General features: G+C 31.7%; 1 protein-coding gene and 2 long non-coding RNA genes across 3 annotated transcripts in view; 2 read left to right on the top strand and 1 right to left on the bottom strand.

Moving 5' to 3' along the window:
* Positions 1-1,533, top strand: part of LOC134692752 (uncharacterized) — a 1,981-nt gene extending 448 nt beyond the window's left edge. Inside the window, exon 2 of the long non-coding RNA XR_010102265.1 lies at positions 1,110-1,533. This is a non-coding gene — a long non-coding RNA (uncharacterized LOC134692752). The remainder of the gene's footprint in view (positions 1-1,109) is intronic.
* Positions 1,534-8,143: 6,610 nt separating this feature from the next.
* On the top strand, positions 8,144-9,683 carry LOC134693065 (uncharacterized). Its single transcript, XR_010102324.1, has 3 exons — positions 8,144-8,511; positions 8,862-8,940; positions 9,506-9,683. It is a non-coding gene; the product is annotated as an uncharacterized LOC134693065 (long non-coding RNA).
* Positions 9,684-27,259: 17,576 nt separating this feature from the next.
* On the bottom strand, positions 27,260-67,162 carry LOC134693480 (putative autophagy-related protein 11). The gene is made up of 11 exons (XM_063554314.1): positions 66,315-67,162; positions 61,375-61,476; positions 55,107-55,205; positions 50,408-50,515; positions 43,678-43,785; positions 41,818-41,919; positions 38,896-39,000; positions 36,268-36,369; positions 35,361-35,445; positions 29,455-30,694; positions 27,260-27,447 (listed from the first exon to the last, which is right to left on the bottom strand). The coding sequence occupies exons 1-11, from the start codon at positions 67,115-67,117 to the stop codon at positions 27,260-27,262; spliced, it is 3,042 nt and encodes a 1,013-aa protein (XP_063410384.1). The 5' UTR covers positions 67,118-67,162.
* Between the last annotated feature and the right edge of the window lie 4,927 nt (positions 67,163-72,089).

Genomic DNA, 72,089 nt, shown 5'->3' with positions numbered 1-72,089 from the left:
GAAATATAAAAATGAAAACATTTACATGAATATATTATACAAAAGATGTATTTACATAGTTTACAGTAGACAAAGGTAATGAGTTCTTCATGTAAATATGTGCATTTTTTTTTATCAGTACTATACGTGTTTCTTTTGTCAGGTCTTATTCTAGTCCGAGATTACTCTGACGTCCGACGGCTGTTTTGCCAGACAAGCTGGGGCCGTGGGACGTCAGAGCTTGTCCCATATCAAAAAGTGGATATTTGCCCACCCAAAATAGATGCGCTACTTTGTCGCTTCTGGAGCTGACTGGGGGCCTTGGAATTTTATAAATCGAGCATCAGTCTCTTCATTTTTCATTTACCTCTTCATTTATGTAAGTTTCACCTACCTGCCAACCTTTATTTTTCTATATTTTAACAGTTTTCATAGTGACCCCCCCATTTCAGCATTTTCACTATCATTTTCAAATACTATCACGTGACCACGAGAAAACAGGGCAAATGACAATAATGTAACACCTCGTTCATTTACGATGCACCTGCCTAAAGATCCGAGAGCTTCCGATCGTTTTCGTGGTCGGAACTAAATGCTGATTACCGAAAAAACGTGGTTGCTTTTAGATGTTAATTATCGATCTCCTATAAAGGAGGTAAAAAAATATAAATATTTGCATATTTGAGTCTCGAGGCCACGAACTCTCTCGTAACTTGACGTCCATATTTGAAAGTGAAAGTGAAAATGCTGAAATGGAGGGGTCACTATGAAAACTGTTAAAATATAGAAAAATAAAGGTTGACAGGTAGGTGAAACTTACATAAATGAAGAGATAAATGAAAAATGAAGAGACTGATGCCCGATTTATAAAATTCCAAGGCCCCCAGTCAGCTCCAGAAGCGACAAAGTAGCGCATCTATTTTGGGTGGGCAAATATCCACTTTTTGATATGGGACAAGCTCTGACGTCCCACGGCCCCAGCTTGTCTGGCAAAACAGCCGTCGGACGTCAGAGTAATCTCGGACTAGTCTTATTCGTAATGTTTTGTTATTCTCATCCTTCTTTGCTTTTATTTTGCTAAATTGTTTTTTATAGCTATTGAGTGCTAAAAGATTTATTATTTTTTCCAGGAGATATATGTAATGGTTTGCATTATGAAGTGGATTATATCTGTTTTCCAATTTGGACTCAAAGTTTTGCACATAATCTAGATATGAAGTATCAGCATACACGGAGCTATAAGTGTGAATCTGTATGGGAACATCTGTTATCAATTCACTTAAGAATTTTTGTGTGCAAAAGAATGTCTGTTGCAAATTTGTGTACAGAGTTAACAAAATATATGTGTGTTCATTTTGTGATATAAGGAGAAGAATTTTGAGGCACATCTGGATTAATTGGAACTGTGATGAGAAAAGTGCGAAATTTATATAAAATATGCAATTCACCAAAGATATAAATTGTGAAACTGTACTAAATTCAACTCTACTGTAAATGAGTTTTGTTACACATGTCATCATGATTATAAACAAAATAAATATCACTAAACATGTATTACAGTATAATTTTAAACTAGTTTTACATTTATTTGTTTTCATATAAAGGTTCTGTAAACTGTTTGTTGCTACATATACAGTACTGATAAATGCCATTTGGTTTCAGTTGGTGTCATTAAGTTGCCAAAGTTTTTGACCGTTTAGCTGTGGTATCACCTTCGTTGTCATGCAAAACATGGGTCGGGGTAACTGGAGACCTCTCCACGTTTCTGTTGGTTTTTTGTTTAGCTGGAGTTGATACAGACTCCTGTTGCTCCGATACAAATGAGGTGATTTGAGTTTGTTTTGTTTTTCTCTCTTTCTTTGACTTTTTTTTCTTTCGTTGTTCTGCCCCCAGAGATGTTACTAGTTGGGACATATCAATGTCTTCTTCATGTACACTCGTTGATTCATGTTCACTATTTGTAGATGGATCATCTGTGTGATTTGGTTGCTGTGTTGTATCATTTTCTTCAGTGGTGCCTTCAGCATCATTTGTGTTTTCATTTTTTTTTTTTGGTTATAATCTTGAATATTATTATAGATAGAGATAAACTGTAAACAGCAATAATGTTTAGTAAAGTAGGATTTACAAATAAGTCAACAAGACCGAAATGGTCAGTTGACCCGTTTAGGAGTTATTGCCCTTTATAGTCAATTTTTAACCATTTTTCGTAAATCTTACTTATCTTTTACAAAAATCTTCTCCTCTGAAACTACTGGGCCAAATTGAACCAAACTTGGCCACAATCATCATTTGGGTATCTAGTTTAAAAAATGTGTGGCGTGACCCGGTCATCCAACCAAGATGGCCGCCACGGCAAAAAATAGAACATAGGGGTAAAATGCAGTTTTTGGCTTATAACTCAAAAACCAAAGCATTTAGAGGAAATCTGACATGGGGTAAAAATGTTTATCAGGTCAAGATCTATCTGCCCTGAAATTTTCAGATGAATCGGTCAACCCGTTGTTGGGTTGCTGCCCCTGAATTGGTAATTTTGTGGAAATTTTGCAGTTTTTGGTTATTATCTTGAATATTATTATAGATAGAGATAAACTGTAAACAGCAATAATGTTTAGTAAAGTAGGATTTACAAATAAGTCAACATGACCGAAATGGTCAGTTGACCCGTTTAGGAGTTATTGCCCTTTATAGTCAAATTTTAACCATTTTTCGTAAATCTTAGTTATCTTTTACAAAAATCTTCTCCTCTGAAACTACTGGGCCAAATTAATCCAGACTTGGCAATCATCATCTTTGGGGTATCTTGTTTTAAAAATGTGTCCGGTGACCCGACTTTCAAATCAAGATGGCCGCCACAGCTAAAAATAGAACATAGGGGTAAAATGCAGTTTTTGGCTTATAACTCAAAAACCAAAGCATTTAGAGCAAATCCAACACGGGGTAAAATTATTAATCAGATCAAGATCTATCTGCCCTATAATTTTCAGATGAATCTGACAACCCATTGTTGGGTTGCTGCCCCTGAATCGGTAATTTTAAGGAAATTTTGCTGTTTTTGGTTATTATCTTAAATTTTATTATAGATAGAGATAAACTGTAAACAGCAATTATGTTCAGCAAAGTAAGATTTACAAATAAGTCAACATGACCGAAATTGTCAATTAACCCCCTAAGGAGTTATTGTCCTTTATAGTAAATTTTTAACAATTTTCATAAAATTTGTAAATTTTTATTAACATTTTCCCCTGAAACTACTGGGCCAAGTTCATTATAGATAGAGATAAATGTAAGCAGCAAGACTAGTAAAGTAAGATTTACAAACACATCACCATCACCAAAACACAATTTTGTCATGAATCCATCTGCTTCCTTTGTTTAATATTCACATAGACCAAGGTGAGCGACACAGGCTCTTTGGAGCCTCTAGTTACCATCTTGAGACAAGTCATCTAATCAGAATTGAGATATACTGAGAATTTAAATACTTAAACTTTTATTTTTGTTGAATAAGAATACAGTTATTGATTGATTTTGATACAAATTATTAACCGTCATATCATTTGAGTACTTTTTGTCCTTCAGAATTGACTGTTCTTCATAAAAAATGCCTACGAAAAGGAAAAAAATATTTAATTTTTGTACGCATTGCCTAAAATGCAAATATTTCTTCATTTTACTAAAAATTATTGACCGCCATTGGATATTTTTTACTTTTTATAGATTAAAATAGTTTTTTTTTATGAAATTAAAAGAGTGTCAGAGAAATCATACTAATATTTTATTCGCATTGTTAAAAATACCCAAAATTAGTCTTCTTTCTATTAGAAATGATGCTATTATATTTGAAATCAGTTATTTCTACCATCTTGAAACAAGTCTTCAAATCAGAATTTAGATATAATGAGAATTAAAATACTAATACTTTTATTTTTGTGGAATAAGAATGCAGTTATTGATTTATTTTGATACACATTATTTACCGTCATATCATTTCAGTACTTTTTGTACATCAGAATTGGCTGTTCTTCATAAAATATGCCTATGTTAAGGAAAAAAATATTTAATTTTTGTACGCGTTGCCTAAAATGCAAATATTTCTTCATTTTACTAAAAATTATTGACCGCCATTGGATTTTTGTACTTTTCATAGATTAGAATAGGTTTTTGTTTCATGAAATTAAAAGAGTGTCAGAGAAATCATACTAAAATTTTATTCGCGTTGTTTAAAATAACCAAAATAAGTCTATTTTTTTATTAAAAATGATGCTATTTTATTTGAAATCAGTCTTTTTTACCATCTTGAGACAAGTCATCTGATCAGAATTGAGATATAATGAGAATTAAAATACTTAAACTTTTTGTTTTTGTTGAATAAGAATGCAGTTCTTGATTAATTTTGATACAAATTATTAACCGTCATATGATTTAAGTACTTTTTGTACATCAGAATTGACTGTTTTTCATAAAATATGCCTATGATAAGGAAAAAAATATTAAATTTTTGTACACGTTGCCTAAAATGCAAATATTTCTTCATTTTACTAAAAATTATTGACCGCCATCGGATTTTTGTACTTTTTATAGATAAGAATAGGTTTTATTTCATGAAATTAAAAGAGTGAAAGAGAAATCATACCAAAATTTTATTTGCATTTGTTTAAAATAACCAAAATTAGTCTTCTTTTTATAAAAAAATGATGCTATTTTATTTGAAATCAGTCTTTTTTACCATCTTGAGACAAGTCATCTAATCAGAATTGAGATATAATGAGAATTAAAATACTTAAACTTTTTGTTTTTGTTGAATAAGAATGCAGTTCTTGATTAATTTTGATACAAATTATTAACCGTCATATGATTTCAGTACTTTTTGTACATCAGAATTGACTGTTTTTCATAAAATATGCCTACGTTAAGGAAAAAATTATTTAATTTTTGTACGCGTTGCCTAAAATGCAAATATTTCTTCATTTTACTAAAAATTATTGACCGCCATCGGATTTTTGTACTTTTTATAGATAAGAATAGGTTTTATTTCATGAAATTAAAAGAGTGAAATAGAAATCATACTAAATTTGTAGTCGCATTGTTTAAAATAACCAAAATTAGTCTTCTTTTTATTAAAAATGATGCTATTTTATTTGAAATCAGTCTTTTTTACCATCTTGAGACAAGTCATCTGATCAGAATTGAGATATACTGAGAATTTTAATACTTAAACTTTTATTTTTGTTGAATAAGAATGCAGTTGTTGATTTATTTTGATACACATTATTAACCGTCATATGATTTCAGTACTTTTTGTACATCAGAATTGGCTGTTCTTCATAAAATATTCCTACGGTAAGGAAAAAAATATTTAATTTTTGTACGCGTTGCCTTAAATGCAAATATTTCTTCATTTTGCTAAAAATTATTGACCACGCTTTGATTTTTGTACTCTTTATAGATTAGAATAGTTTTTTTTATGAAATTGAGAGTGTCAGATAAATCTTACTTACATTTTATTTCGTGTTGTTTAAAATATTCAAAATTAGTCTTCTTTTTATTAAAATTTTATAGGCTTCGATTGTGACAGGAATATATATAGAAAGTCCTTGATTATGATAATTTTTTTTAATGAATTTTATGATGATAACAAGGATTTGTATAGCTATGCAAATCCTTGTTCTAACTATACAAATCGTTGCTTTTCCCGAGTATGTTTGGAAAATAAAATATAAAAATCGCGATGTAGACACCGTTTTAAAACCCGCCGTGTTTTAAAATATATAACCTAAATAAAACAAAAATACCATTCTTTAATAATAATATTTATGTTAGGTTTTATCTGTACATTTCTTTTCAATAAAACTTTGATAAATTATTATTATTTAAGCAAAATGTATCATCATGATCATTGAACGTTCGATTTTCACTAGTCGCCATTTTAATTAAACTAAGCGAAACTTAGATTCCGTAATTTGCATTATTTTATCATGTGACGTATTACAGGTCAGTCCGTCATCAAGGTCGATCGGTTCTATCAGTCCGATCAGTCCGATCAGTCAATTACTTTTACTAGAAGTCTGACGGATTGCTGACGTGAGTTTGACGCGAACTGGACTGATCGGTGACTGATCGATGACCGCTGATTGATCGCTGAAATAGTAACGCCTAAGGTTGCAAGTACTGTAGAGTCGTCACTGGTTCAGACTGGTAGATATAACTAAAAAAACGAGAAAAGACACATGAACGATAAAGAGTAATGTAATACAGATCTTCGTCCTTTTTATCATGTAATGTTTGCCAATGGACGTTCCAAACTTCAACCACCAATTTTGTAATTAATCTTGAAGTTCATCCAAATTATGTATTATTTACAAGGCAGCTAAATGCATGTGCAACATGTACATTAAGCTGCAAACGTTTATCATAATCTACATCCGATTTCACCTGAATAAATTCACATTTGATAAAGTAAGTTTGTTTAGCGAAATACTGCGTTTATTTTTATCGTTTTATAAATATTTCAAACATTCTAATATTTACATACTCAATAGAGTGTTAAAATTGCATTGTTAGGCAATCTATATTTATATTTGTGTACTTAAATTAATCTATGTAGCGATCATTCCACACTCTCACAGATTTGTATGTCATGTGTATTTGAAAACACTTAATTAATATATTATATGAATATATGTAATAAAAACTGTAACACGTTTCCGCCATTTCGACCTTCTTCATTGTTACAAATTTCAACATTGAAACAACAATTACATTGTTTGTAATGTAACACCATTGTTTCAGATCGATAAAAGAAAAGATTGGGTACCATTTAAACGTTTAAACTCATTGCAATTGTTTGCACCTGTTCTAAGTCAGGAATCTGATTTCAGTAGCTGTCTTTTGTTGATGTGGTTCATAAGTGTTTTTAGTTTCTTGTTTTTCATATAAATTAGACCGTTGGTTTTCCCGTTTGAATGGTTTTACACAAGTAATTTTTTGGGGGGCCCTTTATAACTTGCCATTGTGAGCCTATGCTTCTTGTTGAAGATCGTACTTTAACCTATAATGGTTTACTTTTATAGATTGTTGGCTTGAAAGTTGTCACATTGGCACACATACCACATCTTGTGGCGTTATATGGCATCGCATTACATTATTTTGCTGACGTTCCGTTTCATTTGCCATTTCTGTTTCCATTTTGTAGGTCTTTCAACCGAGATCGTGTTTGGATTTGATAGATCGATAGATGATACCATTATCAGCGAAATGTAGCTGTTGATGAAAATAAGAACACGAATGTGTTCATAGTACACGGATGCCTAATCTGCACTATCATACCCAGTGAACCGTGAAATTGGGGTCAAAACTCTAGTTAGGCATCAAAGTAAGAATGATTGTATCATGGGGAAGATTAAAACTTAGTTTCAAATTGATTGAATTCAACTTCTTCAAAAATTACATTGACCAAAAATTTTAGCTAAAATATTTAATCTGAAGCAGGACAGACGGACGAACGGACAAACGAACGCACAGACAGAAACACATTATGTCCATAAATCGGGAAAAAAAAGGACAGAGCCGAGTTCACTACCTTGAGGTTCAACAGCTGTAACGCCCACTTTACCGTGTTGTCTAATACAACTGCCTGTGTATTGTTGTCTTTTTCCTCCTTACTCAATAGTTTATAAGATGTGAAGAGAGCATTGATTGTTAATTATCTCAAAGTCTTAGACTACCATGTCCTTTTGCATTGTATTGTCCATTGGGAACGTTCATCAGGCTTGTAAGCTATGTCTCACACGATCTCTTATTTTACTTCTTCAAGCTGGTTAGAATTCTTATAAAAAAAATTCTCTTTCAAAATTCTTGATATTGCATAATTAGATATAGGAAGATGTGATGTGAGTGCTAATGAGACAACTCTCCATCCAAATAACAATTTAAAAACAGTAAACCATTACAGGTTAATGTACGGCCTTCAACACGTAGCATTAGCTTACACCGAACAACAAGCTATAAAGGGCCCACAAATTACCAGTGTAAAACCATTCAAACGGGAAAACCAACACTACTGTACATCAGATTTCTGACTTAGGACAGGTGCAAACACTTGATTTCATAAGGTTGAATATAACCTGTGCTTCATTGGCTTTCAGGTGTAATACCACCAAATCATGGTACGCCACATCCGGTTGCATACGAAAGTAGGCCTAAAAAAATATTCCCTTGAATTTGACAGTTGTAGAAAATTAACCCTGCATTTCAATGCACTTAAATTTTTCTGAGTCGTAAATATGTATGTTGGATGTCTGAATGCATCATTCTTTTTTTATTTGATGGTCTTATAAAATATTTTGGAACGTTAAGGTTACATAGTTACCAGATCAAGTAACCAGTAAATAACAGTGTAAAAATTGGGTTGTTTACTTCCGGTGATAATTATTTTCTTATATGCAATGAAATGTAGTGTGAAATTTTCACTGTGTCACTGGAAAGGATTAAACTTTACACATGCAAAGTATTTCTTTGGTTGAAATAAAGGTAAATACTGTACAATTTTTTTAAAAGTGCCAATTTAACAAAGACTAATAGGGAGAAATCAATGGTGGTATTACACCTATTTAGGGAAACCATATGTGCACTCGTGACCTTATTGTACTTTCATTTTTAAAAGTTATAAATAAACCAGTTCATACATTGTAAACATGGACAATTCGTAATGGATTTAGACACAGAAAGCACGTTTGAGGTAAAATTGCCTTGAAATGGGGGTTTACGGGTGTTTTCTAAGCCAAATGGGTGGACAGACAAAGCTGTATTTAGTATACTGTGTTAAATTTTAAATTACCCTTACAGTTTTGTTTATACAACATGTGAATTTTTTATTTCAGTGTTAACCATGTTCTGAAGAGCATTCTGTTGAAAAATCTTATATGTGAATTGGTCTGCAGATGACACTTCAGCATTAAAGTAAGTATCAACTATCATCTTGTTTTTGGGGTTTTTTTTGGCCGCAAAAGTTTACAAATTGCCATTGTACCGTCTACATTTTGCACAGACAATAAATCATCTAAACACTTATTTGCCCTGGATTTATACACATCAGAATCCAGTCTCACATACTTAAACTTTATAATTCTTACCAATTTTTTTTTGTATCAGCATTCCAAGGGACATAACCCTATTAAAAACATTTTGAGGTATTTTTTTTATTACTCTTTTTCCCCATTTTTTAATGTAAAATACAAGAAAGTTGACTCTTTGTATAAATCTATCAGAAATATACTGTTATGAGTAAATAAAAAGACTTTGATACCAGTAACAATAAATGATTGACTGAAAGGGAACCGTTATTTGTCACACTAGGCGAACAGACCAAAAACTCGAGTTACACACAAGGGCTTATAGAAACCTCCGTGTAGACTGTTAACATTTATAGACACAGTTCTTTCAGCTAAAACACTTTAATTATTGATTTAACATTATATTTATTTAATTTTTGTGGGGAAATAATCACATTTGTTTTAATTTTTAGACAAAAGATATCAAGTTTTGATGAAAAAGGAAGGAAGGAGGAAAAATGGATCAAAACAGACCAAAACAGACCTTCAAATGAACTCTAAAAGGTGCAATAAAATTGTTTATCATCTTAAAGTTGTCTTTTGTATTCTATTTAATTGTTTGAATGCATAGATCATGAGTTTATGATCAGATAGTAGTCAACACTGCATTTTATAATGATACACTGAAATGAGAATTTTTCGAAGAAATTAGACTGAAATTGCCGTAGGATATGGCCTTACATTATAGTGATATTCTCTGAAACTATAGCTCTGACTGAGACAAAACTTGACAGTTATGCTTGAAATAACTTGCAATTGGAGGGAAACAAATTACATTAAGTTTATTTGATATTTAGGTGTTCTTTAGGTGTAATACCACCAAATCATGGTACGCCACATCCGGTTGCATACGAAAGTAGGCCTAAAAAAATATTCCCTTGAATTTGACAGTTGTAGAAAATTAACCCTGCATTTCAATGCACTTAAATTTTTCTGAGTCGTAAATATGTATGTTGGATGTCTGAATGCATCATTCTTTTTTTATTTGATGGTCTTATAAAATATTTTGGAACGTTAAGGTTACATAGTTACCAGATCAAGTAACCAGTAAATAACAGTGTAAAAATTGGGTTGTTTACTTCCGGTGATAATTATTTTCTTATATGCAATGAAATGTAGTGTGAAATTTTCACTGTGTCACTGGAAAGGATTAAACTTTACACATGCAAAGTATTTCTTTGGTTGAAATAAAGGTAAATACTGTACATTTTTTTTAAAAGTGCCAATTTAACAAAGACTAATAGGGAGAAATCAATGGTGGTATTACACCTTTCAAAGAGTTATAATGAGATATAACATAGTATTTAGTGTACGATACGCTGTATTCAATAGCATTTCATTTATAAAGTGTTTGTAATATTTTAATACAGATTTTCTTATACAAGATAGTTCACGTAAGCTTGTTTCATAGTAAAATTTAGTCATTCGTGTATAAAAAACACATTCATCTTATTTTTGTATTCGAAGTATCAGATGAACGAACCTGTATTCTTGTGACACGACAATGATCAGTCGAAAGGGGACGACAAATGGCTTGGACCTTAACATTTCTTCTGGGAGAATTTATTTACCTGACCAACCAATAGTCTGAGTAGTCCAATAAAATGCATGTTTTACACTCACAAACTGCATGTTTTAAATAGTTACAATTTGTTCAATATAAACACTGTTTTATTTATCAAAAGTTAATTTCTAACAAACAATTTAGTATTATCCTAATTTATTTTAATGTTTTTGTGGTTGTTTAGTTAAAGAGTACATGTAAGAAGACCTTAACTTAAACATCATCATGTTCCAGTTTTTATTTGTCAAACACGCAAAAAAATGTATTTTCAGATTTAAAATTAAATATTTTGTTAATTTAAATTAATTAGCGACTGTAAGATTTCTCTTGGATGCAATTTAGTTAGTTGTGACAGTGGAAAAAGCAGCTTCGTTTATTATTTTGGACTTTAGTTTGAAATTCTCAATTTTGATGTTTTAGACTTTAATTTCTCTCTGTTTTATAATTCATTTTATTTTATATTTTCGTTTCTATTTACATTTCATATCTAGGACTTAAAATCAACATGCGTTGATATGCAATTTAATTCAAAGTTTGGGCCTGAGTGACATGTTCCAATCTGTTAGCTAATTAGTGACAGTTTACCTTATTCATAATGTATGTTCTTAATTTTCATAATCAGATTATCATTTAATATCTATTCTTCAAGTTCTAAAAATAGTTTAATCGTTGTCAGTGAACAATATCACTCAAATTAACTGTTATTTGTTATGTCTATACTTGTTAATTAAATTGTGTATAAATACTTGTTTATAATTTCTATAAGCAAGATTCGGACTCAGGACTTTTCCCTGAACACAGTCCATCTGTAATAAAAGTATTAGTATTCCATGCTGAATTTTTGGGTTATTCTTCGCTAGTTCCCGAGTCTCAGTAGTAAGTTTTTCACCAGAGTTTCAGTTCCAGAGTTTCATTGCTATTCACAGCAATCGTTCGTTGTGTGATCAGGTGCATCACACAGTTTCAGTAACAAGAGACCATTCAGTAAGGCTCTTGTTACACAACCTCACAAGTCATCCAGATTCCCCGGTGACATAGTCCCATTGAATAAACTTTACAGAGAAAATAGCTATAGTATTTGTTTATGGGAGTTAAAAAGAAGCCAAAGTTTAAAATGACAGGTAACCTTCAAGTGAATCTACGGAAAAGTAGTAGTTTATTATTTTAATGGCAAGATGAGATCAAGCATAAATCAATTAGTAGAGTAAGTTAAGATTTGGGTCAAGAAATATCAAGTAAAAATAAGACCATTATAAATAGGTTGAGTTAAAATCAGTACAGTCGAGTACAGATATAGACTATTCCAGACTTTTACTGGATTGTAGTTGATTCTAAAAATACATTTAAAAATCAAAAAATACATAATAGGAAAACACTTTTTATTCGGTCATTTATAAATTAAACCACAACGCGTAAAGCATGCACTTAAATGAATTAAAAGACATTCATATGCAAATTCCATATAACACGCCTATATATACTAGCATAATATAATTAACATGTAAGAATCTTGGGGTTCTATATAATTTTGCAAAATGTTTCATTTGTAATTTTGACAGTTCTAAATAAGTTTTCCTCTTTATGAGGCTGGGGCAAACATCCAGACTTCAGCATTAATCGCTCATGATAAATGCTTTGGGTGAAAATTTATTTTCAAACGAATTGCAATTCTGGCATAACAAATTATAACCATTGTATTTCTGTATGGTTTTGTTTTCTTAACATTAAGGTCAAACTATATTGCTTCCACACACAAGTCTGCATTTATAAATACACAGCTTTTGTGTAATCTAAAATGAAATAAGGTAGAAAATTCCCCCTCCACTTGGTGAATAAATAACACGATTTATATACGTTTGTGTAGAAAGCTTACAAAAAACTTGGCATGTTGCCTGAACTAATTCAATAAATTAAAGTCGTAATCTTCTATATATATACAAAATGTTCACATTTAAACACATAAGTCGAAAGTAGACTGACAATGTCATGTGCAGGTTTAATTCAAATTTTATAATTACTTTCTGTCAATTTTTGTTTTTGTATTCAATCTTATTCTGAAAGTTATAGGTTTATCCCTGTCCATCCCTTTAACATATGGTTATATTTGTCCTAGTAAATAGTTTTTAAAATATTTTTACTATCTAGTTGACCACTTCTTATATTTTGAATACTTGAACTTGAAGATACCTTACCAAATATTCATTGCACAAACATAAGAGGCGAACGATACCAGAGGTGCAGTCAAACTCATACATTGACAATAAACTGACAACGCAATGGCTAACAAATAAAAAGACAAACAGACAAATAATAGTACACAAGACAAAACATAGAAAACTAGAGACTGAGTAACACGAATCCCACAAAAAAAACTGTAGGTGATCACACATTTGTATAACGGGACGGGTGTTGTAGTTTGATATTTGTAACATATCATCTGTAAAACGGATCTCAGAATATATGACTGATTTATATGATCTGGTGTCGTGCGCTAGTTTGACATTTGTGTCAACTGAGATACGCTTTATGCAGGAGCTGCTCGAATATTGCTACACACATGGAAAGCTGTTCATATTAATTGTAATGGGGCAGATTAATCTGAATGGTTGTTTGATTATTGCTGCTGAACGTCCAGTGGCAAATTTATCAAATCCAAGACGTCAGGCTAATCTGTATCTGAGTCATACTAGTTTTCAAGTTTGATCGGATGGATGTGTTCAAAAGAGTCACCAACATTTGTAACCTTTTAGTTTTAAAAGTAAAAATCGATGTAACATTTTTGTTCATAGAACTATTCACTTTGTAATTCTAATTTGTGTTAACGACCCTTAATATATTACTCATGCGGTAGTAGTATCAAGGTCTTCTTTTGCGTTTAGTCCATCGTTTGACAAAAACATCAACTGATTCAACAGAAGTTTACAGTTGTGTTGTCAAATCATAACTTTTGACATGCTTTATTTCGGTACTATGATTAAGACATTGTGCAGAGTTTTCCTACTAAACTAACTGAATTCTCATAGAATTCCATTATAATTAAAACAACATTCATCATCAACCATGATCATTGTAAAAAAATATTTTTACTGTAAAACATAATTAGTTTTATCAACAAAGAAGAAAAGGGTATATAGGCACTCTTTCGATTAACTTCCTAATCAAAACTGAAAGACAAGAACACAGAATTGACCATATCACAATACCACAACAGCGGGTTTTATTATAAGTATGGAGTCACGAGAAAATGTTGTATGTGTAAATGTATAATGCAAATTATATATGAAGTAGATGTTATATGCAGTTATAGATTTTACTGAGGGACGATCGATAAATAATTTGAAAAATCTTTATAACACTCATGTTCACAGGTATAATATATCATTTCCTATCAAGTATTTAAATATATATTTCTTAAGCGCTAAGAAAACCGTTAAGGTATTAAAATCCGTTATCATACTTGTTCTTTTAAAATATCAATCGGTTCGATTGATATAGATTTTCGGAAAACTTATAAAAAAATACGTGTATGGTGATATAACTCATTAACCAAATATAAATAAGACCTATAGTCTTTTGATATGAGGTCCTTGGTTTGTGACCTTAAAATTGAGGTCAAGGTCATAGGTTAATAGGACGTTCTAGATTTTGACCTTTGCTTTAAATTCATATAAATACATCATAAAGCCATAGGAACTAACATTATTAACTGATTTTCCCTATATCAATATCAAAATAGATCTTTACTAGTGGAAAGACCTTCAATTGTTCTCTGAACAATTGGTTTTTAATTTTAATATATATCTATTTGTTTTTATCATCTTGTAAGAAGTTACAGTTGTAAGTATATACAATTAATAATTGAAGTCTAGGTACGTACTTGGGACACCAAAATAGAACCAGGTTTATCAATTGACAATAATAGTTGTCATCGAATTGCATTATCAACGTATAAAACATACACACACATTTAAAGAAATGAAAAAAATAACAATTTAAACAGTAGCATATATTAAGCCATGCACAGTCAGCACAGCAAATAAAGATGAGATGAGTTGCGGAATCCGCTTTAAAAATAAAACCAAATACGTTCTATTTACATTTTTAACAGCACAGGGTCGATACCGCCACTGACTGACAATCAGACCCAGACGATATTATCAGCTTAGCAGTCAATACTTCGGTACTGACATGATTTATAACATATTATCTGTTTGATATATATGGTTTTTTTTACCATTTTGTCAAAAAGTTATTTAACTGTTTCGGTTTTTATAAATCCTTTGCTTTCACATATTCGATTTATATCAGAAAAGCTCTGCAGGGCGCAACATTTTTAAAGTGTTAGTTGATGGGTTACAATACTTGGTCTGAAAAATTCACAAGCTATTGTAATTTTGGTAAAATTGTTATAATTTTGTTTAGATGAATACACTTAAGCATATTACAGAGCCGCAATTATGTTTTTGGATAACAAAAAAATTATTAACATTTATTAATTGTTTGCTCTAAATTGACCAGTGAATGCTATAGCTAACCTTGATTTCTCGCGGACATATATCTGTTCACGGTAAAGCTTATCACAGAATTAAATACATATATTTCACTAAAAGTTATTTTACTGCGCCAAAATAAGGACAGCGGAAACTCAAATTCACACAAGCTCGAGGAAAACTCTTTGTCTTCTAAACAGGTATTTCAAATCATTTTCGAAGTAAAAGTTTCCATCTAAAGGTCCGATAATGTTCACGAGATTAACCGAAACTGTAAGCAAGTACAAATATATAACCAGTGAAAGATTAAAAATATCTAAACTAACTGCTAGTTATTTTGGATATTTCCAAGATAGACGTTCGTGCGTTACTAAACATTCCGGAACATTTAAAAAGTTTGTATATGTATTTCATGAAATATCCTGGCGAGTCCGATGGACAGTGTTAAGTTTCACTGCCATTAAAGCGGAAGGTTTGGCATGCAACAAAACCAGGTTCAACCCACCATTTTTCATCAAATGTCCTGTACCAAGTCAGGAAAATGGCCATTGTCACATTATAGTTCGTTTCTCTGTGTGTTACATTTCGGTGTTGTGTCTCTGTTGTGTCTTAGTTCTCTTATATTTGATACGTTTCCCTCAGTTTTAGTTTGTAACCCGGATTTGTTATTTTCTCTATCGATTTATGAATTTTAAACAGCGATATACTACTGTTGCAGGAAAGACATCTTCCGAATCATTTGCAGATTCGTCTTGTACGCCGTATACAGAGTCATTGGCAGGGAAGACATCTTTCGAATCATTTAAAGAATCATCTTCTACGTCATATACTGATGCCTTCACAGGGAAGTCATCTTCCAAATCATTTGAAGATTGGTCTTCTACGCCGTATACAGAGTCATTGGCAGGGAAGACATCTTTCGAATCATTTAAAGATTCGTCTTCTACGCCGTATACACAGGCATTTGCAGGAAAGACGTCTTCCAAATCATTTCAAGATTCGTCTTCTACGCTGTTTACAGAGGCCTTTGCAGGAAAGACATCTTCCGAATCATTTGAAGATTCGTCGTCTACGCCGTATACAGAGGCATTTGAAGAAAGACATCTTTCAAATCATTAAAATCTATCTTCTACGCCATATACAGAGGCCTTCACAGGTAAGCCATCTTCCAAATCATTTGAAGATTTGTCTTTTACGGCGTATACAGAGGCATATGCAGAAAATACATCTTCCGAATCATTTGAAGATTCATCTTCTACGATGTATACAGAGGACTTTGTAAGTAAGACAACTTCCAATTCATTTGATGATTTATCTGCTTTACCATATACAGAGGGTTTGAAGGGAAGACTTGCTCCAAATTATTTGATGATCGTCTGCTTTTCCTTATACAGAGGACTTATAGGGAAGACATCTTCCAAATCATTTGATGATAGTTCTATCATGAATTTTACAGAAGCCTTAGCAGGACGTATTGAATTTTCTACCATACTGGAGGGCTCTTCCTCGCTGATTGCAACACTATTGGAAGAGAGTAAAAAGAAATCTTACATCCGAATGATATTGAGAAAAATTCTTCAACATACTCCAAAGAGACTTTAGATTGGCGTAAACGATCAAATGATTTACGGAACATCAACAGAAACAATGCGTTCTATAATCAATAAGATGTTGGGAGATGAGTCTTATGCAAATGTGATGGCCAATACTACTGAAATATCAGCAGAAACAATGCGTACTATAAATGTTGGAAGATAAATCTTATGTAATTTTGATCGCCAATGCTCCTGGGTTGCTAACACTGATTATTGTTAAATATTTGAACATTTGTAATGAATTTGAAAACGGAAATGTATCCAAAATAGAAATGAACAGACGCACCACAAAGTTACTGACACTCCCTGGATTAAAACTTTCTATCATATCGACTGTTAACCCTAACATAGTTCCTATGATAGCCATCTGTTTGATATTGAAGGTCGGTAATAATTTGTTCGGAGATGAGGTTATGAATAGTATATTAAAACAGTATGATCAGTATATGAACAATTGGGATAGGAAAATAGTGGATGAGTTTGTAGCAGACCTCCGTAAAAAGATGTAAGTAGACTAAATCTTTCTCAGATTATTTAGATAAATATTTATCGTGAAACATTGGTTTATCTTTTGATAAGACCTTTCGATCATTGCTATCCTCAATAAAAATTGCATATTTGTTGTTGCAGTTTAACAATAATACCAAAAAATCCGTTTCTTGACCAGACGTGACTAACATACAAACCTATAAGCCAACCTCCTTATCATAGCACCCAGTCTTACGGTAAAAGTAAATATAACAAACACACTCGTAGGGAAATCAAAATTGTATATTCCTTATCAAATGTCAAAATCATTAGATCAAACACATTACACAAAATAATATTCATAACTTGACACAGGTATTATCTTATGTTGAAAGTGGAGGATAAAACCTGGTTTAATAACAAGCTAATTTAAGCTCTCACATGTAGTACATTCGCATAGACTTCCAATATATGGATTACAATGTGTGACCAAATAGAATAAGCACCTGTTTGTGCTGCGTTGATGATGTTGATACCATAATTGATTTTATTAGAAACGCTGAACAGGATGGACATTCATATTTGCATCATGTATTGGTTTCGATCTTATTGGTGTTATAAGACGGAACAGAGCTTCATCACAAAAAATACTGATCATAGATATAAGAAGATATGGTATGAGTGCAAATGAGACAACCCTCCATCCAAATAGCAATTTATTTGTCTGTATATTGGAGAAATGTATTTATGCTTCCCTTGTAAAGTGCATAACATCTCAACCATTTTAGAAAATTAACAGACCGTTAAAAATGAGACTCATTACAGATTGACATGGCTTATAGTCTCGATACGCCAGACGTGCCTTTCGTCTACAAAATACGATCATTGCGTAAGTTTGTTTCTAAGAAACTATAAGTAATAGGTTATATTTGGTATATGGAATGATTTTAAAATAGAGACGAATGATACTAGAGAACTGTGAAAGTTATACATCGAAAAATAACTGACAAGATAAAAAGACAAACAGACAAACAATAGTACACAAGACACAACATAGAAAACTAAAGACTGAGCCACACGAACCCCAATAAAAACTGGGGTGATCTTAGGTGCTCCGGAAGGGTACGCAGATCCTGCTCGACATGTGGCACCCGTCGTGTTGCTAATTGTATTACAAACATGGTAAATAGTCGAATTCGGTAGGTCACATTCGTGCTGAAAAGAGGAAGTGGATTGAAGTTACGACATAAAGAAAATATCCGATATCATCTGTGAAACGGTTATTTAATAACGGTCAAATTTTTTAACAGCAAGGTGTACATATATTTCCAGTTTGGTTTAGTTGACCTTGATCACATTTTCATAGATCATGTTTGGATTATATGAATCTTTATATTCAGGACCATCAACTTAAAATCAATAGGCAGTAAAGCAGACGAGCTGATTCAGCGTGTGCACACTTGTTGTTATGTCCTTTGACTCAGTATTTATCCTATGCGTTGTTGTGCGATTATCATTGTTTTGTATTCTTGTTTTTCATATTTGATGACGTGGTTTGCCTTTAAAATTGCAATTAGGAATGCCACAAATCCAGATTCAACCCACCATTTGTTTCTTAAAATGACCTGTACCAATTCAGAAAAATGGCCAATGTTATATTATACTTCGTTTTTGTGTGTGTTACATTTTAGTGTTGTGTTTCTGTGGTGTCGTTGTTTTCCTCTTATATTTGATTTGTTTTTCTCAGATTTAGTTTGTAACCCGGATTTTTTTTTTTTCCCCATCGATTTATGAATTTCGAACAGCGGTATACTACTGTTGCGTTTATTTGCCTACAAACCCGTCTTCTTTTCTCGAATATGACATAAATACTTTTGTACTGACATTAGCAACACTGTCAATGACACATGGACACATAATGTTAAACAAAAACATTTATATTAAACACTAAAAAAAGTTCAAGAGCTTAATATGAACTCCTTGGTAGAGGGTTGCTGGTTTCATTGAATCTAATCACAGATGACGATTAATACATTTGTATGATTTAATAGTGTCTGTTCCAGGAAAACCACACAGTGTGGGACTTTTGATATTATTTTCTATTCCTCCTGGGGACTGTATCCCTGTTTGACTTCCCTGTATACCACCACATTGGGGACATGTTGGTTCATTCTTAAAATAGCGATCAATACAAACGGAACAGAACAAATGGCTGCATTGAAGTTTTTTGGGTTGCATCATCGTGTTCCAGCAAATACAACGGACTTTTGAGGTTCCACTATCCATCCCAGTCCTGACACGTAATTGCACTGCACGTACATTTGTGCTCTTGGAATATGGTTTGAGATTTTGTCTTCCCGGTTCAAGTTTACTAACACAACGCTGTCCTGATTGGTTGAACGCTTGTGCAAATTCTTGTCTGATCAAACTTATAAGAGCATAGTTTTTATCTATAAAATGTATTTCAATTAAATATCGGTCGATACGTCAGACATCTCTCGTTGTATAATCTTCATTAATGTAATATGATCAATTTATTTATTCCTTTATTAAAATAAAGCGTTTCGTTTCTTTAAACTTAGCCTTTTTCTATTTTAAACGTTTCTTTTCTTTATCATAAAAGGATCCGTTGTAAAGCATTTTAGTTGTCTTATAATGTATAACGTTATCATAATTTGGACTCAAAGCTTTGTGAATAAAATCTTTATGGAGAGAGGAGGATAAGGAACCCAAAACATCCAGCATTTTTTATGGTAACTAAAGGGGCGAAAGATACCAGAGGGACAGTCAAACTAATTAATGGAAAATAAATCGGCAATACCCTGGCTTAAAAAAAAACAGACAATCGGACAATTAAGTGCCAGTCTTTGTAAGAATCAGGCAATTTAGGTAAAAATCAAAACATGATCAGAAAAAACCCACCGAGCTAATCATTCTATTTCAAACTAACCACCATCCTGAGTTAAAAATTATTAGTATTTCGTTTGTGTGTGTCTGGTAATATCAAATAGCTTGGTTAGAAAATTGGTTAGAATGATAGCAAATTACAGAGTTATCTCCCCTTATTTGTTAATTTCTAGTGCATTTCAACCAAATTGTATCTTCTATTACCAGAACAGAAATCAGAAATGAATGTTATTTTTGTGCATAACTACATATTATGAACTAAAATCAATGTCAAATTGGGTGGGGTTTTTTTTGTCATGTTTTCACCACTGCCTGATTCTTAGGCAGACTGGCACTTAATAGTACAATAGACACAACATAGGAAATTAAATACTAAGCCACACGAACCCAACCGAAAGGGAAAGCAGATTCTGCTCCAAATATGGCAGCCGTCGTGTTGCTCATGTTATTACAAATCCGGTAAATAGTCTAATTTAATAGGTCATATTCGTGGTGAAAAGGGATGTGGGTTGTAGTTACATAACATAAAATAAGGAACATATCCGATATCATCTGTAAAACAGCTATTTCATAACGGTCAACCAACTCGTGATGGCGTCCGATTTACGAAAGGATGATTTCAACTTCTATTAGGAACTCTTCCTTTAAAACTTGTTTGAGCAGCAACCCTCGAGGGAATCATGAAAGGAAATACAAGCCCGGGAATATCGTATCAATTAGGAGATATATATTCCGTATGCAGGTACTGTAGGAATGTTGCTACATAGAAATGTGAATTGCACAATTGGGAAGCTTAAATAATCTCTTTTTCGTATAGGTTTGCTTTAAACCGACCCTCATTGTCAAATCCTAGATGTTAGTCTAGATAGGAGGCAGACTTAACTTTATCTGTTGCATCCCTTATCTCTACTTCGATGGGATAGATGCTCGCATTATAGTCACCACCTTTTGAATTATTTAGTGAGAGAAAATTAGTTATAAAGCGACCAGTAAAGTTAATGGATATTGCTGACTGTTTATCCTTCTATCTTTGAAGACTACAACTTAATCGTGTAAAATTAATGTAATATTTTGATACAGTTAAACATAATCTACTTCTTAATATTGGTTTTCCCGAAAATATTAATAAAAAACGAAGGAAAAAGCAATATGTTTGCTTGACGCAATTTACCTTGGTCGCTGACATTTTTATTATTAGATCTTAACAACGTACTTACGCATCACATTAAACGAAAGTAAATGTTTACAAAAGCCAAAAAAAAATAATTTGGTAAGATATTTTAGAAACTTATAAGCAAAATTATACTGCAAAGTTTAAAGTTAAATTCAACATGTTCAATGACAACAAATCTCTGTCTTATATGTTCTCCCAGTAATTTTTATTGTAGTCCTCTCATGTAATTTTGTTATGTTAATGTTATATTTAACATTGCCATACCAGCTGGAAGTTTGGCATGTCACAAAACCAGGTTCAACCCACCATTCTATTCTTAAAATTTTCTGTACCAAGTCAGGAAAATGGCCATTGTTATATTACAGTTCGTTTCTGTGTGTGTTACATTTTATGTTGTGTTTCTGTTGTGTCGTAGTTCTAGTTTTAGTTTGTAACCCGGATTTTCTCAATAGATTTATGAATGTCGAACAGTGGTATACTACTGTTGCCTTTATTTGGATGGAGAGTTCTTTGATTGACACTACATGTACATTCACATCTTCTTATGTTCTTCTTGATATATCATTCTTGATGCTATTTTATCATTTTCGGAGTGATAATAATATTTTTTTGTTGCGTTGTTGGCGTTTAACTGTGAGTGCGCTGTTCGTGTGCTGTTCAGGACCGAATAACAGAATAAAATGCCACATAAAATATAACATAACGATTAAACTTGTGTTTGAATTCTAGGTTTACTTTAACAAGTTTATTTGTTGAAATTATAATAAACTTAGGTTTAACCGCCCTCATGCTAAGCTGAACCTAAATGGATAAGACTACTGTTTTGTCCTTTTCATATCTACAACTGTGTCGGTTCTTATACAATCGAATCAAATAAGGCCGATCATATTAGAAAATTGGAGCTATTTAACACACAGTCGCTACAATCTAACCATTAGTATGCATGCATCTGTGTATATAAAGTAGAAATCAAAGATCAACTGCTTGCAATATAACTTTAAGTGTATATAATGATAATCAATTACGAAGAAATGTATGTAAGCATTACTCTATCATTTTTGTTTTGAATATAAAAATCATTATATTGGTATTGTTTATTCTGGATTTAAGTCCTATCACACCAAGAGATATATGTCTTAACGAGGGACGAAATATACCAGAGGGACAGTTAAACTCATAAATCGAAAATAAACTGACAACGCCATGGCTGAAAGTGAAAAAACACGAACACCACCACAAACTAGGGGTGATATTAGCTTAACTTATATCTCGATATGTAGTTTTAAGCTATAATAAATAACAATCATAAACAAACTCTTAGTAATAAATCCCAACAATATTTTTTTCTTACTGATTCTGAATTTCTTATCACTTGATTTAATTTTTGTATAAATGACAACCAAAATTAGTAGGTAGCATAACAATCATGAAGCAAATGTTCTATTGTTTCCTCATCCTCATTACAGAAGGTACATAGACTTGAGCCTGTTTCATTTTGCCTAATTCTATATAAAAATGTATTGGTAGATATAACTCCATGTAATATTTTATATTGTAAATTCTTTAAATATGTATATCTACAAAATCTGTTCAAAAGAGTAAAATTCGCTGACACAACCTCCCATTTAAAAGATTTCTCATATGGGAGTATACATATTTTATCTACAAGATCTCTGTATATAAACTTTAACTTCTTATTTTCCAAGATCGTTTTAAAAAATGGAACAAAAAGAACAACATTTTCTTAGGTCAAATAACAAGAACCCTTGATGTTTTTTTGTATATATTTCGGAATGGTAGATAATAAACTATATTATTTAAAACATACTTTATATATACAAACATCCTTGACGTTCACATTTTTTTTGCGTTTCTGGTGATGATTAAAATGATTAAGTATATATATACTTATTTTCATAATATCTGATTAGTTTTCTACTGTCCTTTCTATGTCGTCATCCAATTCTGTTTTTTCTATCTGTTTTATTTACTCATTGTTCAAATCCGTTCTTATATCTTCGTTATTTCTGAACATTGTGATTTAAAAAAAAAAGAAAGAGCTTTTCATAAGTGAAAAGTATGTCTTTCAATCGAATCTTTAAAAAGTTTTTCTTATAAAAATAAAATTCTGACATCATTGTTTAGGACAATTCGACCTTTCTTAATTTTGCGAAATAACAGAAAATCTTAGACTTATTATGAATAATCTTTATTTCCTTTTTCGTGTTTTTTTCTAATTAATTATGTATGCTCTTCTTTGTAAATTTGCTTGACATATATACATTATTCTCTAGGTCGATGCAACATCATAGCGACATTAACTAAAGGCTACAATTGTTATATTATGGATCAACAGTTTGTGCATGATCAATTTAAAATGGGGGATTTTTAGAAATGAATTTATTGTAATATAATGTATTTCTGTGCCATACGCTATTTTGTACGAAAAGCTAAACAAAAAAGGGACGAAAGATGCCAGAGGGACAGTCAAACTCATAAATTGAAAATAAACTGACAACGCCATGGCTAAAATTGAAAAAGACAAACAGACAAACAATAGTACATATGACACAACATAGAAAACTAAAGAATAAGCAACACGAACGCCACCAAAAGCTAGGTGTGATCTCAGGTGCTCCGGAAGGGCAAGCAGATCCTGCTCCACATGTGGCACTCGTCGTGTTGCTAATGTTATAACAAATCCGGTAAATAGCCTGCAATGGCAATTTTCATAAACATATTTTTTGTCGATTCACTACTCATGTACAGTGATTATTAGAGAGTTCCGAATGAAAATGACGCCAATAACTTGACAAAATCTGTGTTGAGTTTCTGTGGAAATACATCTAATTTGGTGAGTTTTTTGTATTGATATTATTGTATAAACCTTCCGTAATTTTTCTGAGTTGTATTGCATAAGTTTAAGAACTTTTTTCAATGAATATAGTTGTCAAAGTCCTCAGCATGTTATATTTCTATAAACAGATTTTTCACAGGTTGTAAAATGCGAATCGATAATTACATTTGTGTGTCAATGATCTTTCATTGATTTGTAGTTAATATTAATGTTATGTATTTTCAATTTTTGTATATGTAATTTGTTTATTGTTTTCTGGATAACATGTATTTTTGCAATGTTTTGAACTTTTATTATTCAAGTGAATGAAAGTATTTTTCTGATCGTATTATAATGATGATCGTATTTAGAGTATAACGTATTTGTATTGAACGTGTTCGTATTGAGGAATTTTATATGGAACGTATTATGATGTATTGAACTTTAATAGAATATATATCTGCTTACTTGATTTAATAAAGATTAATACACTTTCACTAAAATACTCATTTGCCTTAGTATATTTCCATTAAATTGTAAAAATGTTCGAATTAGCTCTCGCCGCGATATAGCCTTTTTGTGCTAATGCGGCGTAAAGCAACCAACAATCAATCAATCAATAGTATATTTCCACACCTTATTTCCTAGTCAACACATAGTCTAATTCGGTAGGTCACCTTCATGCAAGGGATGGGGTTGTAGTAACGACGTTAAGAACATATCCGATATCATTTGTGAAATGGTTATTCCATTACGGTCAACCAACTCGTGATGGCGTCGGTAAAATTTACAAAGGGATGATTTCAACTTCACCATTTGAAACTCTTGGTTCAATAGGTTCCATAGGATCCAAGCAGCAACCCTCTATCATGAAAATCATGATAGGAAATGCAAGCACGGGAATATCGTAATAATTCGGATATATACCCCGTACGTAGGTGCAGCGTGAATGTTGTTACTAAGAAATGGAAAGGTCACAATTTGAAAGCTGAAATCATCTCTTTTGTAGTAAAGTTTTGTTTTCAACCTATCCTCATTGTCAATTTCTAGATGTTAGTCAAGCTATGAGGCCTACTTAACTGTATATGTAGTATTCTTTATCTCTAGTTCGATGGGATAGATGCGTTCCACATAGTCACCAAATTTGGAATTATTAAGTGAAAGAACATCACCTATATAGCGGAAAGAATAGTTAAAGGATATTGCTAGCTTCTTATCTTTCTTCCTAAGAAGTTCCTGTATGAATTCAGCCTCACAATAATACAGAAACAAGTCGACAAGAAGAGGGACACAATTTGTCACCATTGGAATACCGACAGTCTGTGGAAAAACACGTCCTCCGAACGTAACAAATATGTTATCAATCAAGAAATCAAGTATCTTGATAATGTCAGTTTCAGAGAATTTTTTATTTGAATCAGAGTGATCCTTTACAAAGTAGGATTTATCCCTCCCTAAGACAAGATACTAGTATATACTTTGGCCATTCTTTTTTATGAACAGCAATGCCAACTCTTTCAATCTGTCTTTTAGTTTGTAATGTGGAATACTTGTGTAAAGTGTAGAAAAGTCAAATGTGTTTATACTATTACAAGATGAAAGAGAGTTAGATTGTATGTACTCTAAAAGATCTTTGGAATTTTTAAGTATTCACATCTGATTCACGCCATCTCTAGAATAGGCAGTTTCACAATAACTTTGAAACCCGTCTTTAATTGCTGATAAAATAGATGTTTAGAATTTGGAAAGAGGTTTCGTGGAGCACTTGGAAGACCCAGCAATATACCGTTGTTTGTAATGACACGTATGTAGTTCAGGTATCCAATACAGTGATGGAAGATCAAGTTCTTCATCTTTGGTTGAAATATTAAAGGAACATAGAACAGACCTATCATTATTAAGGATTTCCTATTTAGTAAGTGTCGTGAGGGCATATGTTGAGTTTCCAAGTGAATTGTCAATATCTAATTCGTTTATCAAGCAGTATGTGTAATGAGTTTAACGCACAGAAACGATGTTGTTTGGGGTTTTATATGCGGGGACAATAACATATTTGTCATGGAGGTAGGATAAGTGTTTTGCAATATATGGTTGTTTAAAGAGTGACGTAGCATGGACATTGATAGACCCATTCAATTTCTGAATTCTGATTTGTATAAACGACCTCACTGCCTTTATCCAGTCTGAAAGAGTGTCTATGTCTTCCTTCTCGCCGTTAGCGCATTGCCTGGCATACTCCTTGAATGAATCCATCAAAATTTTAAAGTTGTATTTCCAAGTGACGGATTCATTCTCACGATATTTTGGACCTTTTGATAACACATTTCGTAGGGAAGTGTTATTAACAATGCTGAGATCACCGGTAATAACGTGGCCAGCCGGATTATATGTGAATGGGGAACTAGCACAAGTACAATCAGGAGGTTAAGACTTTGAATTTCTGCAAAAATCTGTTTGTAATTGAAAATTTTAGTTGCAATAGGTTTAGTTTAGGTATACTAAATGATTGGTACAGACTGATCTTTGAAATAAGAAGGTATTTTCGATTGAACTAGTTTATGATGAAGGATATTTCCTAAGTCGACGCCATCCAGACATTTGTTGGCAAAGGAAAGGTTAAGGATTTTTTTTTCCTTTTTCATCTTTTCCAATGCGGACTGGCTTGCAAAGTCTGTGACTTGCAATATCCGAAATTATAGCTGTAATTTTGTATTGGTTTGAATGAGGGTTGGTGTGCAAACTGAGTAAACACAAATGTACATGTGATCAAACTTTAACGAATCAAAAATCACTAAAATTACTTAATTTACAAAATATACATATACTCAAAAGATATCTAATGTACTATTTGTAATGATTTCCTTGAAAAATATCGTAAGCTGTTAACTTATAATGATGTTCTACAGAACTCAACACACTCTTGTTCATTCCTTTGTAGTCATGTCTTCTTAAATGATTAAGAATTGAAGCATTGAATCAATGAATCATTTTTAGAATATCTTTTTTTTCCTGAAATTGAACTAAACTATCTTCAGAATTGTCATGTTGATGGTTATTTTCGTATTGTGTCTGTCTTTTTAATCGAAAAACGTGCACGATTCTTCATGTTTGAATTCTCTACACTCTGCATTGGTCATTGGGTAGAGATAATTGCATTAAATATTTGACTGAATTCCTTTTGAATCATGCTGACAATCCCTGCATCCTTATCACCAAAATGGATTTCCTTTAAACAAGTTTTGTTACCATTTTTTCTACTGAAATCTTGAACTGCTTTACTAAATTCCCTACAACATACCTCCTTTGGAACGCCAAAGATACCTGCAAAATACCAGTTTTGTAAAATTTGATCAACATTTCAGCTGAGAATTGCCAAAAATATAAATGTCTCTTTGTGTTGAAGAGGGTATGGTTGTCTGTGATTGATTATCTCTACTTTATTTGTGTTTTTTTCATAGCTAAACAGCTAATTTACTACAAGTAATTTTGATGTAAAGCTCTAAAAATCAATATCAAATGTACCTTAGTAAAACTGTATATAAACTACATTTGTTAAGCTGTATATCATCTGTACAACTGTAAAGCTGTATATCAACTGTACATCTGTAAAGCTGTATATCAACTGTACATCTGTAAAGCTGTATATCAACTGTACATATGTAAAGCTGTATATCAACTGTACAACCGTAAAGCTTTATATAACCTGTACATATGTAAAGCTGTATATCAACTGTACAACCGTAAAGCTGTATATAAACTGTACATACATAAAGCTGTATATAAACTGCCTGACCAATTTGATGACATATACTATTCTTCAATAAACGTGAATGTGAAAAATTGTAAAGAATTATAAAGATTAAAAAGCTTTTGAAAGGAATTTCTTGGTGTATAAACTGGACCAAGGCTCTCAGTTACAAATCATAAAAGACATACGAACAATTTGACATTAGTACAAGTCCATGCTTATTATATTGTTTGAGTTTTAAAACTGATGTATGTAAGATATTTTGATAACTACTTTTTAAATGCAGACTTTTCTAGTCGTCTTTATGTCAAACGTAGCCTTTGACTTACATCAGTTGATACTTTATCTGTTCATGCAGAACGTGTACATTTAGCTATGTTGAAATACATGTATAATGTCATATCGAACAAATGATAATGGTAAAGCTCAAAGGAAACGTATAAAAAACTATTTTATTTATAAATAAGTTTTCATTGGGGTGCCGTGAAGTTGAATTATTTTCAAATCCTGGAACAGGATAATTTTTTGGTCTTTCTGAGGTGTGAATATGGTCCTTATTTGCGTTAGGCTTAACCTGTTTATGAAATATAACCAAATATAATTGTTTTTTTTTTGTATTTGTAATACTAAATTGCCATCATAATGGTCGTTCACAGATTGTTATATTTTATGTCAACTGGTATTAAAAGTCATGTATGTCTTGCGGAAAGACAAGTAACTGTTAATAGTCCCTTCTTATGTTTGTCATTTTGTCAATTATACTAGTATTCATTACAAAACTCAGTATAAATTAACTCATCAAAGATACCAGGATTAAAATTAAAATTTACGCGAGACGCGCGTTTCGTCTACATAATACGCATCAGTGACGCTCGAATCAAAAAATGTTTGTAAGGCCAAATACAGTTCAAAGTTGAAGAGCATTGAGGACCAACAATTCTTAAAGTTTTACCAAATACAGCTACGGCATCTATTCCTGAGGTAGAAAAGCCTTAGTTTTTCAACAATTCAAAGTTTTGTTAACAGTTAATTTATAATTATGAACATATCGATGATAACTCAAGTCAACACAGAAGTGCTGACTACTGGGCTAGTGATATCCTCTGGGAAATAAATCTCCACCAGCAGTGACATCGACCCAGTGGTTGCAAATAAACTCATCATAGATACCAGGATTAAAATTTCATATGTACGCCAAACAAGCGTTTCATCTACATAAGAGTCATCAGTGACGCTCGAATCAAAAACTATTTAAAAGGCCAAAATAAGGTACGAAGTTGAAGAGCATTGAGGACCAAAAAATCCTAAATGTTTTACCAAATACAGCTAAGGTAATCTATTTCTGAGGTAGAAAAGCCTTAGTTTTTCAAAAGTTCAAAGTTTTGTTAACAGTTAATTTATAATTATGAACATATCGATGATAACTCAAGTTAACACAGACGTGCTAACTTCTGGGCTGGTGATAACCTCGGGGAAATAAATCTCCACCAGCAGTGGCATCGACCCAGTGGATGTATTTAAACTCATCATAGATACCGGGATTAAAATTTTATATTTACGCCTGAAATTTTAAAAATTACCTGAACTTATTGCTGGTATTGCTATAGATTTCATCATCTTCTTCTCTGCTACACTGAAACAGTTTTTAACAGTTTCTTCCAAGTCATTTGCACATTTTCTTTTGTCATTATAGTTATACCATCTTGGACCTACTGCATGTATTACACACTGATATGGAAGATTGCCAGCAGATGTGGTACAACATTCTGTAACATTCAACTGGCCATGTCTTTGAATGTAATCATCACTCTCCTGCTGGAAGCCATAACCGGCCACTCTTGATATCACATCTGCTACTCCTCCATAATGACCTAAACCCTCATTTGCTGCGTTTACTATACAATCTACTTTCAAATTAAGAATGTTTCCTAAATGTAAATGGATCAATAAACCTTCTGAAGTTTTAAAAATAGCAACACTTTGGGGAGATGCTAATGGAGATCTGGATCCCCCATTTAAGCTCCGAGAAAATGATGATCTTGAAGAAGTCACACTAAATGACTTATTGTCCATCTGCTCATGTCCTTCCTTTGTAGACGGAGGATCAGTAGTAAATACTATAGCTCTGCGACCTATTCTACCTTCCTGTTTAATACCTAAAACATTTTCACATTTTAATTTTGCCATGAATAGTTTTTCAGACCGATTGCTCTTCAATATGAGTGTTTTTGCATCCTTTGAACGGGAACAGAATATTTCAGGAGAAATAATCTCAAGCTCAGTTTCAATCTCTTCTAATTTGTTATCACTAATTATGCAACCGTCAGGCATATTGATATTGGAAGTAGTTAGCGACTCAAAGTACATTGATTTTGATTGCACAAATGTATTAAATTCACATTCTGATTCACCTTCTTGAAGCAATTTACGCAAACACCCATTTTCATATGTTGGAGAACCTTTAAGCAACTGACAATCAGGGGAAAAAAAGTGAAGCATTTGATATTCCATGTATGAAATGTTAATTTCCACAACTAGTTGGGAATTAACATATGTTTTAAGATTTGACTTCGTTTGGTTACTACAACCCTCTGCTAGTACATCCGGTATATCTTTTGAAAACAGAGCAATGTCGCCACCAAATTCTTTGTTAATGTGTTGGTTAAATAAAGTCATTTGGTCTATCGAGCATGTCATTTCTAATGTTGTAGGATTAAAGCTGATTTTCCTAGCTTTCAAAATCTTTACAACCCTTTCTTTAAACTGTTTCTGCTTGAGAACTGGATGAATATCACATCTACACTCAATAAAATCACACTCCTAGAAAAATATATTAAAGAGGTTGTACCATTGTGAGCTAAATTCAACTTCAGATAGGTAATTGTGCATTAGATTTATGCATTACCTATTAAGTATTAAATGTAATGATTAGCATGTTCGATATGTTCCCTTTGTTGATTGATAACATATTATATAAGAAAGCAAATAGCATAGACAATGAGTATAAAACGGCGAACAATGCATAACGAGAAACCATATTCATATACATAATACATTTCAGTATATTTTATGACAAGTGTTTGTTAAAATATTTAACTTTTCTTAACATGTCATCTGAACACTAACTTATACATACAGACACGTCCTATCATGTGACAACTTTATGACAGACGTTCTTCATTGGACACCAGGTGAATATACAGGTCTTACACTATAACATGTATGTAACACTTGTCATATTCAGCGTAACAATGTTTGAACTTCATATTTCCTTTAGCAAATTTCTGTTCTTCCCTTAGCAAGATTCTTAACTTTGCTTTACTGACATCATGGCAACACCACCAGTCTTTTGTCAAACGCATAAGACCAATTGATCACCTAGTCTACATGAAAATATAGCCCTAAGTGGTCGATTTTGACCTTTGCTTTTACGTCATATGAATACATGATAAAGTCATGCAACCTTTTTTTTATTATCATTTGAAGTTGGAAAGCCTCCCGGAAGTGACCTTGTGTAAATCGGGAGGAGTATCTATCTATGTACATATTTAATGTAAAAAGTATATTGTTGGAAGCTGTGTCAAGAAAACTACCAAATGATACTGGAAGTGTCAGTTTTCGTACCAGAAGTCACAATTTAATTACCTTATTAATTTGTTTTTATGTAGAAACCGAACATATATATGTATATATGGAATTAGCATACAATAAAACATCATTTGACGCTAGAAATGACATATAAAACCGACTTCAAATATTTTCATATCAAAATAGATCTCGGTGGTAGAGAGACCTTTGATTGTTTTATGAACAATTGACTTTTGATTTTACTTATATTGTATCAATTATCTTGCTCGCCGAGAATCCCGAGAGTAATTTCCAGTATCCCGGGCCTCATGTTTCAGTTGAGCCAGATTGCAATTGTATGGAGATTGCTTTATGGTTAGTGCTATTAATAGGAATATCCCTAATATTACATGACTTAATGTTTAACACGAAATGTTTTTAACAAGAAACATGTCAATTTTACAAGACAGGACTGGATTTTTACGTTTCCATTTTAATTCTTTGGGGGTTTAAATGTCTCCACATATATAATAAGTAATTGATTTTATTTAATGTGTTAGGCTATTGGTTGGTTTACTTACTTTTATTTTTACTAATATGTGATTTTTTCCCTCCTTTGAATTATCTTGCAGGAACAATTAATATATTGAGGGAACACCATACCATCTTAAAACGATAAAGTGTTTTTAGGGAACGAGATAATTATCTTATGGAAACGACATAGTATATTGTTGGAACTACATAGTATCTTGAAGTATCTTGAAGGAACGAGATAACTATCTTGTTGCAACGACATAGCATCTTGAGGGAACGGCATATCATCTTGATAGAACGAGATAACTATAGCTTGAGGGCACAACATAGTAACTTGACGGAACAAAATAACGATCTTGAGGAAACACCATAACATCTTGATGGAACGAGATAACTATTATTACGGATCGCCATAGTATTTTGATGGAACAACATATTTTTCTTTCTTTAATGGGCGCATTCTGTCACCATACCTTTACTTGAAGTCTTTAAATTACTATGATAACAAGAATTATCTGATTTAGTAATTAGACCTTTTTAAGGTGGCAGAATGCGGCCATGAAAGAAAAAAGTATGTTATACCCTCAAGTTTTCATATTGATCCCTCAAAATACTATGTCGTTCTCACAAGATATGTTTCTCTATCTCTAAAAATACTATGTCGTTCCCACAAGATATGTATCTTTATCTCTAAAGATACTATGTCGTTCCACAAGATATTTATCTCGTTCCCTCAAGATACCATGTCGTTCCACAAGATATTTATCTCGTTCCCTCAAGATACTATGTCGTTCCCTTAAGATGTTATGTTGTTCCCTCGAGATAGTTATCTCGTTCCCTCAAGATCTTATGTTGTTCCCTCAAGATATAGTTATCTCGTTCCCTCATGATACTATGTCGTACCCTTAAAATGCTATGTCGTACCCTTAGAATGCTATGTCGTTTCCACAAGATAGCTATTTCGTTCCAACAAGATGCTATGTTGTTTCAACAAGATATTTATCTCGCTCCCTCAATATTGTAAGCTTCCCAAATATGTGTTCAAATGTACCGGAGTGTTAATCAAGGCATATGCATGCAAACGTCCGATTAATACGGTGGTAGAATGCGGCCATGAAAGGGACAACAATATTTTGTTTCCACACGATTCTATGTCGTTCATAAAGATGCTATGTCGTTACAATAAGATAGTAATATCGTTCCCTCAAGATGTTATGTCGTTCCCTCAAGATGGTATGTCGTTTCCGCAAGATAGCTATCTTGTTTCCTCAAAATGATATCTCGTTCCCTCAAGATGTTATGTAGTTACCTATATCAATAAATGTTATAGCTATGTTAAGGGAACAACATAGTATCAAATTGGAACGAGATGACTATTTTAAGTGATCAACATAACATCTTGAGAGAACGATATAGCTATCTTGTCGAAACGACATAAAAAAGCATCTTAATGGAACGAGATTACTATTTTGTGGAAACAACATAGCATCTTGAGAGAACGACATAATATCTTGAGGTAACGAGATAATATCTTGAAAGAAAGAGATACCTATCTTGTGAGAACGACATGTTATCTTGAGGGAACGAGATAACTATCTTGTGGTACCGAGATAACTATCATCTGAGAACGACATATTATCTTGAGGGAACAAGATAACTATCTTGTGGAAACGTTATAGCATATTGAGGGATCGTCATAATATCTTGAGGGAACGCCATATTTTCTGTGACTGTATCAAACATTAATTTGTAGGATCCTTTTCTATAGATAATTTAGCTGATCTGAACAATAACATCCTCATGCCTTATATATCATGTACTGTAGTACGCCGCTAGATTAAAACTGACGTGGAAAGGTAACATATGGCCACCGAAAGTTTATATATATATATATTACCAGCGTATTGATTCGTGATATTTATAATTACGTTCAAGATTATGATTTCAAATTAACTGCCACGACGAAGGATATTAGTTATCAATAAAATTTAACAATTATTCGTGATTTTATTTGGTATGTGATGATGTTGTTTTCTTTGAGACTTTTTAAATATTATATTTTGTATTGTTCTGTATCATAGCCATATGATCTATCGCCCTGTGAGATTAATCGTTGGCTATTATTCTTACATTTTATATGGAAACAAGCCGAAAGAAAAAAAACTGTAAAAAAAATACAGCTCAAACAACATTTTTATACGGATTATATATCTCCCATTTGATACGAAAGTCCCGGGCTTGTGTTTCCTATCATGATGTCATTGATAGAGTGTTGTTGCTCATAAGGAAGCTATTAAACCAATAGATCTAAATGGTGAATTCAAAATCATCCCTTCGTAAATTTTACGGACGCCATCAAGAGTTGGTTGGCCGTTATGGAATAACCGTTTCACAGATGATATCGGATGTATTCCTTATGTCGTTATTATTACACGTCCCTTTTCAATACGAATGTGACATACCGAATAAGAAAATTTACTGCGTTTGTAAAACGGGTGCCACATGTGAAGTAGGATCTGCTTACCATTCCGTAGCACCTGAGATTTCCCCGTTTTTGGTGGGGTTCGTGTTGCTTAGGTTTAAGTTTCTATTTTGTCTCATGTGTTCTATTATTCGTCTTTTTGTTCTGGTATCTTTCGCCCCTCTGTCAAAAACACAAAAAGTGAAGATTTTGTTTTCAACAAAACGCAATTGAAAATCAGCATGATCAGGTCCGAACAACGAATATTCTCAAATATTGCTGACTGCCATGTAGAACGCCAAAAAAACGGATCACTGAATGTTACAAATTTGATTTTAGTTTTGAATGTATTACCAAACAGATCTAGTTTAAATAATCTTTTATATAAAAAAATATTGACACAGCAAACATGAGATGCAAAACTTGTAACACCATATCTGGATTTTAACAATTTTTGTAAGGGATCGAAACATTATTGATCATGGTGTGCTCTCGCTCCTCGGGCTTATCAGAAAGGTTATAACATTCTAATGCTAACGTCGCAGAGACGTAAATTTCATAAATCAAAATAAACTTGATAATGTATACTGTATACTGGGAACCAATTAATGTTCCCGAGCAATGTATTTTTTTGTGATTTTTCGCGAGTAGAAAAATAGTCCAAATATAAATCGTTGCGAATAGATAAAACTTGAATCTTTTGTTATTTTACTACGTCAAACACATCTGAAATCGAGAAGTTTAATCGCCGCAAGATGGGTAAGTAAAACAGAGTATTCACAAAAATAACTTTGTTTTCAGTAGTAGAAAAGGCATTCAGTAGTCAGCATTTCTGTTAGAAACATATTTCGTTCTGCAATCTGTTCCTTTCTCATAGTTTATTTATTTTCACATACAACCTATTTTATGATAGTAAATACACACCATATTCATTTCTTTTCTTTTTGATTCCAATTCATTTTCTTGTTTGAATATACTCTTTTGCATTTGGAGAGTTCCTTCACTTTTCCTGTCAAGAATACACATATAGTTATTTAGGTGCTAATGAAAAATAGTTATCGTCTTTGTATACAAAATATGTCAGTGTACAGTTTGTTATTGGTAAGGCTAGATATTTCCGTGATAAAGCATCGTCACACTAACAATATATTTTCATGTGTGTCGTATGTAATTCTGAATTCATAAGATCGGCGTGTGACGGTAATGGTAGCCAATCATTGGATTTATTGCATTAAAAATAACCATTTATTCTAAAATCATTTGGAGGCATGATTCAGGTTGAATCATTCTCATATATGTTATTATGGTATGATACTAAACCTCTAACGGGAGGGTATGTCCTTGATATTCATATGATAAACACATAATCTGTCAATAAGTTTAATTGAGTTCTGAAGTTTGAATGTCAGTTACTGTTACTAGTTCTTCGTTAATGAATGTAGCATTGTCATTTTGCTTAATTTCTCTTTTTCCGAAATCGGACTCGGACTTCATTAAAACAGTGTGTTACTGTGAATATTGCTGTGTGTTATGTTTCTACATTCGCTAGAGGTGTAGGGAAAGGGTTGAGTTTCACTAAACTTAACTAAATTTATATCTTTATAAAAATTATAGTATTCTCTAACTATTTAGTTGAGTCACACTTGTTCACTTGTCTTATATTTACATACATCATACTAATACCTAAATGTAAACACCGCAAATATTAATCCTCTAACAATTACTGTTAGATTTAAACGCACGTATGGCTCCACAGTCATGCACTAGTTGTCTCATATACCCCAAGTCTACATTTGATTTTTTTAATTAAAATTCAGTTCCTTTGGCTTACTTTGAAGGATAATCTTCTTCTTTTAGTTGTTCTTTCATTTCTTGTTCTAGAGTACCTTTGTTTTCTGTAAGTGTGGCTTCCGAATGCTTTTGCTTATTCGTTCTGTAAGGATAATACTATCATTTGCTTATTCTGGTTGGTATTTGTAGAAAGTAGAAAAAAGTAAAATCACAAAAACCAATTAACTCCGAGGAAATTAAAAACGGAAAGTTCCTAATCTAATGGCAAAATTTAATGATAAAAACACATCTAACGAATAAACAACAACTGTCATATTCCCGAAGTGGTACATACATTTTGAATTGTAGACAATAGTGGATTGAACCTGGTTTTATAGCACTAAACTTCTCACTTGTATGACAGTCATATCAAATTATTCCATTACATTCACAACGATGCGGGAACAACACAGATATAATAGGTGAAATAGTCAAAATATGGGTACAGCAGTCATCACTGTGTCACAATCGCAAAACAAACAAATATTTAACCAAAAAAGCACAAAAAGCATCTATCAAATTTGAAACCACATTAACTGTGTCGCGTGTTTGACGTCAAAAAATATGTTTAATGTGAATACTTGTATACTGTTGATTGTCTCTTCATCGGTGTTCTTTTTTTTTGCAAGAATGTGATCTGTTTTTTCCCGACATATGGTTTATATTTTTTCTCATTTTATAGAAGTAATAGGTAAAGGTGCGTTAACAAGGCACGGTTTCCCACCCGATTTAATTGAGGTGTTAAGTAAAACGAAAACTCTTATTTGTTTGTTATATAATTAGCTATCACCATACTACAATTTGAAAAACAAAATGAACCTGGTTAGACTAGTATTTGATACACAGCCATGGGTACTTGCATATGTATTTGATAATGATAATATCGTATAGAATATGAAACAAATGTTTGCGTCAGAATCATTTTACTCTAGTTATATAATGTATACCATTATATAAAGTTTCGAACTATCTTGCTGGTATATTCTTTCGTTAGTTTGTTTTCCAATAAAAGTGCGTTTTAGAGGGTTGCTGCTATTAAGAAAATTACGGAATCTGGTTTTGAGATGGTTAAGATGAGTATGGTTCGTTGAAACATTTTCGGTGTCCGTACTGACTTTTTTGTCGGATTCTGCTAAATTGGATGCACGGATGACAAAATATGTATGTCTGTTTATGGAATATATGTACCAATGCCGGAATATGACTGTTGTTATTCATTCGTTTGATGTGTTAGAGCTTTTGATTTAGCTATTTTAGTAGAGACTTTCCGTTTTGCATTTTCCTTGAAGTTCAGTATTTTGTGTAACTTTACCTTTCCTCGTAGCCATAATACTATTGTTCTAAACACATCTTTCATCAGTATTCGAAACATGTTCAACATTTGTCAATAACTTTACTGATGCCAATAGCGGAGCGACCAGGAATATCTTGCACTCCCTAGCTTGAATAGACAGGTTAATAAGGTTCTGTCTATTCAAGCAATAATGCTTATTGTTAGGTTGATGAGTGTTTTTATAGTTTGATTGATTAATTAGTTTAACACGCTATTTATAGCACTATTGACTTTTTTGTGGCGGTGTTGTTTTATTCGTTGCGGAAGCTGGATTTCTCGGAGAGAACCACATTCCCTCGTAATAAAACTGACATGCCTAGTGTATTTAGATAAAAGCCGAGTGCTAGTTGTAACATGTGGGGTTTGAACTCCCATTCTAAATGTTGACAGGCTATTGTTACTACTAAGACCCCCGAGTTTTACCCAAAATAATTAAGTTGTGAATACTTCGACCTGAATATTCCCTGATTTATAACAATAACCCAGAGAATATTAAAATATCGATAACTTTAGTAGAACATTTATTATCTAAAATAGTTGAAGGTTACAACGAAAAAAAATACTGTAATAAGTAATAATAGTGCATCGTGAAGTTTATTTTTCTTATCCTTTAAGTAATGTTAATTCAAGTAAGATTTCATGTTCATTTTATTTGCTTGTTATACTTTCGAAATGGTATGAATAGTTCTCATATGGTATGAGCTTAAATAAATTATCACATGATACAATTATAGATTCTTCAACTATATCAAATGTGATTCGATATGAATTCATTCATGACAATTAAATTTAAAAATTGAAAACGAGAGGCAAGGCGAGAGTTTTATTTATTTAAAACTAGCGAGAGTGGATATATATCGTATAACCTTCTGATCGAGAAATCTACCAAAAATGTGGGTTATTTTTTATGTGACTTCCTCATGCATGGTTGCCTTTTTTCATGACCTGATAATAGGAATTTTAGAGGATATGAAGAAAATTTCATGTCATAATCAAATTTAGACCAATGTCAAACTAAGAACAAACAAATTACACAATGATTATTTTCAATCAACAGATCCGGAAAAATATAAATCGACTAAGAACTAGGGAAATAAATATGCATGTCCATATTACTGAAATTTATATTATTATGAAAGAGTTTTATCTTTGATATTGTATGTTAAATAAAACTGATACAACTATTCATGACCAAGTCAGATGAACCATTTGCATAGTTATTGCATCAATGAATACTTAACTTTTCACCAGGATATAAAAGTACAAATGGTAAATGCAAAAACAGTAAAGCCTTACTCTGAGCATTCTTTGGCAGCTTTAGTCATTTCTGCTTTAAGTTTGCTGTTATTATCCACCAGTTCAGATACTTTTTTCTTCTCTTCACTTAAATCACGAGATAATCTAAACAAAATAAAAGGAAACATATTTCGAAAATATTTACGTTAAGAAAATATGCACATTTATATAAGTAAACGTCAATAAGACAGTGACCGCACGTTATAAATTGCCAAAATGCATAATATGGCTGTTGTTTAAAACAGGACAAACACTGTATGATTGGTTTGGTTGGAAAAAAATTTAATAAGCCATTTCTTCAACTATATTATATTTTCTTGTAAATTTAGAACATCCTATCCTCCATACGTCGAACGTGTACAGTATGACGTTACTGGGTAGATGTTTAATTACAGATTGGATCTCTTCCAGAGTATTATAATAATATATCAGAAGGTAGTACATATCTAACACAATAAAGTTCCTATGCATGTGCGTAACTTTAAAATATGTAGAATATTCGGGTAATTATGGAATCACGTGAAAGCTGTATAACTGGTGATGATTGTGGAACACTTTTTGACTGATAATTTTGAATAATAAAAACATTGCATGACATTTGAAAAGGGAATACATGTTGCTTGTTCCTCAGACCTTAAGTACATATTTTAGCAGATCCGAAATTCCGGAAACCATTGTACAGACGTTGTTTCAAAACACGTGTATGCATACTTATTCAAATGAATGCTCAATTAGAATGTCGAGATATAAGAATGTATTCTTCTAACGTTTCAGTCTCGTTGAAATCTCGGTCTGGAATTATTTCCAAAATATGTGATACAAGTGGAAAATATCCTTGAATATAAAAACTGTTTTAATCAAACTTAACTCTGCGAAAAATTGGGTATTTCCAAAGAGTAATTTTTGAGTAATCGATGTTTTTAAATTTTATTACCAATCAAGTCAGTCTTTTTAGCCAATATTTTGAGAAAATAGTTGAGGGATGCAAAATATTATTTTACCAGAAACATGTATATCCCATATCCGTTTTTTCTTATAAAATGTCTTAGATATGTATTTATTCAATCATTTATAACAAAGAAGTTGAAAAAATATGCATTGACAACATGGTAAATGTGACACTAAAAAGCATCAACATATGACAAAACTTTCTTATATTAACACCTACCTATAGTTGTTTTAATTCAAATTCATTCAGATTGGTCCCCTTTCTCTTTATTAAAAGTATGACCAAAAATTCAATTGTGGAATTGTGATTTTTTTCATTATAATAACCCAAAAATATTCAAAGTTTGTCAGCTTTTGATGTTTTTCACCTTTGTTTTGGAATAGATGTTTTCAATTTCAAATGCTCGGACATCCAAAAAGATTTTGAGGTTATATCATTATTTAGGTGGGAAATTATAGGAAATGGTTTGCACTTACAAACGCAAACAAGGTAAGCATGTGTATAGATTAAAAAAACTTAGAAAATTCAAAATAAAAAGAATTGTCTGTTTGTCATGTCAGGGCATCATCGTTTAATGCCGAACGATGCCCTATACTAGCAGTTGCTGGACATGAACTCCGGTGAATAGTTGTTTTATTGACAGTTCGGCAAATTTGTCATTTCATATATTTCATTCCCGTGACTGAGTGAAACAAATGTGAGGGAAAGTATCATTAACCTTTTAATAAATGAACTCCTAACCAATCTGTAAAATAGACTTGCACCAATTCACAAGTCATTTCTACTCTATGACTAAAGAATCGATCGACAGATGTTTTTCCCCAATTTGTATCCTTTTTTTCTACTTGACATAACAAAGGTCATTGTCACATCATTTTGTTTTTAAAAAATCATGCATTGATATAAACTAAATTTATAAGGAAATACTTGTCAAACCACATTCTTATATATATTTCTGCTGAATCTGAAAATGTATTAATGAAATAAAAACTAGATATATGTTCATAAAAGACGAGCATGAGTATTCATTAGGCACGGTCGATTGTGAACATTTACTATGCTGATTCATATAAAGTATTACTTTTATTACATATATTTTTTAAAGTTTGCCATGAAAAATGATCGTTTGATACCTGCAAAAATTCAATAAAATATGTATTATTAATTAAACGTGAATTTTTTTTAATGATTTAAAATTTTACAAAATCTGCAAACAATTTGGCCTATATTCCAACAGTATATCTCTCTCACTTTAAATTAATGTTGTGTGCTTAACCTTGAGTGATATTGTCTTATGGGTCATTGAAGTGAAGCTACTAGAAAATCCATTATATTCAGTATGGAACGATTTCTGTGGGGATGAATTGACATTTCCACATTATAATACGTAACGACCACTTCAGAACAATAAAATGCCCCTGGGATTGATTAGATGATTAATTCATCCATTTGATTGACTGTTGCTATCTTTTTACTTTGAACTAATGGTTGTCATCTGTATTTTACCATTACCTTTTTCCAAGATGGATGTTCAGATCATATTTAGCAGAATATTACCGCTTGTTATTGAAAACAAAAGACATATAGTTAAGTACCGGAAATCAACGAATAGTTTTACACTTAAGCATTTAACATTAAAACTTCAATCAACTTCAACGATTTTACACCAAACATGAAAAGAATAGGTACAACATCCCCTCAGCACATGTAATTCTCAAAATTTTCTACCTTTTAAATCCTTGTGTTAATATGTTTTGAAACTGTATATCAATCGTTATTTCAATGGTTGGTTGAGTCAAACTTGCCCAATTGCATTATACGTTCCTGTTCAAATTGAATAACTATACGTTAACAACGTGAATGTAAAATCCCTGTTTCAATACTTCTAGATAAATAAAGCACAAATGACTTGCAATTATTATGTACTCTTGGTCTCTAAAAAATCTATTTTAAATTCAGTTTATATGGCTTACTTTAAAAGGTCATCTACTTCTTTTTGTTTTTCTTTCATTTTTTGCTCTAGTATACCCTTGTCTTCTGTCAGTCTGACTATTGTCTGTTCATGCTCTTTCAGTCTGTACAGAAATTTATTTGTTGAATTTATTGCTACATTTTTAATGACAATTACAATTGATTATTTTTTTGTCTCCGACATATACATATCATTTTCTTAATCTTCCCGTTATGAATGTATATAATCTTTGTATACATTCGTGGACTATATCTGTAAACAAACAGAAACGAATCGTAATGCATTCAGCATAATAAATGATACTTACATTCTATAAAAACTATTAGTTGTTCTGTTTTGATATTTTATGTATAGATTATGTATTTGTACACTATTGTTCTTTTTGTCCCTTTACCTTTTTTGCCAACATGTTATCTGTTTTTCCTCGACACATGGTTTTAATGTTCTGATTTAATAGTACTAATATGCAGGACTTATATGCAAGATAAAACAGCTACTTATGAAAATTTCAAATTATGATGTTCTCGTACTAAAATACTTATTGGACCAATTTTCGTCGATTATAATGTAACTTAACAGCATTCCAAATCATACGTTATGATGATGCTTGTTTACTGCTTCATTGTGAGAATAATGGTTCTCTATCTTAATAAAACAATACTATTTAATTATAAGCTGTCATCAACATACAATTTTGAAAGCTTCTCAGAGTATTGATAAATAACCATGGTTATATGTGTTTGGCATCATAGTATTATTATAAATATTAAATAAATATCTACCAATGTTTACCTAAGGGGTTAGTTAGAGTTCGTCGAAACTATATTTCTATTGTAAGGTAATATGAGTATTAATTGATTGATTGATTGACTAATTAGTTGGTTGGTGTGATACAACACTTTCGGTACTTTTGTTATTTAGTGGAAATCAATAAAATTGAGAATGGAAATTGGGAATGTGTCAAAGGGACAACAACCCGACCAGAGAGCAAACAACAGCCGAAGGCCACCAATGGGTCTTCAATTTAGCGGGAAACTCTAGAACCCGGAAGCGTACTTCAGCTGGCACATAAACAAATATACAGACTAGTTTAGTGATGATGAACGTCATACTAAACTACGAATAATACACAAGAAACTATAATTAAAAATCATACCAGACTAACAAGGGCCAGCGGCTCCTGACTTGGGATAGGCGCAAAATTGAGGCGGGGTTAAACATGTTAAACCTCCACTCCACTCTCCCCTATACCTCTTAACAATGTAGAAAACAAACGCACAACAATAAGCACAGTAAAACGCAGTTTAAGCGAAGTCCGGATACGATGTTAGAATATGAAAGAAAAGAAAATAAACAAAATGAGAATAATACATAAATAACAACTGACTACTAGCACTTGATGACATGCCAGCTCCAGGCGTCGATTTAACTGATTGAAAGATGATGTCTTCATCATATGCATATCATGTACAATTCCTCCTGTTAGGGGTTCGATGAAGAAAACCTAAGATTCTGGAGACAACTTAAGTAAACCCTCGTCAATTCAGATAACACCTGAGTAACCCTTTGAATAGGAAGGACATTTCTTTTTTTTGTTGTGTGCATTAAAGGAACATACCACATTATATGTATATTGAATAATGGGCAATTGAAATGTACATTTATATTGCAATAACAGTAATAAAACAAACTGAGTTTCGACCGAGAAAGATGAACCATTTAGAATGTTATTGAATGAATGTTAATCTTCAATTTTCACCGGAATATAAAAGTGCAAAGTAAATGCATCTTAAAATATTATATTTTGACGTCACTTAATTAACAAAATTAAAATGATGAATGTAAAAAAAGTAAGCCTAACTTTGAAGATTCTTTAACTTTTCTTGCTATAAATTCTGATTTCAGAGTGTCGTTTTCATCCACCAGCTTATATACTTTTTTCTTCTCCTCAGTTAATTTTCGAGATAAACTGAACATATAAAATTGAAATACATGAATAAAAGAAACAAAACATCAATATAATGATAAAAAGAAAACATATTTGGATTACATCTATGTAAAGTTCAGTATGCGCCAATGGATCATGATCAGTAGTCGAACGTTATAAATTGTCCAATTTAAAATATTGTAATTACATTCATCAACAAAAGACATGTGTGCTCATATCGATAATAAAAAATACTTCAATTATTTACAAAGAAATTAAATGATGCAACCCATCAAACGAATGAACAACACGTGTTATATTCCTGACTTGGTAAAGGTATTTTCAAATATGGGTACAGTAGTCATCACTGTATCAACATCTCAAAACAAACAAATATTTAGCAAAGAAGCACAAAAAGCTTCTATCAAATTTAACAACCACATTCATTGCTTCGAGTGTTTGACGTCAGATAATGTAAGTAACACAAGAAGAAATATAAAATAATTTTGTTGTTCAAATTATCTTTAAGAAAAATTTACAATTTCACATGGGGAATGGTGGTCTACAGGGTTAAGGTAGCACAATACAAAGATTTTATAACTCCAACCTTAAGTTTTAAAATGCTGAAACTTTCTTGGTAATGCTTAAAAATTTATGAAACAGTTTTGAATAGCTAACAGATTACTTTTTCAAATTAATGCAATGTTAGTATTATGCAACCAAAATGTAACCAATCATAATGTTACCTATGTCTAAAATATTTTTTTCACCAAATTTCCACTTTTAAATGAAATTAACTTCTGCAAAGGTATCTCTAGAGGGTTGATTTATTATACGTTGTTCCTCTGGCCATTATCTGCAAAAGGGTGATTCCGATTACAGATAGAATGTATAGATGAAATTTTAAATCCTAAACAAATATTATTTTCTTTTATGTGGTTAGGATGTTTACACTAATTAGAGATATATGAGAGAACGGAATACCATAAGGACAATTTGAGACACCCTTTTGAAGCCCATGAAGTGTTGATTAAGATTTCGTGAAAATATTTTGGTATAGTTAAAGAGATGATAGAGCTAAAATCATTCAAGTGAACTGACCAATATGTTCCACTAATTACATAATTATTGATTACTTAATGATTGCATTATAAGAATATTGCAACAATGCAAAAGCATAATCTTTTCTCTATATATATACCTCTTTTATTATTTTCTATGTATTCATAAGAAAGTTACAGCATTTTAAAGGTTAGTGGTTGGAAGTAAAACAATCTTTGTATTGTGCTACCTTAAAACGTCAAAAGTTTTGTTAGGAGCTAATTTCAGAAAATGACCGAGATTCAAAATTATCCAGAAAATCTTTAAAATTTTTAAGAATCCCCATATTCTAATACCACTATTCGAGTAAAATGATTTTGTCGTTCAAAGTTTTTGAAAATTACTCTACGGTTTCACATTTCTGTGTTCAGTGAGCTACTAAATTACGGGAAAAAATCGTTCAAAAATAATTCGAGATACGTAATGTTAAGACATTTTTGTTTATAAATAGTATTTATTAAAGTCAAACGACAATCATTTAAGTTTTGTTTCGTGCAATACAATTTGTGATTATGGCCTGATCCAAGATATTTCAAAGACGGTGTAGTTTCCCATATTTGAATTTATACTGACGGGCGGAGCGATGCGACGAATCATTTAGACGATAATACGCTAAAGATTTGTAAAAATAATATTGTGGACAACATGCGATTTTCAAAATTATTTAGAGATCGAAAGGGGGAAGTACGCCCTCTAAACCAGTATCCTCGAATGCACGTTAAGGTATGTATACATTAAGGTAAAGACAAAAGGACTATTTGATAAGCATATCAATGATATGAATGTCTGCACACATCAAATTATTTGCAATTAAATTAGAGATTTTTTTTATAAAATAATAGTCGTGTACACCTTTTACATTCGGGTGTGTTGAAATCTACTTTAATTGGATTATTTAATTTTTATATTTAAAAAAAAGATGCATTAAATCTTAATTTCAGCATAATACTGGAAATATGGCTTACTTGGCAATGTCATCTTGTTGTTTTTCTTTTTCTTTCTTTTCTTTCTTTAGTGTAGCATTTTCTTTTGTTAATCTGGCAACTGTCTGTTTTTGTTCTTCTAATCTGTAAAAAATGTACATTTATTAAATGTATCACTAAACATGTCAAATATCTACGACGACAAATATAAAGAACACCCTGGGTTTTTTTCAATGATGACACTTTACTATGATAACTCAGCATGAATTCCATTTACAATATATATACATTGTTCACGCATATTTGTAATTAAATTTGCTTGTATTTACGCTCCACGGTCACTGGTGGTCATAGATCAGTGATAACTATTGTTGTTGAGGTGTTTTTGTACTCTTACCTGTTACACCTGAATGTACTGTCTTATAACCCCGCCTAGGAGCATTCAAGCTAGTTATACAAAAAAGTACCTCAATAAAACTAACAAAAATTTGTTCTATCTTATTAATGTACTTAACATGCCATATTCACAGAAACATAATTATTTTGCAAATTGCAGGAAACAGGGGAAAAAAACAGAGACAAATCCGTAGCCAATGGGTCATAAAACAGATAATTTAGTTAGAAAAGCTATGAGTGTTTTCATTATAAAGGTCTCTGGTACAGAGAAAGGTTAATATGCAGGATATACTTACTGGGTGTGTGATGAAATGATTGAAGCTCTTAATTTTTGCATTGATAACATAAATGCTCGTTTCGGCAACAAACTTTATCTACAAGTGGTAGATATAAAAGCAATAATACCGCCCATGTGATAGAAGCCTTAAAAAGCTTATTCTTGTACTGTTATGAATCACGGTTTATGACCATACTCAGTAAAACCCGTTTTAAATTGCATTTAATTGACAAATTATACAACAGTTACCTTCATCTTGATGAAAATTGGTTCGTTAAATAATCAAGAAATTTCTAAATATATCGCCAAAATTTACTTACAAAAAATAAACTAAATACAACTGGTAATAATTGTCTTTTTCTAGATTTAGACTTATTAGTTTTACACGGGAAACACTATTCCAACAGTTACGACAAAAGGATGATGTTTCGTTCCTTATTGTGAATTTTTCATTATTTGCATAGTGATGTTACGGTGTTTATATATCACAAAAAAGGGGTGACATATACAATAGGGACAGTCAAACTCATAGATAAAAAAAACTACTAGTAACAACGCCATGGCTAAAAATAAAAAAAGACGAACAATCAAATAATATTACAAAAGACACAACATTGATAACTAAACACTAAGCAACACAAACCCCTACCAAAAACTTTAAGTGATTTCAGGTGCTCCGGAAGGGTAAGCAGATCCTGCTCCACAAGTGGCAACCGTCTTAACGCTCATGTTATTACAAACCCGGAAAGTAGTCTTATTCAGTAGTTCACATTCGTAGTGAAAAAGGGAGTGGATAGTAATTGGGACATACGAAACATAACCGATTGCATCTGTGAAACGGTTATTCCATATAACAGTCAACATACTCGTGATGGCGTCCGTAAAATTACAAAAGGATGATTCCAACTGCGCCATCTGGTACTCTTGCTTTAGAAGCTTCTTTGTGAGCAGCAACCCTGTATCGAGGAAATCGTGATAGGAAATACAAGTCCGGGAATATCGTATCAATCGGAATATATATACTCCGTATGCAGATTCTGCTGGAATGTTGCTAGATAGAAATGGAAAATTTACTGTTGGAAAGCTAAATTCATCTATTTTGTCGTAAAGTTCTGTTTAAACATACGCGTATTGTCAATTTCTAGATATAATTCGTGATATGAGGCAGACATAACTGCATCTGATGCATCCTTTATCTCTGGTTTGATGGGAAAGATACATTCAACATAGTCACCAAATTTCGAATTATTCAGTGACAGAACATCATCTATATAGCGGAAAGGATATTTCCAACTTCTCATCTTTCTTTCTAATGAGTTCCTGTATAAGGTCTACCTCATAATAATAAAAGAACAAGTCGGCAGTAAGAGGGGTATAATTGATTACCATTGAAATACCGACAGTCTGAAGAAGAAGACGTCCCCGGAACATAACAAATATGTTGTCAGTCAAGAAGTCAAGCATCTTGATAATGTCAGTTTGAGTAGTTTTTGGTTGAACAGAGTGATTCTTTACAAAGTATGAGTTATCCCTCCCCGAGACAAGATACTTAAATAACTTTATGTTTTGTCAATAACATGGTTTATAATCATGTTTTTTGCGTGAAGTGTATTCATAGTTTAAGTTTAATTGTTCGTTAATATAAATGTTTATCATTCTTATCATTCAATGTGTTTATAGCTGAAATTTTGGGCACCATAACTGGTTTATTAAATCATCTGATATTTTCTTTTCTTAAAATATGAACAAGGTTAAAATACTGAATCGTGTTAGAATGAATGTTGCAGACTTTGATATATAAAGAAAATAAAGAAATACGCAAACATGATAAGCTGTATATGTGATACAATAAGTTAAATAATTGTGTTTAGGGTGTTAACAAATATTTTTGCAAATGTTCGTCAACGTTAACTTTGCAACGGCATAGCTAGAATTACGTTTACGGCATCTGGGTACATTTTGTCATACGTCGTCACATATCATGTTGTACATAAGTCGTATATTAACCATTCTAATGCAACAACATTTGTAACGTTTATTTTGATTGGATAACGTCATTTATTTACATGGCATCTATTGACATCAATTAACGCGTTGCCAGTAAACTTAATTTGCGATCATCACATCCCCAATTGATGCCGTCGGAGCTTAAAATACAATACAGTTATCTCCTAATGCGTATATATAAAATGTCTCATACATGTATTATAATGTTCCAATGTTTAACTCTGTAAATGAAATATGAATATTTTTACTTGACCTAATATTTTCCATGCACATGCTGGTAGACGAATGCTTGGATTCCCCGTCCTCAAGTTCCACAGTTTATAGATGAATGAATATATCTTTTAATGTATAGCAAAATGAAGTTCCTACCAACATCGTGTCAACTTTGCTACTAACGATACACGTTTTTGTATCCAGAATTCATCTGGAGACATTCAATTACGTACGCATAGCAGTAAAAGGTAAATAGATATGCCGAACAAAACATTACTAAGCAATAGCATGTTAATCCCTCGGACGTTGTTAATGTGATTGTTTGATGCTCATTTGATAATTTGATAGTTGTAGAACATTAAGCTCAAAAAGGAATATTTACGCATCTACATGTATATTTACATTTACTGATATTGCTGAAGTTTTGAAGGAACATGTACAATTCATAAGTTTATTCTCATGTTTTGAACTTTTAAATTTTTGATAAAAATTTCCATATAGACTATTTTTTACCTGATTAAATCAAATATGTAATAAAAAATATACCTTCATGGGCTACTTTTTGTTTTAAATGAGGTCAACATTTTGTGTGTTTGCTCAAAACTCGAATTTGTGGCAGTATTTTCCTTTTCGAAAGAAAGACAAAACATTTTTGGTTTTAAATGATAAACACAAATTGTTTTTTGTTATATAATTAATAATTTTCTTTTTTTATAAGTATCCTAAAATTTATACATATTTTTTTCAGAAATAACTCATATTTATCAAATGTTCACGACTGTATATTTATCAAATTAAAATTGCAGTATTTACGTTTTCATGAAAATTGGCACACATAATCTTCTCGCGTAATCAAACCAAATGGCCTTTTACAAAAGAGAGCTCCATTAACTCGACTTTAAGATAAAAAAAGTTTGAATGATAAAAATCAGTCGAGAACTGCATTTTTTTCCGATAAGTCATAGTTTGACGTCGCAAAAATAACAATTTACGTTAGCAACTTCATTACCTCCCCTGTAAGAGTATCGTATGCCCTTAAAGAACATGTGAAGCGTTCATGTGGAGATTTTTATATATTCATTTATTTTTGTCATGATGATGAAAAGTATGGTACTATTAAGGGCCCGCACTTAGCCAGTCCATTTTTCAGTAGATGCAACTTTGATAGTCATGCGTTTCAAATCAAGTCATGAAAATGAATTAGAATATATTCTTTTATTTCACCAATTAATTTTCTGGTATAAACTATAATCAGGACAGCTTTCACTTTTATTTTTTAACTTTAGTATTAAAGACAGAGCGATAGTTGTCTTATTGGCAATCATACCACATATCTTTAATTAATTTTTTTAAGTAATATAAAAAAAAACTTAATTGAGCATCATGGCTTGAATCGAAGGAAATAAAAAGGAGTCTGGATGTTTTACATGTTCTAACAATGGTTGCTTTAATTTAGAAATAAGGTAAAAAACATGATGTCCGTTTAACAGAAAATATGGGATAAGAATTATAGGAGGGTGTTAGGTATTTATACAGTATTATATAGTGTCTGTGTTAATATTAGAATATATGCCAAATGTGTATTTTGCAACATTTACTTCAAACAAGGTGTGCACATATTGTCAAATTATTTTTTGAGAAAAAACTTATGTGCACTTACATGTTTTATTGACCACAACACATTAGCATAAACATAACTTCAAACAAAATGTAAACGCATAGGAATTATAAACAGACAATGACTTACATTAAGGATTCTTTTACCAGTCTTTCTTTTAAGTCTGTTTTAAGTTTCGCGTTTTCATCCACCATTTGCGTTACTTTTTTCTTCTCTTCATTTAATTCCTTGGGTAAGCTAAACAAATGAAGTAAAATGATAAAGCAGAACATAATTTTAAAGATATTAAAATGTAAGGTATTTAAAAAAAATGGAGAGGTCTATAAAAAAAACCTGACTAAATTAAACGTTCATTCAAGTTATATCATACACAATTAGCAAAGTATATTTTGTGTTTAATCAGTATGTGAAGCGATTATGACAATATAAAAAAGATGTGGTATGATTGCCAATGAGACAACTATCCACTGAAGACCAAAATGACACAAACATTAACAACTTTAGGTCATCGTACGGCCTTCGACAATGAGCAAAGCCCAAAACACATAGTCAGCTATAAAAGTCCCCGATTAGACAATGTAAAACAATTCAAACGAGAAAACTAACGGCCTTATATATGTAAAAAAAATGAACGAAAAACAAATATGTAACACATAAACAAACGACAACCATTGAATTACAGGGTCCTGACTTGGGACAGGCACATACATAAATAATGTGGCGGGGTTAAACATGTTAGCGGGATCACAAGCCTCCCCTAGCCTGGGACAGTGGTATAACAGTACAACATGAGAATAGGTAACCTTTTAGAATAAGTTTATTTAAAGGAGCAACAAGTTTACATGGATCATTTCTAAATTTCCGGGCACGGTTAACCACATTTCCGTAAATAGTTATCAAAGGTACCAGGATTATAATTTAGTACGCCAGACGCGCGTTTCGTCTACATAAGACTCATCAGTGACGCTCATATCGAAATAGTTATAAACCAAACAAATACAAAATTGAAGAGCATTGAGGATCCAAAATTCCAAAAAGTTGTGCCAAATACGGCTAAGGTAATCTATGCCTGGGATAAGAAATCCTTAGTTTTTCGAAAAATTCAAAGTTTTGTTAACAGGAAATTTATAAAAATGACCACATAATTGATATTCATGTCAACACCGAAGTGCTGACTACTGGGCTGGTGATACCCTCGGGGACGAAACGTCCACCAGCAGAGGCATCGACCCAGTGGTGTAAATAGTTATCAAAGGTACCAGGATTATAATTTAGTACGCCAGACGTGCGTTTCGTCTACATAAGACTCAAATGAGGATGTGCTATCCCATTTGAAATAAGTTATCTACAGGTACAAACAAACTTCAAAACAAAATCTTTATATCTATGGAAAAATTTAGGTTTTAAGTAATCTATGGTTACGATATCCCTGGTTTAGTAATTTACCAGTAACACATAGGTTACCTTCGTTAAAATCAAAAACGTCCCAACAGACACGGGCAAAGCTAACAAGTTGTAAAATATAAACACCGTAAGATGCACATATATATGGTGCCAAAGGAACATCACCATCTAAAAATGGAAAATTAACAATAGGGAACGAAAATCGTCTCTTTTGTCGTAAATTTTATTGTGTAGTTTCCCGTTTAAAACCGAAATATCTAAATCCAGGAAAGGACAGTAATTACCGAATGCATTTGATTTATTTAAAGTAAGTTCCTTGGGGTAAATTTCAGCAGTATATTGAGAAAATTCTTGATTATTTAACGAAAAAATAGCATTAAGATAACGGTAAGGGTTGTTGAATTTATCAATTAAATGCAATTTGACGGGTCTTTACTGAGTTTAGTCACAAACTGTGAGTCGTAACAGTACAAAAACAATTCTGCTATTTAAAGGGCACAATAAGTGCCCATGGGGATACCTACAACCTGTCTATAAACTTGTTGCCGAAACGTACGTAAATATTATCAATAAGAAAATTAACAGCATCAATCATCTCATCACACCTCCAGTAAGTATATCTAGCATATTTACCTTTCTCATTAAAGAAGAAGGCTTTAAATGGGTTGCAGCAAATATATATACATTCAGCTTTGCCAAACGACCATTCAATTAAATAGGAAAACTTTTGTTTAATAAGATAGTGTGGAAGTGTAGTGTAAAGAGTAGAAAAATCAAAACTATTAACAGAATCAAAAGGACCATCAAAAGCCCGTATTTGTTTAAAACATCCAATGAATGTTAACACTCCAAAAATGGTTTATACTACTATGTTCATATATTTTATTACAATAGTTTATAATAAGCTATGTAATAGTAGTTAATGAACTAGTTAAAAGCACTGACATATTAGTTGTAGAACACTTACTAGAGGCCGAGATGAAACGATATTTAAATGTTTTTTTGTATAGTTTAGGTAGCCAATACATAGTAGGGACCTTCAAATGTTCAGAAGAAGAAGCCTTATTCTTTGATGTGGTTGTGATATGCTAAATTACTATATGACTCTCTGTGAAGCGGATGGACTTGAATGTAGATTAAATTAAATTAAAATTTCATTCTTAAGAACGTCCGTGTAGTATTTTCGTCATACCACAACCACATTGTTGGCTGCTTTGTCGGCCGGTACACACACAATGTTTATACCAATACAATCTGTTTACTATGATATGAAATAACATTTATTTATGTCACCATGTTATTGGTTTATCAATTTTTATCGCCCTGTCCTCCGGCTTTTCTTTTGTATTTTGTGTTTTGTGTATCGTTGTTTGTCGTTTTGTTGTTTGTGTCATGGCACTGTAATACGTTTTCTAATCATGATTCATTTATCCCTTTGGTATCTGAACAAACATTGCGAATGTTTTATTCAATTTGTGCTTATCTTTAGTATTGAACTTTTTCTAAGTCCAGTATTGGATCCTTATTTTTTATACACTATTAAAAGTTTAAGTGTAGTGAGATGATAGAAAATAGCTTTCGAAAAATTCAATTTACTACTTATTCAATCTAAAAACACTGAGCAGTGCAGTTTACTTTAATAAGTCATCTATGTGTTCTTGTTTTTTTGTCAGTTCCTCCTTTAGTGCTCCAATTTCGTCTTTTAATCTGACAATTGTCTGTTCGTGCTCTGTTTCTCTGTGCAAAAGTAAACGTGTTTTAATAAGTATTAAACTTGTCACATATTTTAAACTATAGCATATATATGCACGCTCTTCTGTCGACGTGGATAGATAAGTTTCCCAATTATTAAGTCTTTCCACTTTTCTGTGGAAAGACTTATTGTTTTTCTTCTGATTATTATTATTATTATTATTATTATTATTATTTTTTTTTTTTTTTTCTTCCGCCAAATTTTGTTCTTGCGCAAAATGTTTGTTTCGCAATATGTCGCTTAGATATTTCTCAAATGGTATCGTATAGTTTATGCGCTTTTAAATTTCACCCTGCTAAGGCGAACCATTTTCTATGTAAGAGTTATCTCCCTTTTCACTGTTTATCCTCTGTGTGCATCTCCTTCGTAACAAAACAAGATAGCGACAAAATTCTTTTTACAAATTGTTCGTTACATCCTCAGTAATTTTTGGCGTATTTGGATCGAAGCGATTCGATGAAATTTTATAGGAGTTATCTACCTTTACAAAATAAATTTGTCGGTATGTTTATTTAACTCATAAACAGTTAACCGTATAACCCTGGAATGTTTTTATTTGAGTTCCTTTGGTCTTAACTTAGAAAATGAGGTCAAGGTCAAAGGTCAATGTCAAATTCTCAATTGTGACTTTTACTTGTTTTTGCATTTTCTCCATCACTTTGAGAGATACATATAAAAGAACAAGTGCAAAATGTCTGCTTTATTGTAATGAAGATATGCTACATTTAGTCTGATACAATTTAATAGCATCTTATAGGAGTTGATGCCCCTGAAATGTCTTGATATGAAGTTATTTGATCATAACTTCAATCAAGTTCATTATAAAGGCATTTGACCTTGTACAAAAGAATAGGTGACAAATGACCTTGAAAAATGACTACCGGAAGTGACCTTGAGAAAACCGGAAGAAGGCTTTTTTGCAATTTTTACATATAAAAGTACTCAGAATCCATATATTTCGTCATATAGATACATAAACTGATTAATGACGACTAAAAATGACTTCCAACAAACCGGAAGTGGCCAACTATCTCCCATTCTACATACAAAGGTATATAGAAACTATATATTGTTGGAATCAGTGTGAAAAAAGGTATCATATGAGACCGGAAGTGACATTTATTTCACCGGAAGTAGCATAGTATCTCCCTTATATCACTGAAAAATATAATTAAACCATTATTTATCGCATCAGTATGAAGAAACTATCTTCTTATCCAAATTTCTTTGTTGTGGAAAGACTTTCAATTGTTCTCTGAACAATTGGTTTTTAATTTATTCCTGTATTTGTTTTGTGGTAAAGAAATGGAAATTGTTTAAAGAAAAAAAATGTAGTAGGCGTTAAATATAATACAACATTATTAATTTTATATGTTTGTACAGTGTTTATATTGTTTTAATTGAAATTGAACTTACTATTCAAAATAACTTCGATAAATGTTTGATCGCTTTGATGATTTCGAATTAAACTTAAATCTCTTTATTACGAACATAAATTCATATATCAAATTTTGTAAACATTAAAATATTAACCATTTACATAACTATTAAATAAAAACTTGCATTCCACATTAAATATGCATATGAAATACTAATTGCAAATGCAAACGCTACTTTTGCTTTATTCACGAAGAAGAAGAAAGTGGTACATACAAACAGAAATTGGCTTACATTAAGGATTCTTTGACATTTCTTTCTGTTAAGTCTCTTTTCAGTTTTTCGTTTTCATCCACAAAATTAGTTACTTCTTTCCACTTTTCTCTAATTAGTCTTAACATTTGACAAGAAAAAAAGAATGCATATATTTATTCACGTCATGGCAAAATACACGAATTATAAAAAAACGTATATTAGAACCATACAAAAGGTCATAAATTGCCTAAATACATATATACATATGTATAGTTTAAACAATATATCGGTGTTTATGTGTGTTGTTTGGCACAAAGCCTTTATCAACCTGCGTCTTTGATAGTAAATACATCATAGAGAAATCAAATCAGAACAAAGTAATTTCTTACAAAAGATAGACGTCTATCCAAAAATAATTTACAAAATTATCGAATATAGACATTATCAACCAGTGTAACTAATTCATGATTCATAGTATTGACTTCTATAAATGAAGGCAGCAGTAGTATACCGCTGTTCGACAGTAAAAAAACAATTGCAAGAAAAACAAATCAAGGTTACAAACTAAAACCGAGGTAAACAGATCAACTTAAGAGGGAAATAACGAAAACAGTTTTTAACGTATATTGTAAGGATAAAACTTTTGATAAATATAATGCTATCCAACTAATACATCGTATTATATTAAGATATTTATTTAGTAAGTGCAAAAAACATAATGTGAACATAATGTGACAGGATCTGCAAGAAATATCATATAAGCCAATTTGCCTTTTTCACATACTATGGGTAATTTCATTGTTCTTACACCAAAATGAACATAATGTTACGTCATTGGTTGAATTTCAACTGTTGAGAACATGTTTAACTAATCACAACGTGTTGATGTACGTTTTTGTATATACTACCTAGAATGCATTATATTCTGAAACGGCGAATTGATGCATGCTTGGTAAAGTTGGTATTGGTCATAATTCGACAAGCATTTCGTTATAAATCCTTCTTTTATTGATTAACTGTTAACCAAGATTAAATGAAAATCAAAAACTATAACAAAATGTGAAAGACTTGAAATCTTGAACATCATTGTCAAACATCAACATGATCAATATCTAAAATAAAAAAATCAATTCAGCTGCAAATAATCAAATTATTCATATTTATACCTTAAAGAATAGGATTAGTTACCACAAATTTTATAGCGTAAATGTTCTATTACAAATCCGAGTATAATCACAGTTTACATTATTTGCTTTAATGCTAACCAGGTATGCATTCCAGACTTATATATTGTATCAATTTTAAACAAAAAAAAGGTTCCATCTCCCTTCTTTACATACATTACTGATCTGATCAATTGGCGGATCCTTTGGCGGATCATTTGGGCTATGATATTGATGGCAGGCAATTTTTTTTTTTTTTTTATTAAAATCAATTCTTCATCAAAGCTGATCGAATTTGTACCAATTGTTTGGACTCAAATAACGCAATGAGTTTTCTGCCGATGAAAAGTTTTCAGTACATCTTCTATCTTGATTCTGAGACATCTCATTTTCACGTAATAGACGCAGTATTGTCCAAACGTTCCGACAAGTGGGTTGAGTTTGACATAATAAAACGGTATTGGGGTCCGTTAACGATGAGAAGATATATAAAATGTGGCATGTATGTCTATGGTGCCTCTCCTATGGAGTTTAAAAAAAACATCAGTTCCTTCCTAGTTACAGTTGTTTGTGTTGACCACGAACGTTTTACATAGTAGATATTTCCTCAGAGATGTCGATCCTATTACCTGTCTGCAAGACATCAGTTGGCAATGTTTAAGTTTCTGTCGATCAGGGTTTTTAATCAACCAGGCGGAATCCGAAAGGTCTGCTCTTCGCCTCTTCAAAATACAAAAATTGTGTTCCTCTTTAAGGGTAAGGTCCTGCTTCTGTTGCTATTTGCTGCTGTTATTGCTGCTGTTAATACTGTTGTATATTTAAACGATGTCCACGATATATTCGTTCAAAATTCCTGACGCTTGAATTACAGGCAGGAACATTTAAAGACAAATCCTTCTATTCAGATCTACCAATAATATCTTCTTTATATTTTATATTTACTTTAGGTTAGGTAAAAGCTTCAAAATAAGCAAATAAAAAAATGGGGTCACCGACCTCGTTTTCGATTTAGAACGCCGTCTTTTTTATGGAATTTGGAAATCGGGACCTCTAGTTAATAGCAGTGTAATATTTTTTTTAAAAGTCGGTTTCCCATAAAACTTGTTTGTTCTGATAACCAAGATGTTAATACAAACTATTTTAATAATATTACCAATTTCTGAGGGGAAAATAATAGCGATAAGTTGCTATAATAATTTTCCCGCCTTTATTTATTGTGAAATAACTATAAAAGAATGATGTTTAAAAAAAATTGACCAATAATTTCTCGATGAGTATTTAACAGAATATGCGTTGTTTATTTCTAGATAAAATTATGAAATAAAACGATGGGGTCACCGGAATGGAAAAAGAGATATTTCTAGAAAAGGGTTAACAATTTGAAATGGCGGGAGAACATTGCGCCAATTCTAAAATAACATCGAAAGCGAGGAGCCGATATTGCAAATATGACTCGGAAAGATCGGACTTAAAAATACCACTTCCAAATGTATTTTTAAAAAGGTTGGGTTTTTTATGAACCGCGTTCCGTTCAATATCGTAGCGGCTACGTAGTCCTACATAGATTTTATGAACGAGTAGCTAGGCTAACTACAATTAATATCTATGTAGCAGCTAGGCTAGCTACATGTTCAATAGTCATAAAATAAAAAATCTACGTAGCCCTATGTAGCCGCTACGATATTGAACGAATTCAAACCCTGATCTTTGTTTAAGTTTAAACGCTTAGATAAATCGATCTACAATTCAAAATGTTTTATGTAGATATGAAATAAATCTGTGCATGGTCAGTTTAAAATATTCTTATATAAGTAACTCATTTCAGAGTTTCATCCGTATACTCAAGTGATTTGACAGAACATGAAGATAAAAACAAATGTATACGTTGTTTTTTTTGCGTCATTTTTCTGAACGATAAAGATATGATATCATATAATACAAATTTCCACAAGAGACCAATTGACACAGGAACTATTTATAATAGGTCACCGTACGGCCTTCAACAATGAGCAAATCTCATAATGCCTATAAAGCTATAAAAGGTCCAGAAATGACAATGAAAAACAATTCAATCGAGAAAATGACGGCTTAATTTATGAACAAAAAATAAATAAATGAAAAACAAATATATAACACTTTAACGACAACTTCTTATTTACAAGCTCCTGACCTTGAACAGGACCCGTTTCAGTGCTCGACTGATACCGTTACTTTTTCGTTCCGTATTCGCTAAATATACGTGTGTTAATCGGTGCACATTTTAAAAACTATCTTTTCAAGTGTATCTATTCATTATTAATTTGTTTTTTTTTATTATTTTCTGTAAATTCCTCGTCTTCAAACAAAATGACCGTTATAAGTAAAATTATTCTGACATTTCTTTGTTTTTAAAAGGACTTATGACATATTTATCAAAAAGATAATTAATAAATGCAAAAGCACATCTAATGTACCAAATATTTCCTTATTCTTTTTACTACGATTTTTTTTTTAACGAAATGACTGATTATTTTAGGATTGCAATATATACTAAATTTAAAATCACAAGTTCTAAAAAGATCGTAAATGAGAGATGCTCTTAAAAGATCAATTCAATTTCGTGCAAGTGTTAACGGGGTCTATTTAACATACTTACTATTGTTTTGATCATTCATCCATAGGCATCTATCATATCAAAATATTCCGTCATGTTGCTAGAAACTCAGTCTAAGTATACTCATACAGTTGTCATATCATAATTATGAATGGAACCTAGTCCGACTTTTTTTTCTCAAATCAACTATTGATTTTTGTATGCCCCACCTACGATAGACTAGTAGAGGGGCATTATGTTTTCTGGTCTGTGCGTCGGTTCGTCCGTCCGTCCGTCTGTCCCGCTTCAGGTTAAAGTGTTTGGTCAATGATATTTTTGAAGTTCTTGTTGCTTATGATATGATCTTTCTAATTTTAAGACCAAATTTGACTTTTGACCCCAATTTCAAAGTCCACTGAACATAGAAAATGAAAGTGCAAGTTTCAGGTTAAAGTTTTTGGTCAATGTATTTTTTTATGAAGTTGAAGTCCAATCAACTTGAAACGCAGTAAACATGTTGCTTATGACATGATCTTTCTAATGTTAATGCCAAATTAGATCATTTTACCCAATATCACTGTCCATTGAACATGGAAAATGATAGTGTGAGTTGGGCATCCGTGTACTTAGGACACATTCTTGTTTCATATGCATTCCTCTTCATTCCGACAACTTTTAAACACAGGCAGGATTATGTTGTTTTTTTTTTATATAAATTGCGCACCAAGTACATAAATATAAAATTTGGCAAATCGGATCATACTCAGGAGAGGTCAAATACAAAAACCTACAATGTTAGAAGCGTAAATGTTAACTTCTCTAGATGGACTTTATTTAACACGTATGCGTCGTTGGGTTACTGATTTGTTGGTGCTTATCAGAAATCTGAATATTATATTCGTGTAAAAATGTAATCGCCTTACACTTTCAAAATACGTATGTGGAATTTGCCATATCCATATAGGTACGTAAGGTTTCCAATTCTATAGATACATTGAATTTTAATGACATGAATTTCGTACTCTCAATGATTTGTGTGAATATAAATACAATTTAAAACCTAGGCTACCAAAGAGATTGTCTCTAAAGAACAGATAAATCCATACACGTAGTAAATTATGGAAATTAGTTTTATATTATAATATGATTGGCCAATACCGAAATCCCGGACTTAAAAAAAAAAGAAATCCCGAGGTCCCGAATTTAAATAAAGTAAAGTTAAGAAGGATTCCCGGATCCCGAGATCCCGAGCTTAAAATACCCGATCCCGGAGTCCCGATAAAGGTCCTACCCCCCTCAATCTTGTTGTCGAGTATCCAGATTTTTGTTTCGTTTCTTGACAGTTGTCAGAATGCTGTATAGTTGACTCTCTTTTTATTCATATATTTTATCATTTGCTGTTTTGTTGTTTGTTTCAGATACACTTTTAATTCACATAATTAATTTATATATCCAATTCTGGAACATGTCTATTATATAAAAACAATTTTCATTTTCTTTTCGGAAAATCTACCTATCAAAACGTTTGTCACTCTCTCCATCGGCTCAAAGAGGAATAACTCTCATTAACGTTTCGAGTTCGCGGAAACCACGACGTCATAAAACGCTGACGGCATAGTACTGTTGCGCTGGTATATGCGCATAAACAATAGAGGGATTTGTCTTTAACCAAGCATATGTGTTCATTACTTTCTTTTTTTTCTTTTTAGAAAATTTGTGGACTTACACATATAATTGAAACATTATATCGATTTACACAACAGATACTTTTATATGAAAACACATGCAACTGTATAAATGTTTGAGTGTTCTAGGTGAGTTAAAATTCAGAAAAGTATTTCTGACATTTGACATTTATTTTATAAAGTGTTATATTTGATTTACTTCTCGAATTATTCTTTATGTGAACCATGCACCTAAAATTGTACGTTAACACACGAAAAGACATTATAGCGGTGATACATTTTTTTGAACAATACTTTTTTTTGCCTTTTATACTTGAAAGATAACTACTAAATGAAGATACCCATATAAAGATAAGAAGACGAAGCTTGACTGCCAATGAGACCGAAACCAAGTGAAATAAAAGTTTACAACAAGCTATCAACTATAAATGGTCTAAACATAACTAATTTAAAACAATTCCAACACAAAATTAGCGGCCTCAATATTGAACAAAACAATTAACGTAAACAAAAATATACACTGATTGGTCTGGACGAGAGGATGGCATTTAAAAAAATATAGCATTTTAACTTAAAGTATAATAAGTTCTATTTAAACTAAAAATCTGTTTTTAGTTTTTTCTGTAATTTTTATTTGCACATAAATTGCGAGTGTTCACAATGTCCTTCGTTTATAACAAAGTAAACACGATTCATGCAAACAAAGTCTATACGTTTCAATATCGTTTTTAGATTGTGATCTTTAATAGCAATTTGTTAAGTTTTAATTTAACATTATGTATCAAGTTATGTTTCCATGCAGACGGGAAACAAATTGCCGAAATGCGGATATGATTCTGTAATTTAATTGAAGACTTAATTCAATCAAACACATTTATTATGCTTACATTGATTGGTTATCTATTTTTTCTTGCTTTTCTTTCAGTTCCTTTGTTAGTACAGCAATGTCTTCTGAGAGTCTGACAACTATGTGTTCCTGTTCGCTCAGTCTATAAACAAACACACGTATGTGTTAATAGCAAATTTATCGCTAAATTTATATTAACTTTGTATAAATGCATTCATATATTATTTAAAGACTACCTTTTTCATACTTAGCTAATAATGTAATATACTTAAAATCCTAACAATATCGTTTCTAGATATTAAAAAAATAACTACTAGTATACACTTATCACTGAACTAGTATATATTTGTTAAAGGGCCAGCTGAAGGACAACTCAGGGTGCGGGAATTTCTAGTTGTATTGAAGACCTGTTGGTGACCTTCTGTTGTTGTCTGCTCTATAGTCGGGTTGTTGTCTCTTTTGCATATTCCCCATTTCCATTCTCAATTTTATGTTTTGATGACAACACAATTAGCGTATTGTCTTTTGTTTGAAATTGTGTTAATAGGCCTAAATCACGTGTTTTGAAAATTTAGAATAAGTGTCCTTTTTTCTCTTCTCAGTTGTTGACACGATATTGTCTAGGTGGTCAACACATTGTTTATATTTTCTTATTTCATTGCAAGTAACCTCTAAAACAAAACAGCTACTAAAATACTACATTTTGTTCTACAGTTACATCTTATTTACATTTTAGAATGGTGATTTTCTTGAACTGACCGGATGTATTCTTTAGATTTAAATTTACCTGACAATACCCAAAATTGAACATAATATAGATTAGTGTTTTCTGTGACATATTCAAGGTGATAAACCAAAGAAGTACATGTATATGTAAATAACAGTAGTAGTATCATCGTAAAGATTATGAATGATACATTTACCGCTAGGGGGAATCTCTGAGCGTAATAAAAATTAAAATAACAAAAATAACAAACTGCGAGGAAAATTCTAAACTGAAAGTCCCTAAGCAAATGCCAAAATCAGGAGCTCAAACACATCAAAGGAACGATTCTACCAAAAATATCATATATAGTGTCAAGTTCTCTCATACCATCAGATTTAGTTCAATATTTAAAAACCATAATAATGTTAAATATACTAGTCAACAAAAGAAACGATACACGACTTTGAAATAAAATTTATCAAAAGGTATTAAATATAATACAAAATGAGATACACTACTTTAAAAAGCTTACATTTGCAATGTATGCACATGTGATAATGAAAATCAAAACCACTCGGAAAGTATCTAAATTCCGTGTAAACGATCATAGGGTGCAAATGAGTTTTGCGGAAAGTTGAATTAAAAATCGACACATAATTTTCTAAGCACTAAATTAAATTTCAAATTTGTTTAAAAATATTCAATATGCTAATCAAGTTATGTTCATGTTGTTACTAATGGGTTGAAATAATTTTTTTTCTTCAAATTTTTGGGATAAAAAGTCTTTTTTAAAATCTCAAAAAACGCATTTTTTTTTTTTATTTTCGTTTCAAATCAATGCTTTAAATATAAAAACAATACACAGTAAATTTGGAGCCTTTAAGATTAGTTTTAAGATTGTGACAGTTTTTTGAATATCACTTTACACATACTGTCTATGGTAAATCAGTTGATAATGTATACATTTTATCGTGGGGCCGAACTTTGCTTAACAAATAAACCAAGAAACTGTATGATTTTTAAAAAACAAATTGATAGCAAACATTGTCTTTAAATGCCTTTAAATGAGAGGTTGGCATCATTAGTTGGAACTACTGTTTTTAAAATTGTCGTTTTATATAAATTTTTGTAAAAAAAAAAAGTCGCGAAAAAACGTCACGAAAGCAAAAACATATTTTTTTTTAAACGGATTTATATTTCCATAATGATTAAGTATTACTACCTTCAATATTAGTCGAATGAACGGAAAACTTTATCTTTAATTTGAAAAAAGTATTGGATCGTTTCTTTTGTTGACTAGTATAGTAACAGAGATTAAAAAACCAAAAAAAACACTAAAAAACAGAAGAACATTTCAAACATACAACAGACAACAGACAACAGACCAAAACAAATGGTAACATTATAGACATTAATATACTTATAAAAGGCAATATACATAGATCGAATAATTAGAAATGAGGTGATGAAAAGACAATTGAACAGTTATCCAAAGGTTCAATTCAAATATAATGATAAATTGATACTATTTAAAAAAAAATGAAAAGTATAGGTGTGCTGGATAAAAGTACACCAGAGGTTTATCAAAAGTTAACTAAAAAAGGAATTTGAGATTATGACCTGCATATCGTTCAACCAGACCTCATGGAAATAAGAAAACATTTCATTTTCAAAAAAAAAAAAAAAAAAAAGAGAATGGATTTAAAAGGATTTTTTATATATTAATGTTATAGATCATGTGAAGGACGTCAAATTCAAAAGACGTTTACAACATTCTTAATTGAAATATGAATTTGATCAGGCAGATTTCTTGTGTAAAAAATCGATAACTGTTTTCCCATCTTGAAGCTAAACTGATGATTTCATATCAAAAATATTAGACCAACCTTATTTCGTAGGTTACATTACGAAGGTTAACCGAAGACGGGTATTTAAGCCTCATATCTCAGCCGAAGCCTACACGATGAATCACGAAGGCTACCCGATGGATTAAGAATGCTACACGATGGATTACGATGATGACGTGATGGCCATACGATGTCTAAAAAATAGCATAATACACAGGAAATTGGTTGCTCATTTTTTACCTGCTGGTTTTAAAAACAATATGAAAGGCATTTCTAGTTTCTGAATGTTTTGGTTGATTTCTAAAAATATAGTTTATGTATCAAATATGCATATTCAATTTACAATTTCTGCATGTGTCATATACAAATATGGTGTCCATATTTGTCCCTAATATGTTACATACGAGGGCATGCCACGCTCGGCATTGCCTTGTTTGAACAGTAAAATGTGTGCACTAGTCAGAATAATCACCCATTATTATGCCCATGTTTACTAATATATCTTAAAGGTAAGGTTATGGGTTTGTTGATCTCTTTTATTCCAAAAACGCTTCCCAGAAGAATATCATAATAGTATAGACAAAAGGATGTGGGGAAAGCAACAAATGCGGAAAAATATGACATATAGAAAACAAAATGGTTATGGAGTAAACAACAACTCAGACGATACATAACAAATCAGAATAATGAAGAAAAAGTTGGTTTTCCTATATACGTGTACCTGCAGTGTTGGTGTACGAGGCGCGTTAATGATTTTGATATGAAAAATTGACAAAAAAATAATATTTTACTTGTAAAAGTAATCCTGAGCCTGTAATAGCTGCTTTTCTTGTTTCATTTGAATTAATAGAAACATATCTGTCGCCTTTCTTGTTCTCATATAATTATATGATATGAGCTTCATGTTTTGTGAACGGATTTTTTTACTGTCGTATAAGACTGACCAGTGCATATCGCGCATGGCACTTTAAATTTATTTTAGCGCAAAAATTAACTTAACATTTAGCTGGATTTATTGCCGTCGTTGTTCCATCTGGTCGCCTTGTACTTTTATTCGATGGCAACACGACGGGATTGCGAGGTCTTCACGAAGTCGTGTTGCCATTGTAAGTCCTTCGGGTAGCGTTGTGATTCATTCGTGTAGACATCGTAATGTCAAAACTGCCCAATGGAAACGATAGAAACACGAATGCAATACGATATTCAAAGATGCATTCCCGGTGTCATTACGATGGTGAGGATGGTGATATGAACTCAATACCTGTCCTCAACATCGGACGCACCTTCTGGGATTTTTTAACATGTTAAAAAAATTGAGACACCTTCCCGAAGTTGTCCCCGAAGGCTAGAAAAAGTGGCCGATGGTTCTACGATGGTTAAAGATGGCATTCCGAATAGCCCGATCTGGATACAATCAGTCCCGATTTTGAAAATTTACATAATTGTGTTGCCATCGCCGTAAAAGTCGGGACAGTGTGACACGGGAATACATAAAATCTTAAATGTTACCAACTACAATTATTGTCCAAACTTATGCTATAAAATTAAGATGAGTATGGCAAATAAACCTGTCAATAGCCGATAATTTGTGTATTTATAAATACCAATTCTCACAAACATATAATTAGATATAAGACATTGCATAGATTAACTTAAATGCAAAACCATTTTTGCTATTAAAATCGACTACTCATTTAAACATAAAATAATTAATATTTTAAATACGATATTTCAATTTACTGTTCCTATATAGTATCCTTGAATACCTGAATGCTAATATAAAAGAGATATCTGAAATGCTGTAGACAGTTGAATTGTTAACAACAATAGTACGCAATAAAATGAGACAGTAAAAAAAATACTAGTATATGAAAAAAAATATTGTGACCACAATAAAGTACACTTATTGTCAAGCATGTATTTTTGTATATTTCTAATTGCAGACATCTGATAACTTTAGTCTTTTTCAATAGTTTGTTCCTAAGATGCACTGTAACACAACTGTCCTTTTCATGGAGATGGCTGTCGGCTTTAAATGAATTTAACCCCGCAACTAAATGTATGTGCTTGTAGTTAGTCAGGAGCCTGCATTTCGTGGTTGTCGTTTGTTGCAGTAAATCATTTTTATGTTTCATTATTTTGTACATACATTAGCAATTAGGTTTCTTGTTTGAATTGTTTTATATTTGTCAATTCAAGGATTTATATATCTGTCTTAGTGGTTTCGGTTCTGCTCATTGTTGACGGCCACATGGTGACCTATAGGTATCAATTTGAGGTGTTATTTGGTGCTGTTTTGAAAGTTGTTTTAATGGCAATTATACCTCATCTGCTTACTGTTATACTATCAAGCAAGATTGTAAAAATTTTAGAGCTAAATACTTTTGTAAACTGGAGTAAGCAAAAACTTCCTATTTTACCGATTACCTCATTTGGAATTTATCATCGATTTCGTCAATGACTGACTTTGTAAAAATACTCTGATTGAACCTTTCGATTAGATTCGGGCTAGCAAGTCGATCTTCAGCCTCTTCGTCATTGAGTTTTACATCTGCTTGGAGAACTTTCCATTCTGTGAGAAACGTGCTGTCATGCGTTTCTTGCATAAGATTTTCAAACCTCGATAACCGATCGACTGTTTCATCATGACGACTTTTGAAGAAAGCCCTTTTTCTACCTAAGTCGTCATTTTCGTTTTTTTCAAAGTCAGATGCAGTGGTAATGTGGATTAATTTATACTTATCAATAACCTGATGCAAATCACCAGCATTTCCCTCGACCTGCAATACATAAGACGCACAATCTGACTTAATTTGCGTTGCATGTTCTGTATCAATTGTTTCGAGTTTAATTTTGACTATTTTAGCTTTCGCTTTTATCTGTTCGATAATCTGGTTCACATCCTGGCGACGAGCATCTGCAACACTCTTTATCCTTTCAGTTTTATGTCCATTATGGGTGCTTGTCATACATTCCACACAAGTAAGAATCTCGCATCTACTGCAATAATAAACAAATGTGTTCTTATGAGTATCGCAAACGGGTTGAGGTTTAAATACGCGATTTCCTTCTATGTGAATATTCACTATTGTATGATCCTTGAAATTTGGAACTTTATCATGCACTATTTTTCTACATTCAACGCACAGAAATTGATCACATCCTTTGCAGTAAAGCACAGCCACTTCATTGCAGGAAAATCTACACTTTTGTGCAATAATTTGAGCCATTTTGATAGAATAATACCTTGCATTTCTTTTACTGTAATTAATAAAAATGGCGTATCATATCATATACGACGTCTTTATCAGTGAATTCTAAAAATAACTAGAACACGGTGATATCCTGTAACATTATACAATAATCAAAACTATGAAGGTAACTTATGATGTACCTATTAGATAAACAAAATTATAGGTAACTTAATAAACATTTAAATATGGCGACGATAGGATTATGTTTTTTCCACATTTGTGTATAATCACTATCAATTTAATTGCCTCAATAGTATGTATCATGAATAATTGTATGTATAAGTATAATACCTTTATTATGCAAACGGTTTCACTATTAAAATTTATTTGTAATTCAAATATAAATTCCGCATGTTCCACTCAGCTGTAATGTTTTCCCAAAACCTTCAGAAGACCAGACCAGACGTGAAACCAAAAATATTATAATTTTAACATTTGTGAGACTTGATAATCTTTTAATTTTAGTAAATTTTAATAGTGAAACCGTTAGCATAATAAAGGTATTATGCCCATAAATGAATTTTCTTATGCATAGTAACGATTAAAAGGTATCTTACAGGACTGAAATAAGGGTCCGGTTTACCATAACTTTATAAAGGATCTTTTAAGCATAGAAATAAGACTAAATGTTAAAATGCCATAGTAAACAAGTAAACGACCTGTCTGAAATAAAATACCTTAACTATTCTTGACCTGATTTCAACTTGTTCCTGACCGATTGTTTTCAGTCTAAACTATATAAGATCCAGGTTCTGAACCAATGTTGTCCAAAGTCTGAACAATTCATAAACAGTCTGAACCATACTTGGAAAATTAACAGCTTTCTTTAAACTTAAGTGTTTATATTACTAAAGTATTAACTGACATGACAAAAACAACAACTCAATAAATATAGATATACATAGATTTCATCCTGCCATGATTATCAAAATTATCAAATCGACAAAATGAAGACTATGTCCCCTTAACATGCTTAATTCACCTTAAGTATTGAATAAAAACAACATGGTTTACATGATTTCATACAATAGTAATGTTACTATCTTTTAACTGACATAAGAACAGCAAACAAAATCACTCGAAGTATTTAAAACAATATTAGAAATTGGTATTGTCCAGCAACATGAGCTAAGGTAACAAAAAAGTTTTACCTGTGTTCTAAAGTCATAAATCGATTGAAGAAAACAAACATAATTACAAACTAAAACCGAGGGGAACACATCAGCTTTTAGAGTAAAACGAAAAACAGCATGAACACTGAAGTGCAATAAAAATAAACACCATAATAGAAACGAACTATTTGATAACAACTGCCATCTTCCTAACTTTGAACATAACCTTTTAAGAAAAAAATATGGGTTTAACCTGGTTTGATGGCTACCCTAAACTTCCACTAATATGAAAATGGTTTAAAAATATCGTAAATTTGAAAACTCTACTAAACAACGCAAACACATGCAAGTAAGATCATCACAAAAACGCACAAACAAAAAATATAAAAGTCAATACAACATGCAAACTTCAGAAAAACAACGAATATCTCCCTTCAACACCAGATACTACAGGACATCACACACAGTTGTGCACTTACGAAATGAACAGGTAATCTCGAACTTCATGCAAATATGTTATAATACAAGTCCTAACAATGTTCATTACAACAATGGTATTGAAAGGCAATTGTATAGATATTTGCTAAAATCGATAAGACAACATATTATCTAACATGTCTAACCGAAACCATAACAAAAATAAGCAAAATAAATACATAAATGTTGAATGATGGATGTATAACATATCGAGACACGTCGTACAGCAATGCAAATACACACTCAAAAAACAATAATAATCGGATATAGGTCACATTCAAATGTTTTCAAAAATTACATTAGTTTTGTTAGAAATCAGTTAACATATGTTTGATTTGTTCTGTACCAGCTGCTTTCATTAAGGCTTTGAATTAGTTACTTTTTGAACAAAAACTGCTGAAATTGCCTTATTTTATGAGAATGTCATTAATATTCAAATATGAGCTGATAGCTTTCCTGAGAAAAAAAAATTGAAACAAGATATCTTATTCAAATATGATCAAATATTGAAAAATATCTGATTGTGACAGGTCATGGCTCATATTATATTTTGCAAAAATATATGTGTAAAAAAATGCTATTTTCTGTAAATCGTATGAATTTTAACTTGTTTACGACATCACAGCTAATATATTCATATTACGAAATTTTCCAGATATAAGTTTCTATTCAATTTAAACTCAGAAAGTTATGAATGGTTATAAGAATTTTACTTTTGTTTTAAATTTCATGGCCAATAATTAGCACTTACCAAACCTCATCCTTTGACAAAACATTCGGAAAACAGTAATATTCGTAAATAGGTCACATTCGGTACTAAGCAGATCAGACGACGTAGATAGTAAACATGTCAATAGTTAGTTTGGACATAGACACATCGTATAAATCAACCGATTAATGATGGTGTCAATACAATATATGGGGTTTTATTTGTTATGTTTCCTCCTTATAAATCATTCTAGATCATTTCCCATGATATTATTGTTTTCCTTTGGAAAGAACACTGCTAATTGTTGTAATACTTATTACTGTCATCACTGGATTTGCATAGTGATACAAAGTTTTTGTCTCCGTTAACATTTGTCACAGTCAAAAATGCAGCAATGTTTGAAAATTAATCAGATCAGTTAGACTTTAATTTGCCATTTTACATTTTTTTTAGTACGAAACAGTGTCTGCGTTACAAATTTATAAACCTGATATCTTTGTTATGCATTCAAATTTGAATTGATACATTTTATATGATTGACATCTGTTTAACAATAAGCAATAACTATCACAGAAATTTCAGATTCAGGACTTGTTGTCAGGAAATGGATATGAATACATGTATCAAGCTTTATATGATAATGACTGCCTGCACTTAACTATTTACATGAAAACTCAACTGTTTATACTAGAATGAAAAAGCATAGGCAGCATACGACAAGTTCAGAAAAATATTAACATCAAACCAATACAATGGAAAAATTCAATGAGACGTGGTACTCATATCAATGTTGAATTTTTGATAAAATTATGTTTGCTTTGTATACCAATTGAACGCTAATTATTCTGCAAGTTCACTTGTAGGTTTTTGTAAAAATAAACCTGGACGTTTTATAAATACATTTATTTCCGAATTGTTTTTCAAATATAACGTAAGTACCCACAATATCAAATAACAAGAAACAGGAGTTTACTATTATAATTTCTCCAGGTCACAGTGGCACCCATAACAACTATGTTTTGTGAATAACTTGGTTTATATCAGGTTAATTAGTGTAAATGTGTATTCATGTGTTTTTTTTGTTTTTTTTTGTTTTTTTGTTGTTGTCTAAATGTACTTTAATCATTCTAATCATTTTCTGTGCTTTATTTTGTAATTCATTCATTTGATTGTATAGCTCAAATTTTGGGCACCATGATTGGTTAATAAAAAATTATCTTATCTTATTATTACATTTTCTCTTGTTTTAATCACAACAGGCTGTTTAAGCTTCTATAAAATAACTAACGACACCTTTTCCTATACATTGTCAGTTATATAAGTTATCTAAATGTTCCAGGAAGACATCGGCAGTGTTTTTTGCAAATTCCCGTCCATAAAGTTCGAGTCAAATGTCCTTTGAAAAAGAAAATAAGTAAACAATCTAAAGTTTTTGATAAGATAATTCTCTGATGCAATGGCTAACATCAGTCTATCAGCCATTTTTTAGCACATAACTAGTCTTATTGTTGTTCCTTCCAATCTTAAGGGGATTAATATAAATATTTTATGGGTAAAGTTGCGTCACAGCCTAGGACTTAGGATATTTGATCTGGGAACGTACGCTGGCTTGATATCTGTGTCAACTGAGATATATATATATACACTGTATACAGAAGCAGTTCGAATATTGCTATACATAAATGAACAGCTATTTTGATCAGTCACTTGATTATATTAATTGTTATGATGCAGACTAATCTGATTGATTGTTGGATGCTTAACGTCCAGTGGCAAATATAACAAGCATATTCAGGACCGCATGCGAGTCTGTATCTGGATTGATGGGATGGATGCTCTCAACAAAGTCCCCAACACTTGTTATATGTTAGATTTACAGATGGAAATAGATTTACTGTAAATTCAAAATTTATTGCGGGCATTTGTTATTGCGATTGTTGTAGAATGAACAAAAACGAGAGACTAATTATTAATTAATTATTGCGATTTCAAGAAGATGTGCATACAGATATTTGTACCATATATTCATACACGAGTTCTTATTATTGCGATGATGCTCACTCAGTCGCATTATTCGCAATAATAAAAACCTCACAATAATTTCTGAATTTTTAGAATAACATTTGTATTCAGTTTTGAAATTATAATTTGTATTAACGATCCCGAATCCTTTATGCGTTCTGAAATAGTAGTCAAGTTTTTTTTCGATTTATTTCATTAAAAGTTAAAAACGAACAAAGATCGGCATTCAAAAGGGAAAGTTCTTTATATAAATACTAAACCAAAAGCTCAAACACATCAAACGAATGTAAAAACAGCAGTTATATTCTTCAGTTTCCTTCAATAGAAAACGATGGACAAAACCTAGTTATTCAACTCACAAATATGACACTTATATGAAATTCACACAGAATTACATTAAATTGACAAAAACACCCCCCCTCCCTCCCCCAAAAAAACAACAAAAATCCACAGATATTTCAAGTAAAAATGTATTAAAATTGCAACCGTATCATAATACCACAATGACGGTATGTGTAAGGACAGAGTCATGAACATTTTTATACAAGTAAATGTATTATGATTTTTATATATAAAATAGATGGTATATGCAGATATAGAATTTACTAAGGGACGATCCATAAATTTT

The sequence above is a fragment of the Mytilus trossulus genome, chromosome 12, assembly GCF_036588685.1.
Source record: "Mytilus trossulus isolate FHL-02 chromosome 12, PNRI_Mtr1.1.1.hap1, whole genome shotgun sequence".
NCBI lineage: Eukaryota > Metazoa > Mollusca > Bivalvia > Mytilida > Mytilidae > Mytilus > Mytilus trossulus.
Note: the sequence above shows the minus strand (reverse complement) of the source record. Positions and strands in the feature narration are given on the sequence as shown.

Coding starts and splice junctions, on each gene's coding strand:
- LOC134693480 (XM_063554314.1), bottom strand. CDS start 67,117: ATGGCTCAAATTATTGCACAAAAGTGTAGATTTTCCTGCAATGAAGTG. Junction 41,920..43,677: donor AAAGTTAAAGAATCTTCAAA/GTTAGGCTTACT, acceptor ATTTCTGTACAG/ACTGAAAGAGCATGAACAGA. Junction 36,370..38,895: donor GCTGCCAAAGAATGCTCAGA/GTAAGGCTTTAC, acceptor TTATCCTTACAG/AACGAATAAGCAAAAGCATT.